This window comes from Heloderma suspectum, chromosome 3 (genome assembly GCF_057233095.1).
Source record: "Heloderma suspectum isolate Gila_16-S chromosome 3, 16-S_ref, whole genome shotgun sequence".
Classification (NCBI taxonomy): domain Eukaryota; kingdom Metazoa; phylum Chordata; class Lepidosauria; order Squamata; family Helodermatidae; genus Heloderma; species Heloderma suspectum.
In genome coordinates, this window is record NC_139460.1 from 8,622,749 (window position 1) to 8,680,875 (window position 58,127).

The 58,127-nt window shown below is 48.6% G+C and overlaps 2 protein-coding genes across 11 annotated transcripts; one reads left to right on the forward strand and one right to left on the reverse strand.

Annotated features, from left to right (window-relative positions):
- Positions 1-274: 274 nt before the first annotated feature.
- Positions 275-34,985, reverse strand: LOC146349319 (uncharacterized). 9 transcript variants are annotated; one of them, XR_014788938.1, is made up of 7 exons: positions 34,469-34,771; positions 33,916-33,964; positions 29,349-29,431; positions 17,588-18,358; positions 15,294-15,386; positions 13,111-13,198; positions 275-706 (listed from the first exon to the last, which is right to left on the reverse strand). XR_014788938.1 is itself a non-coding variant. In XM_084842448.1 (4 exons), exons 1-4 carry the CDS (start codon positions 34,623-34,625, stop codon positions 510-512), a joined length of 486 nt encoding a protein of 161 aa, XP_084698574.1. In that variant the 5' UTR covers positions 34,626-34,771; the 3' UTR covers positions 275-509. The 9 variants fall into 9 exon arrangements, 2 of the variants coding, with proteins under 2 accessions (XP_084698574.1, XP_084698575.1); XR_014788941.1 differs by lacking the exons at positions 13,111-13,198; positions 17,588-18,358; XR_014788942.1 differs by lacking the exons at positions 275-706; positions 17,588-18,358 and having other exon boundaries at positions 12,175-13,198; positions 34,649-34,771.
- Positions 34,986-35,300: 315 nt separating this feature from the next.
- TSKU (tsukushi, small leucine rich proteoglycan) lies at positions 35,301-57,813 on the forward strand. 2 transcript variants are annotated; one of them, XM_084842445.1, is made up of 2 exons: positions 35,301-35,498; positions 56,613-57,813. In XM_084842445.1, the coding sequence occupies exon 2, from the start codon at positions 56,622-56,624 to the stop codon at positions 57,675-57,677; it is 1,056 nt and encodes a 351-aa protein (XP_084698571.1). In that variant the 5' UTR covers positions 35,301-35,498; positions 56,613-56,621; the 3' UTR covers positions 57,678-57,813. The 2 variants fall into 2 exon arrangements, with proteins under 2 accessions (XP_084698571.1, XP_084698572.1); XM_084842446.1 differs by lacking the exon at positions 35,301-35,498 and adding an exon at positions 52,228-52,641 and having other exon boundaries at positions 56,613-57,798.
- The last annotated feature ends 314 nt before the right edge of the window (positions 57,814-58,127 follow it).

The following is a 58,127-nucleotide window of genomic DNA, read 5'->3' on the forward strand; positions in this document are numbered from 1 at the left end:
CATTTGCATAGTCCTTGTAGATGGCAAGCATCAGTGGATGTATGCTGAGCAACAGCTGGTAGCCATGTTGCACTTACTCAAAAATATTCCTCGGATCAGTTTAGAATACATCATCGTCGCTGTCATCATCACAGTAATAATTTACAGGGAAATACTACCATAAGGCATTTTCGGGGAGGGTGTTCTAACCCCCTTTTGTTAGTCATTCATGTCATAATTAAATCTCCACCTGGTAAAAACAGAGAAACAACCACACAAAAGGCTAGACTTATTTGGAAATCTGTTTGTTTATTTATTTTGTGATATTTATATACTGCTAAATATAATAAAATCCCTCAGTGGTTCACATATAAATATTACAATCACATTTAAAATACAGTCTTAAAAACACAACATTAAAAACAGTTCCAATAAAAACTCTACAAGGAGCAGCAAGATGGAGCGGCTTGATTACTTTAATTGCAGCGCAGGGAAAGCCTGGGTGAACAAGGGTGTTTTCAGGAGGCATTTCAAAGATGCCACATTTTCGGCCTCCCGAGCTGCATGAGGGAGTGTTTCCCAAAGAGTGGGTGCCGCTCCCAAGAAGAACGGAGAAAAGGGTGGGTTCTGTGTGGTGGTGGCTCTGGCTGCTTCGGGATGAGGCCTTTATTTTGGAGTTGCCCTGCTGAGGCCGGCCGCTTAGTGCCAAAAAGGAGGGACTGCATCACTGAAAAGAGAGAGCGTTGATTTGCATATGCTAATATCTATGTGTAACCGCAAAAGTAGAAACTATTACAATAATTCAAATAGAAATTTAGTACATTGCACCACAGTGGGGGAGGCTGTGACCAGGGGTTTTCCAGATGAGAATCACTGAGAAATCTGCACAGCTCATTCAGTCACATTCCACGGGTGATCCAGATGACCACAATGTCCTTTTGTAATCCACCCCTGTTTTCCCAGCAGTTCTCTGGGCTTTTTGTTTAAATGCAGAAAATCTGTTAAGGAGGAAAAGATCCAGTGGAGGCTGGTGGTTCTGCTGTCAGTGGGGCAGTGAATCCGCTCCCGGTTTCAGTCAGAACTCTAAAGGAGCTCTCCAAGGTGCTTTGCACCTTTAGGGCACAATCCTAAGTAGATAGGTGGCCGCCTCCGACCTCAGAGGCGACTGCCTATCCAAAGCAAGGCAGGAGAGAAGACGAGTGCAGATCGACTGAAAAGCGGCGGGGCTGGGGAGAGCAGAGCTGTGCATACAGCACATCCTATGTGCCATATGGCAGCTTCCTCTCCCAGTCGGCCCTCCCACCTCTAGACAGCAGAAAACGACTGTCTCGAGAAATAAAGCAAGGCAGGAGAGGCACGGGAGGGATCGATAGGGCTTCTTGAGTGGGGAGGTCAGATTTCCAGGAAATATGCTCCCGGAATAGAGCCTATCCTATGGCCCCCTAGACAGCGTCTAGTGGCCATAGGATTGCTCCCTCCAAATTCTGACTGTTTCTGCCTGAAACCTGGAGAGGATTCACCGCCCCACTGGTATTGGAGCCACCAGCTTCTACTGGAAAGAGCAAAACAGCTGCACATTTTCTTTGATGGTGTGGACAGGAAAATGCGGAATGGAAGCAGGGAGGTGGGAGTTGCCCTGGGGAAGGTGTGGATGCGGTGTTGGAGAGATGTCCCTCTTTTCCTGATTGCTGGCTGTGTATTTCCTCTTGTAGAGGCAGCTCCTTCAATCTCTTCAAAATGGCATTAGCAGCCATTTAGGGTGCAATCCTATGCATCTTTAGACAGAAAAAAAAGTCCTACAGCCCCCTTGGCTGGGGCATGCTGGGGATTGTAGGACTAGAAATCTAAGAACAAGAAATGTTTTTATGTTATTTGATGCAAGTTATATTTTGATGTGATGTTACAAGCATATTTCTAATAAAAATGAAACAAAAATGATCAAAAAGGTTTTCCTTTGCTAATTCTTGTTAGGACAAAACCAAAATTGAATCCACCTAAAACTATTTTTGGTGTACACTTTGAAGTGTATTGATTAACTATAGGGAGTTAACCGGCATCCAAAGGCTTCCTAAATAGTGGAACTATAGATGGAAACACTCAGCAAAGACCCAAATCTGTAACACTACAAATAAAAATTAAAATGTTTTAAATTGTACGAGACAACTTTGCAGTGGTGGTGATGGGGTGGGGGCGGGGGGGTCAGTGGGGCTTTCATTTTACATAGTATTGATGTGCTCTCAAGAGGGAAGAGAAACTGCTTAGCTCCTTTCAAAAGGAAACTGGTGTGATCTCCTTTGAGCTCTTCAAAACCGCATTAGCAGCCCCTTAATTATTTGTTTCCTTTGCAGCTTTACTCCTGGAACACAGGATGCGCTTAACTTTGTAGTTGTTGTTCTTTACAAGAAGTATAAATGTGTGTTAGTGGTATTCCAGAACAGATTTGCACATTGGCTTTCAATTTAAAAAAATGTGTGAGGCAGTGTTGTAATGGGCGGGGGGGCGGGCGGGACTGGAGCTTTCTTTTTACAAAGCAGGGAACAGGGAATTTGCTTAATCTGTTTTCAGCTGCCTACCGGTAGGTCTCCTTTCTATCAGCCAGGATGGAGAAAAAAAGGTACTGTGAAAAGCACAGAAAAGGTGCTGCAAAAAGCAGTGGAGGCTGGTGGCTCCGATGTCAGTGGGGCAGTGAATCTACTCTGGGTTTCAGTCAGAACCAATCAGAACTCTAAAGGAGCTCTCCAAGGTGTGAACCTTTAGAGTTCTGACTGGCTCTGACTGAAACCCAGGGTGGATTCACTGCCCCAATGACATCAGAGCCACCAGCCTCCACTAGGGAAAAGATACTGTGAAAAGGTATCGGATACAGTATCAGAAAACAGTACTGTGGGATGCATCAGGAAAAGGTACTGTGACACGTAGCCCACAGAAAAAGGAACCGTGAAAAGGTATCCAAATGGAGAAAAGGTACTGTGGGAGGGGTGAAGAGTAAGGAGGGTCAGGGGAGACATGACAGAGGTGTACAAAATTATGCCTGGTTTGGAGAATGTGGCTAGGGAGATGTTTTTCTCCCTCTCTCGCAGTACTAGAACCCAAAGGGGTCCTCCCATGAAGCTGACTGGTGGGAGATTCAGGACAGATAAAAGGGAGGACTTCTTCACACAGCACAGAGCCAAACTATGGAACCGCTACCACAGGATGCAGTGATGGCCACCACTTTGGATGGCTTTAAAAGCGGGGTTGACAAATTCCTGGAGGAGAAGGCCATCAAGAGCTCCTAGTCTTGATGGCTCTGTGCTACCTCCAGTACCAGAGGCAGTGAGCCTGTGTATACTAGTTGCTGGGGAACATGGGCGGGAGGGTGCTGTTGCACTCGCCTCCTGCTTGTGGGTTCCTGGTCGACAGCTGGTTGGGCACTGTGTGAACAGAATGCTGGACAAGAGGGACCCTTGGTCTGATCCAGCATGGCTCTTCTGATGTTCTTGATGGGAGGGGCAGAGCATAATGCCTGGACACTTTCTGTCACGGCCCTCCTCCGTTGTGTGGAAGGAAAATCCCACGATGCCCACTGAGAGAACAGGATTTGGTGTGGATCATGAGTTGCAAAATGACAGGCAGCAAAACCCAATTACAGATACTCCCTAACCACACACAAAAAAGGACTCTGGTGTAGAAAGACCCCAGGTGGGCCATGTACCTGCTCCGTCAGCTGCCCAGGTGCTATCTGGGGATGGGCAAATCCAAGGCCCCTCCTGGTGGAGGACATGGAATAATGGGCTCCAGTTACAGGAAGGCAGATTCCGGCTGAACATCAGGAAAAACTTCCTGACTGTTAGAGCAATACGACAATGGAACCAATGACCTAGGGAGGTGGTGGGCTCTCCCACACTGGAGGCATTCTAGATGAGGCGGACAACCATCTGTCAGGGATGCTCTGACTTGGATTCCTGCATTGAGCAGGGGGCTGGACTCGATGGCCTTGTAGGCCCCTTCCAACCCTACTATTCTATGATTCTATGACTCTATGCCATAGTCTCCTTTCTTGGATTCGTTATCTTTAAACCAGCCTTGGGCTGGTTTAAATAGCCAGCTATTTTTAAATAGACATCAAAAAATAGAGGACACCTTCAAAGAGAGGAATGAGCTGTTCCTGCTGCTGAAAGTGCCTTGAGAACATCAAAGTAAGGTCTTGTTTAGGCTTTGTGGCTGGGGTAACCTTTAGCTTTAGATGAGATAAATTAGTTATATTCCTATCGCAATTGTTTTGTCTTTTACTTTTCTTATTAGTGGGTTGTTCAATTTTGGTGTATATATAAAGACCGTGAGATCTTTGGCCTATTTGTATAACCTTTCAAATTTTCTGATGACTTGTAATTGTTAGTTATCTGGAAATGTTGCTGTATTTTATGTATTTGTCTTGATGTTGCTGTAAGCCGCTTGAAGCATGGTTTTACGGTGCAAAAACAGCATACAAATATCATGATGGTGCTGATGAGGAGGAGGAATATTCTCTGTGAAGCAAGTCACATGGCTACACACACACACACTGTCTCCCTTTGCTTCTCATTATCTTTCAGTAACCTTTGAAATGTTGCAGAATCACAACAAGGCAGGCGGCGATCCTTGGAGGGTTCTTCCCCCCTCTGCCTGCTGTTCTAGAAAGCTACACGTGGATCATCTGAATTACCTTCTGGGCTAATTTTCAACCAGGCAATGCTGTTTTTCCCCTTCCTTTCTCTCACAGGGCAGGGGAGTTCAATGCATGAACTGTTACCTGGAGACAGTCTACATCAGCCATCCCTAACTTGCTGGCCATGCTTGCTGGGGATGATGGGAGTTGCAGTTTAACTTCACTGGGACTTGGAGTGCTGTTAGATGACGGGTTGGGAAAGGCTGGTTTACACAAACAGGAGTTACACAAACATGGGCCAGTTGCTTCTAGGCAATTTTGTGCCTGCAGGTGTAGAATTGCATGGCTGAACTCTCTCTCTCTCTCTCTCTCTCTCTCTCTCTCCCCAAACCATCAGTGCATGTGGCAAAAATAGCAGCTTTTTCAGGGATCCCCCAGCACATTTTCCCACTCATGCTCTCTCTTGACACTTCCTAGCCATCCTCAGGAAAATCTCCCGTGCTTGCTATCCCAGTTAGTGCTCACACACATCTGTATAGAAGAGTATAGAGCACTGGTAATAGGAACGTAAGAGGAGCCCTGCTGGATCAGACCAAGGGTCCACCTAGTCCAGCATAAGAACGTAAGAAGAGCCCCGCTGGATCAGACCAAGTCCAACACATCTGGAAGGCACCAGTTTGGGGAAGGCTGCATTAACGTGACACCTTTGCCTGTTCGAGGTGTGGAATTGCAGCAGGGAGAAGGGACTGACCGAATTAAAATCACGTTCCTCTGACCTCTGCACAGAGCCTGTGCACCTCGGTAAATGGGTGGCTTATCGCAGCTGAATCAAAGCAGAGCCTTCGCTGAGTTAGGAAATGTTTGATTGAGAAAGGAATGCCCTCCCATGACCCGCTGGTAACTTATTAAGCAGGCAGTTTAAGGGCCTTATTATCTAGAAAAACAGTGTGGAGGCACTGGCCCAGTGCCTGGAGCACAAACTCAGTTGACATGTGTAGCATCATGGCAAATATGACCATCCAGCCAGGATGGAACCAGGGCTACTTTTGTTCCAAGGAAAATGCAACATACTGCGCATGTACTTTGGTATTAGGCATCTAGAATCTCAGCTAGCTAGCCAGCTTGCTTGCTCGCTCGCTCGCTCAAAAAACAGTTTCCAGACTTCACAGCTGTGAAAAGAGGTTTCATCATGACTTGCTGAAATCTTTGGAAAAGAGATGGAGAAAGCAGATTTCCCCCAGATCTGTGGGCAAGTCTTCTATTCCCAGTAGAGTTTTTTATCCATCCCCCTCCTTTCGGATAAGCCAATATATGCACTTAATTTACAGGGTTTATTCAGATTGCAGAATTCTGCTTTTTGGGGTACAGATCTGGATTTTTTGTTGCAAACACTTCTCTCTCTTTTTTGTGCATGGCACGCACACCTTGGGATGCACCATCAGCTCAGAACAACGTGCCTAATGCTAAGTCAGACCTTTAGCCTGTTTAGCCAAATGTTTTCCCCCTTCTTCCTTTCTTTTTTAATTTAGCATAAGATGCAAGCAACAAAATGTCTTGGACTGGCCTTGACATTTTGAAAATACCCGTCAGCTTCCTCGTGGTATCGTCATCATCAAATATATCTATAAAGTGTGTCATATGTGCTAGGTGCTGTACAGAATATTTTTTAGAAAAAGGATTCTTTTCTTCTGCTGGCAGGCTCACAATCTAGAGGGAGGGAGGAAGGGAGGGGGAGAAGGAAAGGGGAAACTTTGAGATGCTGAGAGAGGACTAGCTACTAGTCCTGATGGCTATGTGCTACCTCCAGTATCAGAGGCAGCGCTGATCAATACACCAGTTGCTGGGGAACATGGGCGGGAGGTGCTGTTGCCCTCCTGTCCTGCTTGTGGGTTTCCCATGGGCAGCTGGTTGGCCACTGTGTGAACAGAATGCTGGACTAGATGGGCCCTCGGTCTCATCCAGCAGGGCTCCTCTGATGCTCTTAAATAGTGAAAGAAGGAAAGAAAGAGGAAATACGTTTTTTTAAAGCCAAATATTACATTAAGAAGGAAACACAAGAGATAAAAGATGTCGCATTCATTTCTACTCTTGACTTCCTTTTATTTCCATCTTTTTTTGCCGTTCCCCAAAGTGGTTGCAATCACAAGTGTGTTGCGGTGGGAAAGTAAGCTACCCGCAGTGGAGAGAAAAATCTCCTCTTTTCGTACCTTTCCTGGGGGTTTTATTGTCTGAGTCAGCTTCTTCGTTCCAGCTGCAAGCTTTTATTATTCCAAGAATTATTGTCATTTGGCTAAGGGAGGCTTTTCTTTGCAGGGAAATGGGAGAAAAGAGACTCTGAAGTCTGTCACGCAGATGGAGTCCAACGCAGGCTTGAGGACTGCACTGCGAATAAGGTAATTATGCTTTGGCCATATGAGAAGAGTAGTATTTGATCTGGGGACCTTGAAAGAAAGACTTGGGTCTGCACTATCATTTTGGTTTGCAGCACATTCCATAACCAAAACCCTGCTCCTAGGTTGTTGTGTCACCCAAACCTGGCAAGGGGGGGGGGGGGTTCTTGGCATGGTTAACAACCCATCCAGAACCCATGGGCTGTTTTAGGGTTGTGGGTGGTTTGCTAACCACGCCAACAACCCATCCTCAATGGGTTTGGACGACATGACAACCTACAGGCAGAGGTTGGGTAACAGAACAGGCACCAGGGGGCGCCAGCACATGCCACGAACCACAATGGCTTATTTGAGCCACCATCATTGAAAACAATGGTGCAGGTCTCTGGATGAGAGCCACCATTCTATTTAATGGACTGCTTTTGTGGCAGGCAGCAACCAAAAGTGGCTGAGGTTGAAAGGAAACCACGTTTAAAACCATTAAAACAATACAACCATGGGGAGGGGGGAGAGTTTTTGTTTTTTAACTGAGAACAGCGGATGATAGCTGTAACCAAAGCACCAGCAGCAGATAAAATCCCTAAATTTTGACAATTTCCAGCATCCGTATCACCATAATACCTTCATTAGGCAAACTCAAAGATCATTCCAGAGAGCAGACACCACCACTAAAAAGGTCCTGCCTTGCACAGGCCATCTACTGCATTTCACTTGTCAGGGAACATAGAGTTGATCATAGAAACATAGAAATGGGGGGGTCATAGGTCATCCTGCTTAATGCAGGTGATCAAGAGCTCAAGTATCCCAAACAGATGATTGTCCAGCCTCTGCTGGAAGACATGCAGCAAAGGAGAGCCCACCACCCCTCTAAGTAATTGGTTCCGTTGTCAAGCTCCTCCTACCATCAAGATGGCCCTCCTAATTGTCAGCCTGAACCGACTACCCTCCTGTAACTTATGCCCATTACATCTAGCTGTGCCCTCTGGGGCAGAAACAGAACAAGTGTTTGCCCTCTTCTGTGTGAAGAAGTCACAGACACTGAGTGGAGAGTGCAGGACATATGAGAAGAAGCAGTCCTTAAACTACCCAGATCCAAAACCACTTAGGGCGGGGGGCGGGGGAGAAGGTCACTCTCTAGATGTTTTGGACTTCAGTTCCCAGAAGCCCCTGCCAGCATGGCCAATGGTCAGGAATGCTGGAAGATGAAGTCCAAAACATCTGGAGACCTACATACTTTCAGACCATCCCTGATTTAGAGCTTTAAAGGTAATACAACAGTTCGATATCTCTGTCTAAAATTCACCTAAAACAACTAAGGGACCCTTTCACCATTCCCTTCAGCATGGTGGGAGCCACAGCTCAGCATAATGATTTTGCACCCCTCAGTAATGTTGGAATATCTCTGTAGCTCCTCCCCACACAGAGGTTTTACTCTGGTTCCCAGAAGGAGTGACTCTCATGGACACTCCCAACAGTGTCCATGATGTTTCCCATCCCTGCACAAACCAGTTAGTGTCTCCTCAGAAGTAACTCCCATTGTGATCAATGACGCTTGTCCCCTGAATACACAGATCAGAATTTACAGAGATCCCCCCGCATTGAAATAGCAGGTTTTAAAGCACATTCCCTAAATGCTCTAAAGCATGATCTCAAGGCTCCGATTCTCTGTTGTTTGGTTTATTGCCTTAGGAAGTACCTACTTCACACCTTCATTATAGAGATCCTGGGTGGCATCGGGTTAGAAAGGGGGCTGGTTCCCCATCCCTGTGCTCTCCCCCCACTCCTGCTTTCCCAGCACAAGCATATGTGTGTCTACTCAAAGTAACTCCCATTGTGCTCAATGAGGTTTGCTCCTGAAATGCAGGGGCGTAGAATTCTATGATTTTATGATCCTATAATCCCCTTTCCAAGCCATCCGAATTAGTGGCCATCACTATGGTTTGTGGTAGCGATTTCCATAGTTTACGTGCATCTTGGATGGTTCCTTTAGTGAAACCCGGAGCGGACCACTGACTGTCAGGAGTGCTTCTGAGCGCAGGGAGTGGCAGAGTAGTTCAGATTCTGAAGAAGAACCACCAGACATGGGGCAGGTATGTTCCCAGGCTAGTCCAGAGGTGACTAGGCAGGCTCCTCAGGTTTCAAAGGTCCAGCTGCAGGAGGAGGGTCCCTCTTAGGGATGTCAGAGAATTTCACTAGGAATCTCAGGGAGGCCGAATGCCAGCGCATTCGGCCCCCCGAAATTGGTGGCGAAACGGTCTTCCCCCCCCCCCCCGGGATGGGACTTACCTTGGGCGAATCCTCCTGACGGTGTTGGCTCCAGGGGCGGTTCGGCGGCGGTTCGGCGGCATCGGCTGCGGCGGCCGGTCTTCCGACCGGCTGCCGCCGCCACCATTTCCAGTAAAAAAAACAAAATAAAAAAAAAGTGATAGGCTACGTAAATGTTTACGTAGCCTATCACGGCTGCGTAAAAAAACCAACAATAACAACGCGCGTACGCAAATGGCGGCGCCCATGTGCGCCGCCATTTGTGTTCCTTATTTTGGCACATCTAGTCTACGTAAACATTTATGCAGACTACGGCGAAAATAAGGGGAACACAAATAGCGTCTATGCTATTTATATAAATAGCGTCCATTTGCGTACGCGCGTTTTTTTGTTTTTTTTTACTCAGCCGTGATAGGCTACGTAAACATTTACGTAGCCTATCACGGCTGACTGCAGGGACACAAACGGCGACGGATACGGCCGCCGCGATTTGCGGCCCGGCCGGCCAGGATTCGGGGGTGGAGGGACGGAGTGCCTCCCCCCCCCCGCCAGAATTTCAGGGGGAGGGACGGAGCGCCTCCCCCCCCCCCCCCGCAAATCAAATTTCGTTCAAGGTAAGTAACTTTCGTACATCCCTACCTCTCCACCCACTCCTGTGAGAGACAGCGACCAGGGAGAGGCAGTGTTTGGCGAGTATGAATTAATAGATGCCAGACGCAGATGCAGAGCAAAGAGGGAGAAGGCCAGGGCAGAATTTAGACGGTCTACCCGACTGGCCTTGCGTGAACAGCTGTGCCTAGAGACAGAGAGAGAGAGAGAGAGAAAGCGCTCCTCCCACCCCCTAAGTTAGGCTAGGGAGCCCGCCTTCTTTCAAACAGAGGGCAACTTTCGTAGCTACCTTTTGAAACCCCTGAAGGCATTTCCTTGCAGACTGAAAGTCACTGAGAATTTGCATCTGTAGGACCCTTTGTGGTAATGGAATTAAAAGCTGTAGATTGAAGCCTCTTGTCTGTGGTTGATTTCGGCGTTTGAAGTTCTGTGTGGGTAAAAGGAAACCTGACACTGACTGTGGCTAGCACAGGCATTGGACTCTCAGGCCCCGGTACCCCACTGTTAGGGGGCACAGAGATCTGTCTTCCAACACCTTGCTGCCACTCCCTGATCCACATCTGCTACCTGAGGTGGACACCTTACTTTCCCTAGTGGTAGGACCAGCCCTGCTTTACAACATTACTTCTCCCTCTCCCTTTCCCTCTCATCTCCTGCTCCTTCTCCCTCTCTCCCTCCCTCTCCCTCCCCTCTCCCTCTCTTTCTCTTCTCCTTCCTTTCATCCTTCTTTCCTTCTTCAGCTTTCCCTACTTAGTGAGGGCATGGAAGCACGAATGGTGGTAAGTTATGTAAAAAGCTAAAAAAGAAATCCATCGTTTTTAACTGAGAGGAACATTTATGGATGAATTGAAATGTTGACAGGAGGTGGGGGAGGTTCCCCCCACTGTTTCTTTGCTCAAAATCATAGCTTACCGAGATTGCTTTTCATAAATAAATTAAAAAAATCAGTCACGGGCATTGTATGTAACATGTAGCTTCCCCCTGGATTTCCAGCCTCTGTCTTCGGTCATACTTACAGCAAGCAACTCCATTCCACCCCTCACAGTGCTATGCCCCAGGTCATAGTGCAGCCCACAGTATTAAAAAACTCGCCATTTCTGAGCCGTGCTCAGTTTTCTTTAAACCCTCAGAGAGCAAAGTCCTCTAAGAAGAAACGATCACTCCAAGGCAAGTATGTTATGGCGTAATGGCTACTCCTATGAGGTCATAGAATGAGTGACAAGGGAGGGGCAGAAAATGCTGGGGGAAAGGAAGACGAGAAAATGTAGTCTCAACGTGGTGAATGTGGCGATGTCTCTCAGTGGGTTCCTCTTTCAAGACCTCTACCAAGCTCAAAGAGCTTTTCTGCACGAGGCTGTTAATTGTCTGCTGTATCTACTTTCGGTTTTGTTGCAGAGTTGAGATCCGAGCACTACGCAAGAGCATTTCCTTTCCTGCATTTCTGCTACATAACCTCTAGGTGGCACTGTGGCATAGTGGAATAGTGCAAATGGACACCTGAAAAATGCAGTTTCTTTTGCTTTCACAATTAAATGCTGCATTTCCCCTGCTCTACAAAAAAACAACTCACTGAAAGTATTCCTTAGACACAGAAGCAAAACTGGAGGGTCACGACACCATCTAAAAAACCGCATAAACAACCATGAGTAGGGAATGATGAGCACATGAGAAATGCTCAAAATGTTTGGAAGGTTTCACATGTCTGCTTGTTATAGCTTATATGACAACTTGGGAAAATGATGACATCTGTTTAGTATTTAAGAATGCAAGTGGAGCCTCGCTAGATCAGACAAAAGGCAGCATCCTGTTTCCAAAGAGTGGCCCACCAGTTGTCTCAACAGGAAGCTCACAAGGAGGACATGAGCACGATAGTCCTCTCCAATTCATGTTCCCTAGCAACTGGCCTTGAGAGGCATTATGACCTGTAGCCATTGGTAGCCGTATCCTTCATGAGTTTTGTCTAATGCAATCCCCTTTATAGCCATTCAGCATGTCCTCATCTTCTAGCATGTCCTCGTCTTGGATATGGGCCACATACTAAGTGCCTGGAGAACACAAACAAATGTTCAGAAGCCTTTGCTTCTCCTTTTATGATATCTTTTACTGTTGGGTTTGATGGTAAAAGGTGTCTTGGGAGCTTTTAGAATTTCATGGAGAAGAACAAACGCTGTGTCGCAAAGTGTTGTCGATTATACCAATACTTCCAGTTTCATGGTGCTCCTGAAGAGAAGGTCTCCTTTTCTTTGTTAACCTGCATCCTCCTTCAGCTTGTCACTAAAATGTGGAAATGGCTTTTTTTTTTTTCTCAAGATGCTGAACTTGACATTGGTTTTATTTCTTCAAAATCAGAATTGCAGCTCATAGGCAATGGAGTCATGTCCGGCTTGCATCTGTACTTAATAATCAGGTGAACATCTTCATTCTTGGTTATTATGGACTATTCAACAAAAGCACACATCATTTCCAGTGATGCTTTATGTTCTAGATGACACTTTTATTGTGTGTTCATCGTTCCTCACTCATGGTTGTTTACAGGCGCTCTAGATGATGTCGTGACCCTCCGGTTTCGCTTCTGTTTTTGAAGAGCACTTTAGGGTTTTTGTTTTGTTTTGGACATTTGTGAAACAAAGCACAAGTCTCCACCAGTGTAGCTGTGTTATCCCTTTATGCCACAGTGTCACCTAGATGTTCTGTAGCGGAAAGCATGGAAAGGCAGGAAAGAAAAATAACGTTATGTAGAGCTCCGACCTCACTTTTGCAATGAAACCAGAAGTAGAAACAGTGGGTTAAACAGCCTCATCTAGAAAAGCTGTATGTCTCTCTACTGCGCTATGCCATGAAGAACACACCATCCCTTTGGAGGAAACTCCTGTTTCTTTCTGGTATGCTGTACAACACATACCATGGTACCACAGCTCTTTGGCAATGAAATCTACATCACTTCTACATGTCATATCAACATCTGGTGATCTTTCAGTGGACTGGCAATTTTTGTTTGTTTAAAAAAAATGCAAATTACTTCTGATGCTCTCCTTTTATGTTTTGTATATTAGCCAGAATATGCCTTTCTTCTCAAACACAATGAAAAGGTTCCAGTGTCAGAACTATTGGAACCAAGTGCTCTCATTGTGCTAGTTTATGCTGCAGATGTTGACACCAAGTTGAAGATCAGAAGGTTCCTAATTTGAGTTTTCCTCCAGTGAGCAGCCTGCATCTGGTGTGCACGGAATCCTGCTGCACCTGTTGTTGCTGTGTGTGGCATCCTGCTACATCTGTTGCTGCTGTGTGCGACGTTGTCCTGCAGCTGCTCCCTCCTTCTTCCTCTTTCCTGAAAGGGCAGCAACTTGCTAGTTAATTTGTTATTTTATTTTTACTGCCAGGGACGGGGGATGTCCTTGTGGGGCTGTCTGCCTCATGTGCCAAAATAACTTGGCTTTGGGCACCGTGTGCTTTGACTTGCAGAGCTCCATTTGCTGCTCTGCTTTAGGCTGTGAACTATCTTAGGCTGGCCCTGCCACACTGCAACATTTTGTTACAGGTCCCACTAGTTCAATCTATTTACGATGTTCAGGCCGTGAGTGCCGTTTCTTATGTACCTAAAAGAGGTAGGTACATAATAAGAAAGGTGCTTCTGCACCTTGGAGAGCTCCTTTAGAGTTCTGACTGGTTCTGACTGAAACCCAGAGGGGATTCACCGCCCCACTGACATCGGAGCCACCAGCCTCCACCAGGTGGAGTACCTGGGTGGTGGCCCTCGCCGCTTCAGATGCCCCATCCACATCTTCAAGCTCCACAAGCGGAAAAGCATCCCAAACAGCTGGACAAGCACCAGCCAAGGTTTTCAATGCACTGACTGCCCCAATACTAGAGTCCAGGTCAAAGTGCCTCTGAGCAACTTTCTCTGCAAAGAACACAGCCGCCCACCGTTCCAGCTCCCTCCCTGCAGCACGCTGGCGCAGGACACCTCGCACGATACGCGAAAGTGCCGGCGGCGGTCTCTTCTGCACGGACGGAGGGGGGCTGAAACGTCTCCACCGACCCTCGCCACAGTATTTTACAAACCTTCTCAGTGCTCCGGGATTTCTGATCAGAAACGAGACAATCCAATGTTCATTCATATAACCACTGACTGCACATCCAGAACAGAGTCTGCAGTGGATGTTCTCCAGCCCAAAGTCACTGTGTAGACAGGAGATATCCCCCTCCCCAACACGGTGAAAGAGCCAGGAGGCTCAGCTCTTTATCTAGGGGGGTGTTTCCAGAACAACGGAAGGAGAAGCGAATGGAGGGGTACCGGATTTTTTTTTTTAAGGAATCAGCTTTGCTGCGCTTTGGTCCATGCGGGGCTCCACAAGCGACTGCTCTGCACCAGTAAAAATCACTTCACAGAACATACTTCCTGGTGGGGGTGGGAGTGAACATCATCTGACTGGCAGGGGCTGCTCAGCCAATAAGAGAGGCTTCCCCCTCCCCCCCTTCTCCTTTCCCCTGAAAGCCCAGATGCACCAGCATTTCAGGAGCAAGCCTCACTGACCACAGTGGGAGTTACTTCTGAGGAGACACTAACTGGTTTGTGCAGGGACAGGAAACACACAGGAAACATCCCTTGACCGGGGTCGTGGTGAACGGCACACCCCTGGGCAGGGCTAGCATACCCGAGATAAATGGAGGGTTGGGGCACACAGCAACTATACCTCCAAGAACCAAGTTTTTCCTGATGTTCAGCCAGAGAAAAATTCCTGGCTGTTGGAGCAATACAACAATGGAACCAATTCCCTGGGGAGGAGGTGGGCTCTCCCACACTGGAGGCATTCAAGATGAGGCTGGACAGCCATCTGTCGGGGATGCTCTGAATTGGACTCCTGCATTGAGCAGGGGGTTGGACTCGATGGCCTTGTAGGCCCCTTCCAACCCTACTATTCTACGAATCTATGATTCCCCCATCCGAATTAGTGGCCATCACTATGTCTTGTGGTAGCGATTTCCATAGTTTAACTATGGGCATCTTGGATGGCTCCTTCAGAGTTCTGACTGAAACCTGGAGTGGATTCACTGCCCCACTGACATTGGAGCCCCCAGCCTCGACTGCTACAGTACTCTATAAGCAACGTGTTCCATCATTCATCATTTGTGAAAACTGCAGAGCTGCACAGCAGTGAAGGGCCCATCATGCGGATTGCTCTTGGCAACCAGAAGTGTGTATGTAGCAGATACTTTCCAAAATATTTCCTCCTCGCCTGGCCTGGTCTTACGTAATCTTGGTTCGCCCATCCCTGGCTCCTTTTGCTCTCATTGCTTTGGTATGGACGATGCAAAGGGAAGTCTCAGTGACTCACCCTGGGAATTTTTATTGCCAGATTCCTTTCCTGTTTGCAGCTGGAATTTGAATTGCATATCCCGTATTGTTCATCCAAACCACTGACCTGAATAGCAGAGAAGGAGCTTGCCTCGATTCAGAGAAAGCTGACGCGTAGTCTTATGTGGACACTATAGATCAGTCTAGGTGCAATCGATATCTGGAGAGGAAGGATCTGGATCAGAACGGCTGGATCAGATCTTGGGCACAGAGCGTACACATGGACACCCAGCCTTATAGGTTCTTGTATGCACAACCCAATATCATGGAAAATTGAGAGTCCCTGATCACAGAACTGAGACAAATGTGATCAGGTGTCCGCATGGAAGCTCTGTGCATGAGGTCTGATCAGCATGCTGTGAAGGCAAGAGACAAAGACCTGGTTCTCACATAACAAATACCCAGAGTATGGGCTGAGTATGGGTTGTTTCTGAATCATGGGTTGTCATTACGTGCAAACCCTGAACTATGCTTTAACTATGGGTTGTTAACCACAAACAACCCAGAGTTCACAACCCAACAACAAACCATGGGTTCTCTTTCTGGGTTGTCTGTGGTTAACAACCCATAAGTAAACCATAATGCAGGGTTCGCACATAATGACAACCTACAATTCAGTGACAACCCACGATTCTACAACAACCCATATGCAACCCATACTCTGGGCTGTGTTTATGTGCAAACCAGGCCAAGGTCTTAAGTCTGCCACTGTGGTTCTGCACTCCCTTCCGTATGTTAATTGTACCCAAGTTAAGGTCCAAACTAGACATTACCTGAGAGATCTGTATTTACCAACAGAATTTCCTTCTACTAAAAGCAGTCACAGGAGGTGGTGGGGAGGCTGATTTGGATGAGGGCCATGGTATGGGGAGGGAGATCTAACCCAGCCTTCCCCATGCTGGCTGGGGGATGCTGGAACTTGTAGTCCAACATATCTGGAGGGCAACCAGGTTGGGGAAGGCTTGATTTAACCCTTTCCTCCTGGGCCACAGCCTCAGTACAAATCTCCCCCGTGCACACACACCACCCTGCAATCTTTCTCACCCCGCCCCACCCCGCCCCCTATCTCTCATTAGCCAAAGAAATGTACGTACCATGTGATCTCTCTAGTGAATGTATGCAGAAAGACAGATCTTGATAGTGCCCATTCCAAATGCAGCACCCTTTGATTTCATTTGACTGGACAGCTGTGCATTTGCTTGACTCCCCCCCCCCCACACACACACACCCTCCCTGAAATCAGTGGGAATTAAAATGTTTAACTTTGGCTAGATCATGCTTTGCAGCTTTTCCACTGACAGTAGGCCTTGAAATGTTATTTGGGGGGGACGACGACACATTGCTTTCCTTTAAAAAAAAAAAAAAAAGTTCTTGGCTTGGGAGGCATCCACTGAAAATGAGGTTCTTTTCTCTCCCTTTTTGCCCCAGTGGGTGAGAGGGTGTAACCAGAGATGATGACTCGAGGCTGTTTACAGGCACAGTGTATTGAAACCACAGCAGATAAACAGAGAATTGAGCTTATGAGATGAAGACACAATACACAAGAAAGCAGAGGAAAATGAATGTATTTCAGAGAAAGGTTAATACAATGATTACTTGATGTATCGTTCATTATTAACATTTATATACTGCCTTATTTGCATCATATTGCACTGAAATGAAAGGTGCAAAATGGAGCAACTTGGTTTAAAGCAAGAATGTCTCTACACCAGCCTAAAATCCCACATTTAAAATGGGGCTTTCTGCTTCTGTTTTAAATGCAGGATCACGACACTCCCTTTACACGTGCTTCCTTCCTCCCCCCCTTTTCTGCCTTATCTGAGTCTTCCATATGTTTCATTATACAGCCGCTAGATGGCGCGGTGGTGTAGCTCCTCTTGTTTCGGCTTTTCCTCTTTTCATGAGGGAACTGAAGCGGAACTCAAGCATAGTAATTTGATAGTGCATTATCTCCAATCTTTTAAAAAATGGAGTACAGGTCATTTAGTGCGGGAGACACCCTGGAGGTTGACGACATCATCTAAAGGACCTGCAGACCTGTGAGTGAGCAACCTCAATAGCAGGATAAAAGCTCCGTATGAAGAAGCCCCAAGACTTCCATGCAAAACTAGCTACAGTTAGCCCCTTATAGAATCCTACTTCTACCCCTAATCTGTCTGCATTGTACTATCGGGTTCATGGGATTAATTCCGTACTTATAGTTCCACTTTCTTTCCCGTCAATCATTCCATGTATCTACTTGCCCGTTTTACACTGGTATCATATCTCATGGCTGACTGTACGAGTTTTCATCATTTCTCATTAAATAAATCTTTCAAGTTTATTTTCTGACTTAGGTCCTTTCTGGTTACCACCACTTACGGTCACTGGATCAAGCTCAACAGGGCTAAAATCCGAGCCTATCTTCATCCACAAGAGTAGCGCCAGGGTAGACATCAGTGGGCAGTGGCTGAGGCAGTGGGCAGTGGGCAGTGGCCTCAGGAGCCTCCTGGCCTGCCTCCTGGCTCTTTCCGCCTGTTCACTCACTCTCTCCAGGCAATGGCAAGAGCTGGGAGAATGAGCAATACCCTCCACTCGTCTCCACTCTCTGTACAGGGAGAGGGCAAGGAAATGGGCGGTGGTGACTGACTGTGGCAAAGACGAGGTGGCCCACTCAGGCACCCACAGGCACTCAGGCGGGGCCAGCGTCAAGGGCAGGCATGGTTGGGCACCTGTCGAGGGCCCACACCCCGGCAGGGGCCCACTGACAGGAGTCCCTGGAGTGGCTCCTCCTCTTCACTGCTGCCACCTGCTCGTTCCTCGGCCTCTCGCTCTGGCCCAGGCAACGGCGGTGGTGGGGAAGAGGAGCAGGAGATGCCACAGCCAGCTTGCTCCCTGGCTCTCTGTCAGTCAAGCAGGGGGTAGCAGTGATCAGGAACAGGATGAAGAGCAAGGGTACCAGGCTGCAATGGTGACAGACTCACTGAGGAAGGCAGTCCGTTGAGAATGTTTTGGCCAAGGGCCCTCAAAAACCATTGCACTCAAGCATCCAAGGGTGACCCCAAAAGTGCAGCTCGCACTGGAGGGTTACAGCGGTTAGGACCCCAAGCTTCAAATTCCATAGTTGCGGCTCCAGCATCCAAATTCTTCCATCTTTATATGAGAGAGAGAGAGAGAGAGAGAGGGAGCGCTACTCAGATTACATTTGAGCAAAGGGGCCTTTATCCACAAAGCGCCTTTATAAAATATGACAGGGACGGATTAGCATATCAAAACATCTCAGGAAGAAAAGCCCAGCTGTCGAAAGGAAGCTTCCGTGACAAGCCTCTCTCTCCGCAAAAGACGGTGCTGTCTGCCAGGTACCATCACAATCAGCGCAACGAGAAGCACCCTCCGTCTCGCCACAAGGCCCTTTGAACACCATTGTGCGCGGAGACGGTTTCCGTGTCCCTAACCAACTCCACTGCCGTGTGAAGAAATCTGTTCAATGAACTGAAACTCAAGTGCTCCCTTTTTAAAGTCCTGCATTCTCTCGTTTGGTCCTCCTTCCATTTCTTTGATGAGCTCAGAGCTTGGAGGAGAAATAGGATGAGGGAGTTGTCACCACTTATCCAGAGAAAGGTCTTGTCGGCGTGTGGCAGGAAATGCTAGCATGAATAGGACGCTCAGAAAGCCAAAAGGGAAATGTGCATACATAAATGCAGAGGTGGGCAATTCGTGGCTGTCCAGATTTTTGGCCTACAACTCCCATAATCTCTCACCATTGGCTGTGCTGGCTGTGGCTGATGGGAGCTGTAGGCCAAAACATCTGGAAGGCCACAGGTTGCTCACTTCTGCCTTGAAGAATTAGGCTTAGAGTTAGGCTTAGACCAGAGCTGAGATCTCAGCATGGGGTTGCCAGCTCTCCTAAGGCTCAGATTCAGGGGGTGGAGCCTGCGGGCTAAGGACCAATCAGGGATGGGGTCTGGTGGTGGCTGGTTGAGGCAGGTCAGGGGAGCCACTTGGAGCCTGATAGGCTAGCCCCACCCGCCACTAGAGCCAGGTGCTACCTCCACCCGTCCTGATGAATGTCCACTGGATGTCCACAAGAAGGAGGGGTCCTTCTCATGTGTAGGAGCTCTTTGTGCATACGTCTATACACAAAGAGAACGTTTCACAAACTGATGCTTGTCAGAAGGTGAGGAGGTGCATCATTCTGGCAGTGAGTGGGGGTATCCCATACAGCCCCATGAACCCCTCTGTACATTCACTGAGCAGGTGGAGGGGATTGTGTGAACATCCCATGGTCTGGATCAGCTTCTTTATTTATTTATTTATTGCATGTATACCCCGCCTTTTTTCCTCTTGCAAGCAACCCAAGGCGGCTTACATTATCCTCCTCCTCTCCGTTTTATCCTCACAACAACCACCCTGTGAGGTAGGTTGGGCTGAGAGTCTGTGACTGGCCCAAAGTCACCCAGTGAGCTTCCATGGCTGAGTGGGGACTAGAACCTGGATCTCCCAGCTCCCAGTCCGACACTCTCACCACTACGCCACACTGGCTTGGACGTGAACTAGGAGTTTCCCCATCTGTCTCTTGTGGCAAGACACTTGCGGTTACTAACAGGGCAACTGTTCCATTCTGTGGTTCCTTGGGGGTCCTTGGGAAGCTGGTAACAAGATCAAGACAGGAAGAAAGTAGAACCTTGGATAGCTCCAAGTGGGTCCTGCTGGCTGGAACTCTCTCCTACTAGGACAACAGAAGGATGACTCAGCAGGGTGCTAAAGCCAATGTATGCCTAAGGTAAGGTGACAACACTGGTAGCTAGTCAGCTTCTCCCCTCCTGGAGGAGCTGGCTGGACTCTTAAAGGCCCCTCACCTGATTTTGAAGCCTGAGGCTTCTGTTAGGCTGGGCAGATGGCGATTCTGCCAGGGACTCATCCTCTGAGCCAGATGGCGATGGCAGGACTGCGGAGGGCCCTGAAAAGGCTCTGACTGTTCTATCCCTGAAGAAGCAGCCTGTGTCACGGTCCCAGGTGTCACGCCTCCACTAGAATCCCCCTCAGGGGAAAAGTTTGAATCTTCAGAGCCAGATGGCCCCAGGGAACAGGTCGCCTCCGAGGACCCCAGCATTAACCAAGATGGTCTCAGGGGAGATGCCTTGCAATCTGTCTCCTTGAAAGACACTCAGCTTCTGAGGCAGAGGGGGATTCTGGGCCACCGCCTAGCCCCTATGAAAGCCTTAAGGATAGGACAGTGGCCAGGAGGAGTGCTTGCTTACTGAAGAGGGCTCCTCCTGAGTAAAGGGCTACTCCCAGGGAAGACGTCTTGCACAAGCCTCTATCTGGATGCAGCTGAGCCCTGCGCAGGGCTCTGGTAGCTTTGGCTAGATCAGCTCTCAGCTGGAACATGAGAGCAGCTGGAAACAAGGGCTTCTGCCAGTTCCAACGCCTGGGCCCTTGCTCTGCAATGGAACCTCTGTGCTGCTGGCACTTGGGCTCCTGCTTGACTTTGCTTCTTGGACTGCATCTGTACCTGGCTTCTTACTTGTGTTTTGACCTTGGCTGTGCCTCAGGTCTTGTGCTTGGACTCCCCCTCCTGCCTGGCAATGCTGTGCCTTTGACCATTGCGTCATGATGCCAGCATTGTTTTCCTCAGTACCAGCAGGACTCCACCCCCTGCCCCTGGCAACCCATTGGTTCCTCTCAAGCTGGCTGTGCTTTCCATGATTCTGGGTCAGGCCAGACCTGGGTCTCTGCCAAACTCTGGCCTTGCTTCTGTGATTCACAGTTATGTCTGTTAATTTCGGTGAACCGCCCAGAGAGCTTCGGCTATTGGGCGGTATAGAAATGTAATAAATCAATAAATGTCTCACTGCCTCCCTGGTCGAACCACCCTGGAACAGTGAGACTGAGGAGGAGGAGGCCATCACTGGCCTTGGAGTTTGCAAGGGCCAAGGAGAATCAAAAAATACCAATGGACCTCCTGAAATCATCACCCGGCAGGACCCTCACTCAAGGAGACCATGGTGTTGGAAGAACTGAAGTGCCCTCACTGATCTCATCCCCCAATTCCAGACCCACCAGGATTGCCCCCAAGAGCAAAGGCAGCAGTGTGTGCAGATGGAAGATCAAAGCCGGAGGAGCAGTGCTTGTCCAGCAGCATGTCCAGTGTACCTCAGAGGAACCTACCTGTCAGGAGGAAGCGTGCGCCAGATCAGGGCCCTAACGATAAGGCAGGAAAGGATGGGGCAGCAACATGAGCTATAACACTGCTCCTTTGGAACCTAGCCATTGCTGAAGCAACATCTCTCTTCCTGTACTCCGTGCTGGGCAGCTTCCCTGCTGGTAGGAACAGGGCACTCACAAGTCTGCTGCCAGGTGTCTCCGCCTGCTTCCCCCCATCCCCTGGTCTGTGAGCTTCCCTGCCCTTTTGGCTTCCTTTCCCCTTGATCCAGGCTCCCCACCACACAGGACCACTTCCAGGATTGAAGGCGGGCCCCATTCTCCCTTGGCAGAGTTGCCTGGCAGCTGTGCTCCAATCAGAGCTTTGACCAGCCCAGCCCAGGTGCCTGGGTCTAGCTGCCATTTGAATTTCCCACACTGCCGCTGATATATCATTGCTCCAGTGTATTGTGGGAAATCAAAATGTTCAGAGTTCTGGAGGGCCAGGGCAGCCGTCAGCAGCTGCCTAAGGATGCTAGTCGCTGGCACCAACTCTGCCACTACATATGGATTTCTCGGTCCCAACTCTAGTTTCCAGCACCTCTTGGCATGCTCTCTTGCTTAAGGATGTAATAAGTGCCTGGCAGGATCAGAGCAGCATTCTTTGCAAGAACCCCAGCATCCAGCAGGCTCTAGGTCAGGGGTGGGCAATTTGTAGGCCAAAACATCTGGAGGGCCACAAGTTTCTACCCCTGGACTAGATGGTCCACCACAAATTGGCCAGTGGTCTACCGACGAATCATGAGTTGCTTTGAGCCCACCCCCTACATTTTATAAATGATTAATAATGTGCAAAACTACACAAAACTGTGTTTGTTCAATACAGGCACGAGAAATATCATGATTCTGTGAGAACACGTTTGCAGTGCCCTTCTCTAGGATAATTGTTCTGCACGTTTTGCTGGATTTTATATAAACGAAAATGAAAGAAAAAAAATAAACAATGGCTTCATAATTATAACAAGCAAGGAATTAAATGTGACAGCTGAAAGTCCCTTTTAAGTTCTGCCTCTACTACAGTCAGAAGTTACGGGCTTCATAAAAGTGCTGTTGAGTAATATTCTACAGCTTGTTTTGCACAGGAGGTCAGGTGGTATTATTACAATGGTCTCTGCCAGCTATAAAATCTATAGCACTGGCCATAAAGTTTGACAATGCAATTCCAGCATCTGGGCCATAAATTTGAGAGCCCATTAGGACTTTTGCAGCCATCCTCTCTGTCTGTTAAAAAGGATGTTTTCATTTTTTTAAAAACGTTCCTCCTTTTCTCCCACATCGAAATTTTCTGTTCTGTACAGAATTCCAATCATTTAAGCACTGAATACCAACCAATTGTCATATTTTGCTTTCACTAGCAGTAGTAGTGTGTCACAGAAAATGTCAGGCGTCGATTTCCCATAATTCACTTTGTCCACACAATATGTGGCTAATGAAAAAGAAAAGTTTGGAGTTAAAAGCCAAACTTTTGTTGCAGCAAAATTCCAACTGAAGGCAGAAATTGAGCAATGTAAACCCAGTTCTATCAGGATGTGACAGATCCTTCCAAGAAAACGATGGTATTCCCTGGATTTGGGGCCACTTTGTTGCATTACATTTGAGAGAAGCACCGACAAAATGTTCCGTGTCACTTAGGTGTTGCCAAAAAAGGAAATTTGTCGCCAAAAAAGGAACACAGTTGGACACTGATTTGCATAAAAGTGGCAAGTGTTAATTTGTGTACAGATGTGTCACTCCAGCAACACAGGAAGAAGAGGCGGGCCTGCAGCAGCCATCCAATGCCCTATTTCTTGAATAAAGCAACTAGACATATTAGGTTATACTGTGAGAACATAAAAAGCCTCTTGACCCCACATGTGTTTTGCCCCATCCACACAGCAAATAGATTCTCAGGTTACGTCCATCTGGATCCGCCCCCTCCCAGTTTTGTTTTGCAAAAATTAAAGCTTAGCTGGTTATAGAAGGTTAATACATACAGGCTGTGTTTGCACATAACAATAAACCAGGATTCCTGGTTATTTGTTGCCTCACAAATCTTGGCTTGTTTGGGAGCAGCAAACCAGGATTCTGGGTTCAGACTTTATAATAAGCTACCCCTTCCTGGTTAGTTTTACCCACTCGTGCAAAGGGAGCAGCAAATGGGCTGCATAAACCAGCATGCTGCACATCCACAGTCAGCCAGGATAAGCCAGGAATCATGGCTTATCGTTTTGTGTTATTGTAGCCTGCAGTATCAGTATTTTATGCTTCATTCTCTGAAACTGAAATTGCTATGTAAGGTAATTAGGGTCAAGAAATATGGCACTGGGAAACAAAGTATGCATGCCTTGTAGACTAGCCTTCCCCAAGCTGGCGCCCTGGAGATGTTGTGGACTACAACTCCCATCATCCCCAATGGGGATGATAGGGGTTGTAGTTCAACGCATCTTGAGGGCACCAGGCTGGGGAAGGCTAGTCTATAAGGCATGAACAATTTATTTTCCAACGCCATATTTCTTGAATAAAGTGACTAGACATGCAGGATGATACTGTGAAAACATAAAAAGTCCCACATGTGTTTTGCCCCATCAACACAGCAAATCGCTTGACAGCCCATAATCTTCCCGGCTAAAAGGTTGGTCTGAACCATCTACAGACCAGACACACTGTGACAGCAGAGTTCAGCCACGATGGCTCTCTTTACACACAGAGTTAATGCTTTGCATTTTCACTGACATTATCCTGATACCTTGGCCCAAGTGGAATCCATTTTGTTCCAGAAGGAACATCAGAGCCATAGACATGGAAATGGGCCAGAACAAGAATACTACCCTGGATGTCTGCAAGAGTAATTGTATACATGCTTCCTCCATTGATTAGATTAATGAGAGATGCTTCCATGCCTGCCTGCCTGCCAGGTTGCCACTTAGCCAGCTAACCCATGAGGATACCTACTCACCCACCCAGAGCCTTGGAAGGAAGTATGGGCCAAGCCTGAAGCATCCTCTCCCGCCAGACAGGTCAACTGGCTTAGGTACCCCCTGGGCACGATACCTTTTGTTTTGACTGACAGTACATGAGAACATCAAAAGCGCCCTGCTGGATCAGACCCAGGGTCCATCTGGTCCAGCATTCTGATCACAGAGTGGCCAACCAGCTATCAACCGGGAACCCACAAGCAGGACATGAGTGCAACAGCACCCTCCCGCCCATGTTCCCCAGCAACTGGCGTACATAGGCTCACTGCCAGGTCATTATAACTGCTTTGGCTCTGTTCTCTTTCCTCCTCTAGTCGGTTCTGCCCCCGCAGCCTACAGCAGTCCAGTTTTCTCAGGACATATAGCCTCCACAGTCCCTTGCCTTGTTGGTGTTCCCACAGCCCAGCAGGGGTGGGGAACTTCAAAAATTATTATTTTTTTTTTTCCTGAGGGCCAAAATTATTTATTCATTTATTTATTTATGATAGTTATATCCCACCTTTTTTACTCCTTAAGGAACCCAAGGCGGCATACATAATCCTCCTCCTCTCCATTTTATCCTCACAACAACAACCCTGTGAGGTGGATTGGGTGAGAGTCTGTGACTGGCCCAAAGTCACCCAGTGAGCTTCCATGGCCGAGTGGGGACTAGAACCAGGGTCTCCCGACTCCTCGTCCAACACTCCCGCCACTACACCACACTCTAGCCGCTACAGCACACTAAAATATCAGCATTACTTTAGCTGCAAACTCTTCCTGCCAGCAACTCAGCCTTAGGAGATGCATTTCAACTTTTTGGTATGGGGAAAAAACATGCAAAAGCTGGAAAGCCACCCAACGACTGGTGGTGAAGGGGAAAGAGGGTGCGGCCGGGAAAGGGGGGCATGGCCCCCTGGAGAATCCCAGAGGATTCTCTCCACTCTCTGTGGGGCTGCCTTTGAAGGAGGTTCAGAAGCTGCAGCTTGTTCAAAATGCGGCAGCCAGACTGATCATGGGGACCAGAAGGCCCGAACATATAACACCGACTCTGGCCTGCTTGCACGGGCTGCCTGTATGTTTCCGAGCCCAGTTCAAAGTGCTGTTTTTGACCTATAAAGCCTTACACGGCTCAGGACCACAGTACATGATGGAACGCCTCTCCCAGCATGAACCGACCCATACACTGTGCTCTGCATTTAAGGCCCTCCTCCACGAGTCTCCTCTGAGTGAGGCTTGGAGGGCAACAAGAAGAGGGCCTTCTCAGTGGTGGCCCCCTATTTATGGAACGATCTTCCTGATGAGGCCTGCCTGGCGCCAACATTGTCACCTTTTCAGCACCAGGTTGAAGCTGCTCTCTTCTCTCAGGCATTTGGCAGCGTATAAGGAGTCTCTTTGATTGTCTCTGGCTGATGGTTTTAAATTGTTTTAGATATATATCGTTGTTGTGTGTGCTATTTTTTCTATGTTATTACGTGAATGGTTTTACACTTTCTATAATGTATTTTAATGTATTTTAATTTTTGTGACCAACCCAGAGAGCTTCAGCTATGGGGCAGTATAGAAATATAAGAAATGAAATGAAATTCTGGGAAGCAGCCTGTGGTTCCTCAACCCTGCTATAGCACCTTGTTTCACTCCATACTTCACAAACACTCCTTCCCCCAATCTCCATCTTTCTCTATCACTGTTTTAGGACTATTAGAACTAGTATATACTGGTCCATGTAATGTGGGAGTTGGTATACTAAACCAAGCCATTTTTCTCTTTTTTAGTGCATGTATGTATTAAGGATAAAGTCAAAGTCTGTAATTTTGGACTTTAATGGTTGTCTGAGCTATTTCTCCCCACTTTAGAAGTAGCTATTTCCAGCTTTGTTGAAGCACAGTATACAAACCGGCTCTGTGCACAACACACCTCTGGCAAAGGTCCCTTCCTTCTCATGTTTGTCATTACCCATACACACATGAGTTTGTGCAGGCGTGTGAACAAGGCGTTCATCACACGGAGCTTTTATCCTGCTATTGAAATGGTTCTCTCTCGGAAGTTTGCGGGCTCTTTCCACCATTACCCCCCATGGTGTCTCCTGCCATTTCCCCCAGCCTATCTCATGTTTTCCCCAAATGCAAAAAATGTGGTATTTTTTCCAGCCCACAGAACAGGAGCGCCACGATCTCAGTGTGAAATTCTCCAGTAGCAGAAGAAACCGCTGTGTCTGGCTGCTGTGGGCATTTCTTTCAGTTGTTGGGGGCGCGGTCAGGATAACAAAGGCACCGAGGATAGGAGTGGGGTTGCACAGAAGGAGACCCGAGCAGATTTGACAGGCAGGAGAGCAAGAATCACCTGCCAATTCCTGCCTCCGCTTTTGTCACCCGGAGGGAGAAGAGGGTAAAATGCCTCCCTGTAATGCAGGGAGACACATCTGATCCCCCACCCCACCAAGCTCAGAAGCAATGTCCTCCGTTGAGTCAGAGCACCCCATTGAGTTCAATGGGGCTTACTCCCAAGTAAGTGTGCTGAGGGTTGCAGGCTTACAGGGCGATCTTATGTCTGCTCAGAAGTAAGTCCCATTGAGTTCAATGGGGTTTACTCCCATGTAAGTGTGCCAAGGGTTGCAGACTTATGGCACGATCTTACATTTTATGTCTACTCAGAAGTAAGTCAGAGGTTTCTTGGGGGCTGCGAGAAAACGGTACAGCAGAAGTTTAAGCTAAGAAAACAAGACACACGCACACTCTGCTCATTTGCACACATGCCAGGGAGGGAGGGAGGCACTCCCTCCCTCAGTTCAAACCACATGTCTGCCACATAAAGGAGCCCTTCCTAATCCTGCAAAGAAACCGAAAGCAGGAAGCTCCAGAAAGGATGTGGATTTTTGCAGGGGGGGGGGTCGCTTAATGTAGACACACCCTAAATATGTGGAGTGACAACACAGACTCTGGATGGTCTGTAGCCCAGTCCAGTTTGAAATGAAACCAAATCAGAAACTACAAATCTCATTTATTCTGGAATCTGTGGACAACTCTAATTATACAGGAACTCTTAAGAATATAAGGAGAGTCCTGAGAGATCAGACCACAGGTCTATCTAGTCCAGCATTCTGTTGACACAGTGGCCAACCAGTTGCCCAAGGGAAGCCCACAAGAAGGACATGAGTGCAACAGCACCCTCCTGCCCATGTTCCCCAGCAACTGGTATACACAGGCATACCGCCTCTGATACTGGAGGCAGTACGCAGGCATCAGGACTCGTAGCCATCGATAGCCGTCTCCTCCAGGAATTTGTCTAACCCCCTTTTAAAGCCATCCCAGTTGGTGGCTGTCACTACATCTTGTGGCAGCAAATGCCATAGTTTTGACTCTGCACTGTGTGAAGAAGCCCTTCCTTTTATCTGTCCCGAATCTCCCACCAGTCAGCTTCATGGGATGTCCCCGCTGGGTTCCAGTGTTGTGAGAGAGGGAGAAAAATGTCTCCCTATCCACTTTCTCCACACCATGATCGATTTTGTACACCTCTATCATGTCTACCCTTACTTGCCTTTTCTCCAAGCTAAACAATCCCAGCTGTTGTAACCTTCCCTCATAGGGGAGTTGCTCCAGCCCCTTGATCATCTTAGTTGCTGGATAGCTAGTATTGGCCACAGCTCTGCATCATGTGAGCAACCTCAGAAGTGTATTAGACATTGTTCCCTGTCTTTCTACAGATCAAAAAGCCCCCAGTCCAACCCTATCAGGATGCAAACTCCTTCAGCCTCCCATAAAACAACAGTCCAGTGAATTCTCAGCTGATTTAGGCACATTTTGCAAAGGATAGCTTAATGTGACTTTTTGACTTGCATTAGTCCGACACTGCACCAAGGAGAAGGAATGTAAACTTCTTGCTGGGTGTGCCTCAGATTGTGAAATGTCGGCGAGCTCATCAGGGTGGGTGCAACTGTGATAGCCAGGGCTGACTAATGTGATTGAATGTAACGTAATTTGCTTAGGCATCAGCTAAGCCTGTGCGAAGTGCAGATGTGTTTGTACCAGTGTCAACAGCCGTGTAATATTCGCTGCTGCAAACTTTATAAAATGATGTCCCAGGAGACTGAAGTGTGGAACAAACAGACGTTATTCAAGCCTATGCAACTCTTAGCACCACAGCTCAAAATGGCTGCTGGCCAGCAAGTGTTCAATGCTTTGCTAATGTGCCTGGAATGTCTGCTCTCCCTCCATCCATGGAAAACCTTGGGTTCTACTATCATTACAGGTACTCTCATGACTGCAGGATTGCTGGATGGGGGACAAATAGTTCTAAACAAAGATACATAAATAGATAGATAAGGGGCCCCAACCTTTTTGGGTCGGTGGCACACATGGGATTTTGAGAGAGTTGTGGGCACATTTTGGAATTTGAGAATCATGGGCACTCTCATGAAATGGCTGCTATGGGGGTGGGGAGTTTGCCCCTTTGCAAAATGGCTGACACAGTCTCACAAAACACACATTTTCCAGAAGGCAAACTGGTGAGACTAATAGAGAAGTAACTTGCCCCAAAACCTAGGTACAAGGCAGCAGTGGGATCTGAGCTCCAAAACCATTCTTTTGAACCCATTGAAGAAGGCGAAGGAGGGCAGCCCTTCTGTTTGCAGCATGCCAGCCCTCCCATTAGACATTCTAAAAAACAAAATAAAAATCAGGAGAGGCAGGGAACCTGGTGGGCGCTAAGAGAGGCACCGCGTTGGAGACCCAAGAGATAGATAGATACCCATACTCTCTCTCCTTGTCGCACTTGAGGGATATGCAGGTGTTCTCATCTACATATATACTGAATGTGCAGGGTGGTGGTGGAAGGGTCCCCAAAGCAGGGGTGGGCAGAGGGGCTAGAGTCTGCCTAAATTGGCCAAGGGCAGTCAGCACCCACCACCAGGATGGTCAGCAAAAAGCAAACACACACCATACTGGGGTAGTCAAGGCTATTTGTTAAAGGAGAGGAAGCAGCCCATCTCTAGGACCCAAAAACTGACTTACTGTCTTGCTTGCCTTGCCTTGGGAGCAGACTGTGGAAGGAGGAGCTGAGGAGAGAGTCAGTGAGCAGAGAGACAGAGACAGACCTGGGGTGGAAGGAGAAGAGGTTCAACCCTGAATACTGAGCTTCTAGTATCATCATCATCATCAACAACATTTATATCCTGCCTTTTCCTCCAAGGAGCCCAAGGTGGCATACGTGATCCTCCTCCTCTCCGCTTTATCCTCACAACAACCCTGTAAGGTAGGTTAGGCTGAAAGTCAGAGACCCCAAAGTCACCTGGTGAGCTTCATGGCTGAGTGGGAACTAGAACCCGGGTCTCTCCAGTCCAACACTTTAACCACTGTATAATATTCATGAGCGGTGTCTTTTCAGCACAGTTAGAATCCCTTTTGAATTTAGTTTTTTATTTTAATGCCAGTTGGGAGCCCATAGTGCACAACGCGGGGCGGGGAGGCAAAACAAACTCCAAGCAAGCAGCTTTGCTCCCACGAAGTCTTGGAGTTGACTGGAAGCTTTTATGCTTCCAGGGCCGGCTCTCCCCTTCCAGGCTCTGCCCCTTCCTTGAGAAGCGGAAGGCCTTGAAGGAGCAGACTGCTGGCTAGGAACCTGGCATTCAACCTCCTCCTTTTGGACAATTCCCTCCAGGCCCATTGCCAGTTGGACACAGGGTTTAAGGGGCCCGTTTACGTATCACCCCCAAAAAAGAAGACTTCAGCTTGCAATGCTGAAGATGCTTGCAATGCATCTCACTATAGTCAGGTAGATTGACTGGGTGACCTGTGTGTAGGGATGTCGGCTGCTGTGGGGAATCCAGCCCGTTTGGGGCTTGCCAGAGTTCTGCAGCATGTCCAACTTGGCTTGCATTTGCAAGCCAAGGTGCGGGCTTTCCCCAAACTCCAGGGACTTTTTGTGTATATTTTTGTGTGTCAGCTGTGCTTTGCACAAATAACGGCTGTAATTTCCGCAAAATAAAAGAACACCAGAAATCCGCTAGCTGGCCCAACTCGCTGCAGGCCGAGTTGGCCAGCTAGCAGAAGATGAACCGAAGTGGGGGGGGGGGCAAGCCGATGAAAGCTCATCAGGTTCCACCCCCCAGCTGGATTCCTCTGGCATCCCTTCGTCTGCTGCCCAGGTGCTAACTGTGGATAGGCAATTTCAAGGCCCCTGATGCTCCCCCTCCTTATGGTTCTTTGGCTCTATACCGGACTGGGTAGCCCACCAGAGGACACTCTCAAATAGAGGACCGTATTCTGCCACCTCTCCAAATGAGAGACTGTCCTCTGTAAAGTAGGACACCTGGCCACCCTAGGGACACAGGTCCCTGGCATGGAAGGGGCTGGTTCCTTGAGCAGAGGGCAGACAGTAGCACAGCCTAGACCAGGAGTGGGTAACTTGTGGCCTGCCAGATGTTTTGGCCTACAACTCCCGCAATCCATTAATGTTGGCTATGCTGGCTAGGGCTGATGGGAGCAGTAGGTCAAAACATCTGGCCACAAGTTTCCCACTCCTGGCCTAGACAGTGCACCAAAGAGGGCCTGCTCACACACAACCCCACTAGCCATACTTCAGAAAGTCGCCGGCCATGCAACAGGTGGCCAAGGCTGGGCTTCGGGAAGCAGTCTGAGGTGAGCCAGGAGCCATGGGACAAGCCAGGATAACCGGGAGTAAGCCAAAAGGAGCAAGCCGGAGAGTACCAAAGAACAACCAATGAGACAGGGACACACACAGCACGGCTCTGGAAGACCATGTTCCTCCAGCAAGGTTCTGCTGGAACAGGAAGTCCTTTTATACCCCTTCCTGCCCACGAGGATCCAATGGTCAGCCTGGTTGGGCGGAGTCAGTCCAAGGCACTTCACTGAGAGCCGGCCACCTCCATGGTTCACCACTTGGGGCTGCTGCACACAGATCCAGCCTCTGCTGACACGGCCTCCTCCACACCCCGTCCACGGGCTGAACCTTTGAACACCTTCTAAAAAATGGCGTCTATAGCCCATTTCATGACTTCGATGCACCATTTACAGGGCTGGCAACTAGTCTGAAAGGGGCCTAGTGGCCCCACCTGCACCATCCTGGTGAAGGCCCCAAAGGCTTACCAGGGGCCATAGGACCGAGTAGCAGGGACGGAGGGGGGACCAGCAGCGGTGACGCCTGACTTAGCATACGTTGGGCCCAGAGGCACTGGGAGCAATTCAGGTGGTGACCATTTAAGAGGGACCCCTCCCCACCCCATCTCCAACCCTCTCGCCACTCATTTCCTGCTGGAGTTAAAGGAGCCAGTGTGGCGTAAGGGTCAAGCGTTGGACTGGGGCTCTAGAGACCTGGGTTCCAGTCCCCACTTGGCCATGAAGTTCACTGGGTGACTTTGGGCCTGTCACTGACCCTCCGCTTACAGGGTCGTTGTGAGGATAAAGTGGAGAGGAAGAGGACCACGTAAGCTGCCTTGGGTTCCTTGCAAGAGGAAAACGGGTGCAATATGAATGTAATAAATAAATAAGTTAAATTAAATTAAATAATGTCCTCACCTTGCAGCCAGGGTTCTTTTGGGAAGGGGGATCCTAATACTGTCCCAGAGGCCCCAGTATAATGTAACTTTAAAACAAAAGGTGAGTGAGACTGTTCCACTTGGCTGGAAGTTCCCGTAGCCAGGGCATGTAGATTCTAAGGCAGCCAGGACCCTTGGGGTGTGGCAGGAGCCTCTGTCGCCACGAGGGAGTCTCTGACGATGTGCATGGGAGGGGAGGGCAGTTGGCTAGAACGCTGCTGCCCGGGGACCCAAGATGGGTAGGTCTGGATAGAGAGCCTGCGTAAACAAGCAATGCGGACCTGGAGGCTGCCAGGCCCCTCCTCAGCCAGGCACAGCGCCACAGAGAGACATGGTGGAGAGATTCAGGCAGGGGGCCCTTGAGTAGGGAGGAAATCATGCCTCGCCGTAGCCTTCTAAATCAATCAGTAAGAGAGCAATTCTATGGTCCCTGGGAGGGAGAGGGTGAGCCGGAGATCTGACTCCCTGACCCCGAACCCTTGCAGCTGGCCTAGAAAGAACCACGCCAGCTGCCCTCTGAGGTCAGAAATGCGACCTCGGAGGAGGAGGAGGAAAGGGGGTGTTCCGGAGGGCGGGGAGGGGAAGAGATCGGAGAGGCCAAGATATGAAATATCCTGAGCCTCCTGCAGCCTCCTTCCCTCCCACTCCAAAGGGGCTGAAAAGCCCGTCTAGCAAAAATCCCCAAAGACAGAGAACGGGGAGGCAATGATCACCTCCACCGCTCCTCCCGCCCTGCTGGCTGGAGCCCAGAGGGCGTAGAAATTTCGGAAGCCTCCGACGGAGGGGGCATCACGAAGGGTAGCCCCCTCCTGCACATCCCCTGTTGTAAACCGAGCACTAAACCACCATCTGTCAGGTCAGATAGTGGTAAGCTAGATGACAGTTGGCATAGTGTTGCGCAGAGATGGGAAACCTCCAGTCCGCGGGCCTGATTTGGCCTGCGGAAGTTCCCCATCTGGCCTGTGGAGGCTTCATGCTTTTATCTCCGATCACAGATTGCAGGTAACAGCGGGGAATGTGTCCAGCAGGGGATTCAGCCGCAACTGGGAGAGCCCTCCCAGTGCTGACGAAGTCTGTTCGTGCCCTGCACACCACCCCCTCGGGGACAACGCACAGCCTGAAAAGTGCCACAGCTTCCCCATTGGGCAGGACGCCATGTGGGCAAAGCGTCTCAGCTGATCCAGCAGCTGGAGCACTCAGCTGGGGGTGCGGTGGGGCTTTGCTGCATGCGAGCTTTCCCTCAACAGGGGAGGCATCACATGCAGTGAAGCCAGGTCCCATCTGATGTGCCAGCTGGATCATCTACCCAGCACATCAGCCCAAAACTAAATCATGTCGGGGTGGGGGCCTTCAGCATGGTGGCCCCCTTCCTGTGGAACTCCCTGCCTCTGGAGGTCAGGCACACACCAACACTGGGTTGCTTTCGGCGCCTCCTAAAGACATTGTTATTTTGAGAGGCCTTCCCTGAGTGACCAGCTGCGGTTTAAGTTCAGAATCTGTTTCTTTTTAAATGTTTTAATTGTTTTAATATCATGTTTTATTCTTTTATCTTTAATATCAAGTTTTATTCTTTTATTCGGTCACCTCTCCGAAATCTTTGATGTGGAGCCGTATATAAATATTTTAACTAAATAAATATTTAGCCATGGAGGGCTGGGGCGGGGGGAGAGGGAGGGTCATCTGATCCCCATCCTAATTTAGTTCCCCACCCCTGGTGTAGTGGCTAAGAGCCTAAGCTCTTAGCTCAGTTCCTGGTCACATTCCCCACTGTTATCTGAAATCTGTGATCAGAGATAACAGCATGAAGACTCCACAGGCCAGATGGGGAACCTCCCCAGGCCTAATTAGGCCTGCAGACTGGAGGTTTCCCATCTCTGCACTACAGCATACCCAGGAAGCCCCTGGTTTGAATGTCGCCTCTGCCATGAATTTGCTAGGTGACTTTAGGCAAGCTACTCTCTCTCATCTTCCATTTCACCCCCCACTCCCTTTCTCCAGTATGGGAGATAATAATATTGACTTACCTTGCAGGGTTGTTGTAAGGACTGCAACTAGACAATGCACTTTGAACACCTGAAAGTGCAGCACAAATGTGAAATGCTGTTATTGGTGGCCAACAGCCTGTGTCAGACAAAGGCAGGTCAGTAATAAACACGATAGAACAACAATATAGAGCACTGAAAAAGCAAGAGCCCAAGTAAGAGAAGATGGCCATGGCCTCCTTTTGAAAAAGCACCACACCTCAGCCTCCTCAATCTGGATGTATGGTGCAAAAAGGCTGTGGAATGGGGTGTACTCTGCACATGCTCAGGCTCCTATCTACCCTTCCCCCTGCTCATGTTCCAGAGAGCTGGGCCTAGGGATTTATAAAGCCAGCCAGGGGGCTCAGTTGACACCAAGAGTTCACTGTCCTGAGCAGGCAGGACAGAATTATATCACAGCACAGAATGAAACTGAATCGTCGCTCCATCTTGCTGTCCCAGTTCTCAAGACCTTTTCTGCCTTTCTGTGAGCTGTCACTTTGGGCCCTTTTGAAAACATCCTAGACTCTCTCCCCTGCCCCCAACCCCACCTCACCTTCGATCTCTAGTATCAGAGGCAGTATGCCCATGTACACCGGTTGCTGGGGAACATGGGCGGGAGGGTGCTGTTGCACTCCTGTCCTGCTTGTGGGTTTCCCGTGGGCAGCTGGTTGGCCGCTGTGTGCACAGAATGCTGGACTAGACGGACCCATAGGGTAACATCCAACATACTAACTTCAGCCCCATTCATTTCAGTGGGTCTACTCTACGCAGGACTTATGCTGGATTTCACCGCTGCTCTGATCCAGCCGGGCTCTGCTTGTGTCCGTCTGTTCCCCAGCAGATGTTCTCCTTTCCTGCCTCCATCTGCCAAAAGTTTCTTCATCCCCACCGCCTGGTCCAGCCCACAGCAACACAAGCCCACCCTCTCCCCAGGTGGGTGGGCGAGTGGAAAAAGAGGAGGAGGAGGAGGAGGAGGAGCAACCCCCGCCTCCCCGCCCGCTCGCCTGCCTCTCCTCCGCTGGGAGGCCGCGAAGCGCCGCGCCGCGCCGCCAAAGGCCTCTTTCCTCCACGCTCCCTTCGCAGAGAAGCGGGCAGCGGCTGGACGCGCCGGGCGGAGCTGTGCACTTTTGCGACGCTCCCCGCGGGGTGGGAAATAGAAGAAGAAACTCAGCTGGTGCCTTTGGGGAGGCAGCCGGTACATGCTCGCACACAGCACGCTCGCCGGAGGACGAGGAGGGGCGGGGGCGGCGGAGGAGGAGGGGATTCGTGCATTAAATCGGGGCGGCGGCGGAGGAGGAGGAGGGGATTCGTGCATTAAATCGGGGCGGCGGCGGAGGAGGAGGAGGGGATTCGTGCATTAAATCGGGGCGGCGGCGGGGGGCGGCGAGAGCAGGGAGCAGAGGCGCGCGGTGCGTGTCTGGGGCTGCGCCTGCGGAGAGCGCCGCGTTGGGCTCCCAGGGCGAGCACAAGCCCACCGGATCGGCGCCGTTGCCCCGAGTCCAGCCGGCTCCCGCCTGGCCCGAGGAGCTGATCCAGGCGGAGGAGGGGCGACGGAGGGAGGGACGGACCCCCCCCCGCAAAAGGTGAGTGCCGCCGGCTCCTCTCTCTTTCGCAAACTTTCCCGTTCCTTCCTCTGCTTTTGCTCCCTCTTTATTTTTTTTTAAAAAAAGGTGTGTGCGCGGGGGGGGGGGGAGGGAACAGAAAAAAGATCGGGGGCTGCCAGGTATGGGCAGTCGGTGACCTGGGATGACACGCGTGCACGCGCACCCCGAGGGGGGTGGGGGGACCCCTTGAGAACAGTGGAGGCTGGCGGCTCCGGCGTCAGTGGGGCTGCGAACCCGCTCTGGGTTTCAATCCGAGCTAGCCAGAACTCTGAAGGAGCTCTCCCAGGGGCGGACCCCCCCCCCAAATGGGCTCAGCCCCTAGGGTAGCTCCTTTAGGGTTCGGACTGGAGCCCAGGGCGAATGCACAGCCCCGCTGACGTCGCAGCCCCCGCCCCCCCCCCCCGCTTGAGAAAGAAGCCCGGGGGCGAGCGAGAGAGGGGCGAACTTCTGTCCAGGTTGCAACTTGCCAGAAGCAGCCCTGGGCTTTCCGCTTGTGGGGCACACACAGAGGTGAGCGTTATCAAAGCGGCCCGGGCTCCCCTCGGGTCGGCTGCGCCTCTCGTGTTCTGTGACGAGGAGGAGGGCTCAGCAGGCTGACCTCGTGAATGCGCCTTCAGACGTTCTGATGACCCGCGTTTTCGTTTTCTTGGCTTCGATTCGCGATTTCATGCTCATCTTCCACGTTCGAGCCCTGATCTATGTGCTGGATGGGGAGGGGGAGGGAGGGAGACCTCGGTGACTTTCCCGGGGGTGTAATTTCCATCCTCCATTTCTGCAACTGAGGGCGGGGGGGGGGGGAATCTCCGACCCGAGCGTGTGTGCTTTGAAACTTAAGGGGTCGGTTTCCAGAGAAACTGCAGTCGAGTTAGCAGATCAAAACGGAGGGGTACTGCGTGCAGCCTGTCTGTTCAAGGGAGAGACAGAAGGAGAGCTGTGTGTGTGTGTTTTCCCTTCCCGAAATAAAAGACCTCCTTTCTTTCTAGGACTTTGCAAAAGTTCTGGAGTCAAAAAAAGATGCATTCAAATTAAGGGCTTCTGGCCAGCTGAACAGGGAACTAGAGAGTGCACTTTTTAGAGGGAAGACACGTTTTAGATAGCATCCGATGCAGAGCAAACACGTGTCGAATCTGTTCAACTCCTTAGGCCTGATTCTGACAATATGTTCTTATTATTTGTACACCTATGCTTTTTAAAGTGTACAATTAGAAAATGTGAATAACAAGCGTGGACAAACTTGTGTATTTGCAGACACATGAACTGGACTCATACTGGCCTTGTTCACACGTGCAGGAGTCTGCGACATCCAACAGTAACTTACATGTGTGAATGGACCATCACAGAACTGTTCTGTTACTTCGGAAGTTTGGGGGGGGGCATTTGCATAAGTAGCTGCAAGGTACACCGGGGGCGGAATAAAGTGGTAGAGTTCCGAGACAGGGAAATACATTTTTGCGTGCTCCCCTACGTGAAAGAATCCCTGCAAGTAGCAATCTAGCACAACAAAGAGCAGGCTAGCGTACAAGCTTTTCTTCTGCTGTGCTGGGGTTTTGTTTTTTAATTTGCAGGGGTTAAAAAATGGTACCCGCTACCTGCAGCAGTAGGGTCTACCCTTGCCACTCCAGGGTTAAGAAGCAGTCTTGGCCCATCTAGTTTGTATTTTCTGTTTCAGGGGGGCACAACATTTTCAGCCCCACAGTTCTCATGTGATGCTGGTGTGGGGATCAGGGGTTGCTCGGGCAGGAACATGCAGATGTTCCTGTCCAATTGCTAAGGTCATCTTCAGAGCTTGTCTCTGGGTGCCAACACCCACAATGATGCGACGGGTGGCTACCAGGGAGAGACTTTTCTGGGGTGGCCCCCTATCTGTGGAATGCCCTTCCCAGCGAGATCTGCCTGGCATCTTCTTTATATACATTTAGATGCCAGGTTAAGACCTTCCGTCTTGAAGCAGGGATTTAACCTTTAATCTGCTGCTTCAGTAATTTTATTGTTGGTTCTTCAATGGTTTTAATTTTTAAAAAATGTTTTAATGCTTAATATTATTATTATTAATTACATTTTTATACTGACCCATAGCTGAAGCTCTCTGGGCAGTTTACAGAAATTAAAACATTAAACTACAATATACTAAGATTAAAAGCCATTTACATAAAAGCACACGGACAATATACTCAAACAACATATAACTAAAAACAACTTTGAATAGGCAGTCATAACTAAAGACACATCCAGGACCGATTGAAACTCATCATAGTCATAACTAAAGACACATCCAGGACCGAGTAAAACTCATTATTTTGATTATTGTATTGTTGTCTCATCATATTTATTTATTTATGGTTATGTTGTGGTTGTTGTGCGGTTGTATGATTGTAAACCATCCCAAGGGCGTTTGCCAGTTGGGCAATACAAATCTAATAAATTATTAGTAATAATAAATAATGAACACACATACAGATGCATGCGCGCGCACACACATAAACACATACACGCACATATCCCAGCCATCCTGATACCGATTTCTTTTCCCTTGCTGGAGAAAGAGCGATCTATTTGAGCATCTCTGGGGGAGGGATCACACTACCCACGCGGGCTGCAATAAAGGCCTTGGGGAGCACATGCAACCCCCAGGCTGCAGGTTTTGCACTCCTGGTCTACACTAAGTGGCAGCCACTCTCCAGGGTTTCAGACAGGAATCTTTTCCCCAGCTCTACCTAGAGGAGATGGGGCTTGAACAACGTGGGAGCTTTGCACACACAAAGAGGAGAAGCTTTACCACTGAGCGACAGTCTTTCTATTGCCTCATTCTGCTGGTGAAGAAATCGTGTGATTCTATGCACGTGTGAACCGGCCCACCCTCATTAGGAAGGCAGGGTTGGCTGTAGGCTCCATGTGGAATGTAATTGCCATGGCAAATCCGGGTTTGCCAGGACATCGTGCGCGTGTGCGCATGTGCGTGTGTGTGAAAAGACTCTAATTTTCCCAAGCAAATAGTTTGAATGTATTTTTCTCTCTTTAGCCACTGACTTCCTTTCTCCCTCCTCTTTATGGATTGTGATTCTTCTGTGTGTGTGTGTGTGTGAGAGAGAGAGAGAGAGAGAGAGAGCGATCTCAATTGCCACGGCTGCAAGTAATATGATCAGCAGCTGGAGTTCCAGTGCCCGCCTCCCATGCCCAACCTTTCATTTCAAACATTGCCCCTTTTCTGTTTCCATCCCTTCCCGCACCACCACCACCTCCTCGCTTTCCCCTTCCACCCTCCCCCCCCCCAATCCTTTCCTCCCAAACTGGCAAAGATCTCCAGGGAAAAGGTGTGTAAGAGCAGAAGCCTGCCTCTGGGATCTTTCTCTCAAAGGCTTCCCTGATCAGCAGTTGATAGGATTAAAGGGAACCCAGAGAAGGGCTGGGAAACTCCCTGCTCCCTAGACAAAGCTTGCAAGAGGTGAAAAGGCGACTCTTCCTAGATGAGCCCAGACATGTCAATTGCCCTGTCTGGACTGAAGTTGCAAGGAGTAAAACAGAGGTCTCAGATGGATGTGATGCAGCAATTTGGTGTTCACACACATTCAGAAGGCATCTGGAGCCCTCCAGATGTACAGATTTTGTTAAATCCATTCTGCCTGTGTTTCATGGATTGTCAGCCGTCTTTTGTTCCGTCCTCCGCTCAATGATGGAATCGGATATTTATTACCCAATGGTTACTCTACTTGCGCTGATTCGCATTACGCTAATGCACATTAACTAATGTGGATAAGCTCATTAGTGCATGTGCTCATTAGTGCTAATGCGAATTAATGCTAATGCGAATTAGCGCAAGTCAACCACTACCCCCAAAAGTGAAAAAGCAGTCCACAAGTCGACAGGATCCATGTGGCTCGGAAAATGCTGGTCCGCTGCAGAATCTGCAGGACAGATTCATAGAAATCTGAACTCATTTGAATCTGTTGTGGATTTCTCTGACATCCAAAGCTACAACTCCCATCGCCCCCAGCCAGCCAGTGAGGGCACTAGGTTAGGGAAAGCTGCCCTAGATTTTGAAATACATTGTCTTCAGTGTAAGAACAGATGATGATAATACTGATGGCACTGTAAAGAGCACCTTACACCAGGGGTGAGCAGAAAGTAGATCTCCAGATGTTTTGGACTTCAACTCCCAGCATTCCTAAGTATTGGCCATACTGGTAGGACCTCTAGGAGTTGAAGTCCAAAACATCTGGAGAGATTTGCCTTCTGCCCACCCCTGCCTTACTGCATTACCTAGGCAATCTAGCAGGTCCCTGCTCTCAAAGAGCTTACGATCTAACATAGACATTGGGGAATTGGGAGGGAGGGACAGACAAGGGTAGGGAAGGTAGGATGTGAACAAATGCTGTTACATGTACATCAGGCTTGGTGGCTTTGCTGGATTGGACCAGTTGGATCTTGGTCCAGCATTCCCTTCCCCAAAGCAGCCCGTTCGACATCTTCGGGTGCTCTCAGGCAGGTTATGAAGATGAAGGCCCTCTCTCGGACTGCATCCCCCTGCCCCCATAACAAGCAACACAGACTGGGTGCCACCACTGAGTAAGCTGTGCTCTTTGGACCAACTTTCAAGCCTGTGCACCTGGCACAGAGTCTTCTCTGATGAGCATGGGCGGGGTGTATATATTAGAGCGCTCGGGAATGATTCTCTGGAAGAGCCCATGGAGTCCAGTGCTTGGAAGTGAGTTGCACTAAGTTCAGTGGCAGTTCCTCACCACATAGCGTGGCTTCGTTTTTTTATTTAGGGCCGTATCCTACCTGGCACTGCTGCTAATGTAAGCTACATTGCGCTGGCGTAAGATATCCCTAGGACAACGCCAGCAGCATTTGCTCATGCGATGGATTTTCTGAGGAAACCCGTCGCAGCAGCAAGCATTATTGGCATTGCACTAGAAGTCACTCACCATAGCGCAACATAGCTTACATGAGTGGGAGGATCGAATAGGATTCTGCCCCTGGAGTTCTCTGTGGCATCCGAGGTGGCTAGTGATAAAAGCAGCCCCTTTAAAATGAAGAGCAATATACAAACCAAATAAGAGCAAATAAAAGATCAGAGGAAACCAGTTAATTAAGGACGGCAGCCCACCAAATCATGTTAAAACGAGCAGTAACCGTATCAGATTGGAGCACAGGCCAAAAGCCTCTCTCAGTTAATATGTCTGTACTTCTGAGTAAACACGCATAGAATCATATTGCTGGTCTCGCCATCAAGAGCGTACAAGATTTCAGTCCTATGCGTGCGCCCTCAGAAGAGTGTCACTGGAGAAGGAGAGGCAGAAGAAAGGGCAAAGGCTTAGATTTAGACTTAGAAGTGAGAGGTGTCGTGCCTTTGCAGGAGAAGTAGTCAAAAAAACCCAAAAACGTTTTAACCAGCCAGAAGAATCATGAAATGTTCATTACTCATGGCTTAGTCAAAAGGAAAGCCCAGACAGTGGAAAATGACTCTTTGAACCAGAGTACATCAGGGTTTTATTTTTGTTTTTTTTACCACAGTTGCTGAAAAATTACCCTGCTGATTCAGACATTTAGACCTGGTGTGAATTCTCTAGTGCTGTTGTGGTCGCTATGTAACATTAATGCTGGCAAAGGAAGAGTTGCTTATGCTATGTACATCAGTTGCCTTGTGTACAACAGTTGCTGGAGAACATGGGCAGGAGGGTACTGTTGCACTCATGTCATTCTTGTGGGTTTCCCATAGGCAGCTGGTTGGCCCCTGCGTGAACAGAATTCTGGGCTAGATGGACCTTGGTTTGATCCAGCAAGACTCTTCTGATGTTCTTAAACTCTGCATAGAAATCTGGCAGTACCCCTTGGTCTTGTATTGCCTTAAGAACATAGGACGCTGCCTTGTGCCAGGCCAGACTGCCTGACCATCTAACCTGGAGGGGCCATAGCTCAGTGGCAGAGCACCTGCTCTGCATGCAGAAGGTTCAGTCCCCAGCGTCTCCAGGTAGGCCTGGGGAAGACCCCTCCCTGGACCCCTGGAGTGCTGCTGCCAGTCAGTGTTGACAATACTGGGCTAGGTGAACCAATGGTCTGACGCAGTATAAGGCAGCTGCTGAGGTTCCTAACATGGTATGAGCTGCTGGATGGTGGAACAGACAGCCTCAGAAGGTGGTGGACTCTCTGTTGGAGGTTTTTAAGCAGAGGCTGGATGGCCAGTTGGCCACCTATCAAGAGCGCTGCCACCGTGGATTTCCTAGGTGATCTCTGAGTCCCTTCCAAGTCTAGGAGCCTTTTATTCTCTAACCTGGTATCGTTTACTCTTAACTGGCCATTGTGTCCCAAAATCTCAGGCAGAGAGAGGAATTTTCCATCACCTTACATCTTTTTTAGCTGGGGATGCCAGGGACTGAACCCTGGTTAATGGACTTTCTCCTGCGCACACCCACCCCGCCCCACCACTGTACTCACTGTACCTGCCAACTGCGGATACGTTCTCGGTATCTGATGAGGTCAGCCTTCCTTGGACTGGTAGGGCTCTGTCGACCCCTTTCCTCCCAAATGACTTATATCTGAGGTGGAAAGAGGTGTTGGCTGTCACACTCATTCCAAAGAGGAAGATATATGAAACGGATCATCCCATGGTGAGCCAACAATATAACCCTGGTTTCCAAACCATGTTCCGCCAAGGAACCCAGGTTTCTCAGGGGTTCCTCAATGAGAAGACCAGCAGTGATGGGCAAGCATCTCTGAAAGCCAAGTTGGCCGTCAGTACTGCACTTCTTTTGTAAATGCAGAGACGCAGGGTTGTGTGTGATGTGTCCCAAGATGCACTCTCAATCCAGGCCTGGCCAATTATTATTACTTGTGGGACCCTCAACAAAATGTTGCAGTCTATCCTTACCTCCTAACAGGAATGCTGCTGCTCAGCATTCCGGCCAACTAGCCAGCTATTCCTTCCTCCATCAGGCCATTTCACAGACAATTTTCCATTTTTCTTTTCCAACTAACATTCAATGTTCTGTGGCTACTGAGCCATGCCCACTACTCCTTGGCCTGGGTTTTTCTGGTGTGTGTGTGTGTGTGTGTGTGTGTGTATGTGTGTAGAGTGTTCGGAGTTTTAAAAAATGTTGTAGTTGTAATTTTGCAAGTTTCCCCAAGCATACCCTTGTTTCTCGACAGCCTTGTTTTGGCTCCATTTCTGTCGGCACTCACCACCTGAGTTTGTTATTAGAGGGTGTTTCATGTCATTTCACTTATTACATTTCTATACCGCCCGATAGCCGAAGCTCTCCAGCCTATCAAGATCACTTTGAATTTTGTTTCTCTCTTCCAGGGTATTAGCTATCCTGCCCAATTTTGTGTCATCTGCAGATTTGATAAGCATTCCCTGCACCTCCTCATCCAAGTCATTCATAAAAATGTTGAAGAGCACTGGGCCCAGGACTGAGCCTTGCGGTACCCCACTCGTTACCTCTCCCCAGTTTGAGAAGATCCCATTGATAAGCACTCTTTGAGTCCGATTCTGTAGCCAACTGTGGATCCACCGGATCATTGTTTCATCTAGCCCACTTTGAGCTAGTTTGCTCATCAGGATATCATGAGGCACTTTGTCGAAAGCTTTGCTGAAGTCAAGGTATATTATGTCCACAGCATTCCCACAGTCCACAAGCAAGGTTACCTGATCAAAAAATGAATCTGGAAGGATTTGTTCTTGACAAATCCATGTCATTCCAAAATTGGGAGGCCACCACCAAGTTGCTGTTTGGTTTTTTTTTATTACACTTTGCTATAAAAAGAACAAAAATGGCTTACAAAAAAGAAAAGAAAAAGACAAACAAATCTAAAATCAAATAAAATTTTAAACTGTACAAACCATGAAAATGGCAGCACTAAAACCCCAGGAGTAACAACGTAAAAGTGACAGTTTAAAAGGCAAGACAAGCAGTCTTCTGGGCAGCCATCCGTTATTTCCAGACTTCTCACTGGAAAACCCCCAAAGAGCTTCTGAGCATCCCCATTAGAACATAAGAAGAGTTATTCTATATCTAGTCCAGCATTCTGTTCACAGTGGCCAACCAGCTGCATATGGGAAACCCCCAAGTAGGACATGAGTGCAATAGCATCCTCCCGCTCATGTTCCCCAGCAACTGGTATTGAGAGGTGCACTGCCTCTGATGCTGGAAGTCATATATAGCCATCAGGATTAGGAGCCACTGACAGCCTTCTCCTCCCTGAATCTGATCCCCTTTTAAAGCCATCCAAATTGGTGGCCCCCACTACATCTTGTGGTAGCAAATTCCATAGTTTAACTACGTGCTGTATGAAGGACTTCCTTTTATCTGTCCTGAATCTCGCACCATACAGCTTCATGGAATGAGCCTTATGGGAGAAGTTTTCTCTCTATCCATTCTTTCTTCCTGGAATACTGTTGTGTTAAAGCAGGAATAGGAAACCTATGGCCCTCCAGATGTTGCTGAACTACAATTCCATCATCTCTGACCCCACTGATAGGAGTTGGAGTCCAACAAGGGCCACAGCTTCCCCACTCTTGCATTAGAGTTTTCCAAGCAATTCATAGACCTCAGCTTAGTGATCCTTGCAACGGCCCTGTAAGGTAGGCCAGTGCTGTTATCCCCCCTATTCCAAACGGGAACTTAAGAGACAGGGGCTTGCCTCAGGCCACCAGATGAATTCAAGGTTGAGGTGTGGTTTGGTCTGTGACTCAGACTCTTGGCTATTGCTGCAGAACAACCATAAACATTTGTACATAGCGTAGGTGAGCCCTTAACACACACTGATAACCGTAGGGAGCTGGTGAAACGGATGAAGGAAACCCACTCCAGGCTGCTGTTGCAACTGCTAACTCCTAACCACCGGAGCGAGCAGACCATCGGATGAAGTGAGTCTGCAAACCAGCTTCTGGAGAACTTGGAGCAATTTTGAAAGTAGAACCTGGGCTCTCCCTGATGGTTTCCTTTTTGTTCAGTTCTTGAATGGAGGCAGTTTTCTGCAAGACCTGATACTTTTCCCTCTCTCCCTTAGCTGAGTCTTTCGACTTTGCTCCTCCAAGGTTTTTCTCTCTCTCTCCTGCCTCCTTGTTAAGTCGGCTGGAAAGGCGGAGGGAGAGTGGAGCGCAGGAGTGGCTGGCTTATGCAGACTTCTGAGACAAGTCTTCCTTTTACGCTTGCAGTTGCAGTCTCTCGGCGTGAGGTTCAAGCCAAGGAGGGCGGGAGAGAGGAGCATGTCACGCTTTGGCGTGTCCCTTCTCCCAGGCCATCGCTTGCCAAGCTTTCGATACAGCAAAATAATCTTGGAGTGCCTAGACGTTCAGGGAAAAGAAAAGTCAGGGGAAGAAATTGAAACTTTAGACAATTTTTTTTTTTAATAACTGGATTGGGGGGTCAGTCTACTGAATATCCCAGCCTTAAACATGCTTACTCAGAATTAAGTCCCACTAGATAAAGTAAGATTTGCTTCCCATACTTTGCCTGTGACAGCAGCCTAATACTTATTTATCTAGGTAGTTTAGCTTTGTAACTACACAGTGGAGCGCCTGGCTGGATACTGGCAGACCAGGGCACAGCCGTGCATTTAAAGTAACTGCTAATGTCAGCCAAAATAGATTTACATGTGACTTGCACCAAGGTCCAGTTTCTTTCCTTCCCGTCAGTAGGCTTAAACCAGCCCCAAGGAGACAAAAGAAGCTTTGTGCCTTAGAGGATTACTGTTTCTGGTGGCATTTTCATAGGCTGGGCCAGGGGCAAGCAACATGGCACCCTCCAGATGTTTTCAAGCACAACTCCTATTAGCCTCAGCACAGGGTTGCCATGGGAGCGAAGACAGAGGTGTACAAAATTATTCATGGTGTGGAGAATGTGGTTAGGGAGGCATTTTTCTCCCTCTCTCAAGATACTAGAACCCAACAGGGTCATCCCATGAAGCTGATTGGTGGGAGATTTGGGACAGATAAAAGAAAATACTTCTTCACACAGAGCATAGTCGAACTGTGGAACTCACTACCATAGGACGTAGTGATGGCCACCACTTTGGATGGCTTTAAAAGGGGGTTAGACAAGTTCCCGGAGGAGAAGGCTCTGCACCTTGGAGAGCTCCTTCAGAGTTTTGACTGGTTCTGACTGAAACCCGGAGCGGGTTCACTGTCCCACTGACATCGGAGCCACCAGCCTCCACTGGCGTTTCCGCTGCTTGAAGTCTGCCGCCTCATGCAACTGTGAGAAACAAGCCAGCATGGATCAGCCACAACGCCCCAAATGCAAAGTGCGTGATGAAGAAAGGGTGAGTGAGGATGAACCCACGTGTGTGGCTCAGCCCTTGAGTCCCTCTTGGCACCATAGCAGCCTTTTGTCTTTTTCCTACTGCAGATTTTTAAAATTTATTTATTTATTGCATTTATATCCCTCTGTTTCCTCGCCCCACTCCTGCAAAGAATCCAAGGTGGCTTACATGATCCTCCTCCTCTGCAATTTATCCTTACAACAACCCTGTGAGGTAGGTTAGGCTCAGAGTCAGTGACTGGCACAAGGTCACCCAGTGAGCTTTGTGGCCAAGTGGGGACTAGAACCTGGATCTCCCAAGTGCCAGTCGAACACTACAACCACTGCACTGCCCTGGCTCAGATAACATGCCGACTCTTCTTTAGCCTTGCTTGAGCTCCCTCTTTGGCATGTGGTGGCTTTTTGTGGAACCTCTTCCACACGCTGGATCCTAGCCAAAGTCAGCTGCTCATGCACAATGCGCATAATTCAGCTTTGAGCACGTGAACGCTCCGAAGCGGTGTTTGTGGTTATTAAAGGCCAAATCTCGACATATGGCAGAGCACGTGCCCAGCCGGCCACAGTTGGGCTGGACAACAGCAGACACCGAAGCGTCTGGTCTTTGTTCCTGCAGCTACCACACAGGTGTGCTGCTAAGCACTTAAAAGATGTGGGGCCACACCCATCGGACATACATCTGCACAGCATTTGCATATGCTGATTAATATCTATATATGCAAATGTGGAAACAATGATTAGATTTAGTTAAATTTGGCAAGAGGCAAAGCCCGTAAATTCCTTTCTCATCCAAATCATTTCAAATCAAATAAATTCTCTGGTGAATTTGCACACCCTGCCCCAGATCATCCCAAATCAATGGGGAAAGTTTTTCTCTTAGCTTAATCACAGGGAGCGATTCGGGGGCAGGGGGGGGTTGCAGCATGTAAGAAGGGGAGAGTTAACTCTTCCCTCCCAAGCGACAATCCCTCTTCAAAAATCTCCCCCTGCGTGACAATTAAGGTAAGAAAAAATCCTTCCACTGGAACCAATGGATACTTAGGGCCCTGGGAAACAGATCCAGGCCCTGGGAAATGGATTCAGGGCTGGGGCCCCATGAAGACCCCAGCCACCACATATGCAAAACCCATGTCAGTAGGGCCTTGCAGCATTTTGAGCTCTGGTATTCTCCTGCCGTGGTTTCCAAATTCAGTCTCCTGCCGCAGTTGAGTTTCTCGGAGCCTTATCGAGGGTCTGCCAGTGATAAGTTCGCTTGTGGTGGCCAAGCACTCTTGGAGCACGCTCTCGGTCCATGCAGGGCCCCACCTACGCCCAGCCATCTGGGTCTGCTGAGAAGGCATCCTGGAAACAGGCTCACGGCGCTAAATTAATGAACTGACCTGATTAATTGGTGAATGTCCTGTGGCTCTGTTTTTTTTTTTAAATAGACTCCGGCTTCATCAGGGACTGCCCCACAAGCCTGGGTGATGCTGCCTTGAGACATTTGGCTTCCGAGCCTAGCTGTGCTCCTACAGCTCCGTGATTTGGCCAGGCACTTGTCCCATCAGGAAATGGGCAACCACAGGGGTGGCGATTCTTTAATCCCACATGTGCCTCCAGGCCCAGATAATAAAGAAGCATAGAGTTGGAAGGGATCTCAGAGATCATCTAGTCCAACCCCTTGCTCAGTGCCAGCTCTGCACTGCAGAATGCAACCGCAGCATCCCTGACGGATGTCCATACAGCCTCTGTTTAGGTCCCTCCAGAGAAGGAGAACCAGCCGCCTCCCAAGTAACTTGTCCCACAGCTGAAGAGGTCTCACAGTTAGGATGTTTCTCCTAATGTTTAGCCAAAATCTGCTTCCCTGCCATTTCCACCCTGTAATTTTCTAGGGTTTGTTTTAGCCTCTACTGGTGCTCTCTAGAGCACAGGATGTTGAACCTCAGGCCTGCAGGCAAAATCCAGCCTGACTGGAGTCTCAGTCCCGCCCTCTGGGGCACCTCAGATGGCCCCACTGCCTTCCCCCAACTGGCAGTTTCCTGGCTTGTGTGGATTTTGTTCCCAAAAGGTTGAAATGTTTATCCTAAGGCTGTTATGGGCGGTGAGAGCTTTAAGCTAAAATATGCCAGGATTTGGGGCTTTTGGCCCTGCCCCTTTTGCCTCCAGCCCCACCCACCATTGGAATGCAGCCCCCGAGAGTTTCTCCAAAATTTAATTTGGCCCTCTGGTTGAAAGAGGTTCAACACCCCTGCTCTAGTGAGGAAAAAATCAAGAACAAAGGCCTAATCTGTTTCTTTACAACATAATTGAGACACTTCCTTATACTAAATTGGCATATTCATCCATTCAGCCCAACATTGTCTATTCCAGCCATCCCAAACCTGGTGCTCACCAGTTATGCTGGACCTCCAGGTGGTCATGCTGGCTGGGAATGATGGGTGTTGCAGTCCAGCGCACCTGGAGGGCATCAGACTGGGGAAGGCTGGTTTGCTGACTGGCAGCCGCCCTCAAGGGTCTCTGACAGAGTGTGGTCTTTCCCTGCTACTCGATCCTTTTAACTGGCAATTGAACTCAGGACCCTCTGCAAGCAAAGGATGGGCTCTACCACTCAGCTGCGGTCTGTAATTTTTGGTTAGACACCTAGAATTTGTTCATAGGCCAATTGAACCTTGTGACCTGCTGATTTAAAATTCCTCGATTAGCTTTGCTGTCCTAACTGGAACTCGCCTCCTTCCCCAGAACCCTCTGTGATGGGGAAAAGAGGAAGAAACAGCTTCCGTTTGGGGGTTGCTCTGTGAAAGCCCCCACCCTCCCACCCACACACAAAGATGATAGGAAATATAAAAATCCATGCATCACTCCCTAACCCTCTGCAAAATATAACTCTAATGGCATTTATCAGCTTGGCGTTTCCTTCGCAGCTCTGCCGACTTTCCTCCGAAATCTGACTGGGCACTTGATCTGGCCTCTTGCTCTGCTGCCTTCAGAAAGAGTTGCTTGCAGAGATGGAGAGAGCTCCATTTCTGTGTGTCATAATACCAGGGGTGGCCGTGGTTGGAGCTGTTTAGCTTGCGAGGCTCAGTAAAGCGACATCGCTTTTCCTCTTTTCTGTGCCCTCTTGGTGCCTCCACCCGACGTGTCCCTCTCCTTCTTCCTCTTTCCTCACCCGTTGCACCGTTAACGGTTCTTAATGCTGCAGAGGGCTGCGGTGGTGGCTTAGGAAGTGCAGGGGCCTTTTGTTCAACCAGCCGTGTTCTTTAAGCCAAGCTGTTTGTCATCGGCCCTGCTACCCTGTCCGATGGCAGGGCTGCGATGAACTTGTGGCTTTTGAGGAATTTGCGGCCTCATTTGGGACTTGACAGCCACAAACCCCCAAAAGGGAGAGGCCCTTCGCGATGTAATCTGGGAGCTACAAAACAGTTGGGCTACAGTGCCCATCATCCCCAGTGATGGGAGTTGTAGTCCAATACAGCCGGAGGGTGCCAAATTTGGGAAGGCTGGTCTATTCGTTCTCCTTCCAGATGTATTCCTCCACCCCCACTCCCTAGCACCTGCCTAGCAAAGCTGAAGTCAAATCACGGGTGGCCATTTTATAAAAAAAAAATAAAATAAAACCCTTTCTGTCTTCTGTTGTTTATAGAACAAGTTCCCTGCAGTGGCAAGGAGCCAGGCCTTCCGGGTTTAATTCCATTCCGTCGCCTCCTCAAAGCCTTATTCGAGCCCCCCACTTTTCCGCCTTGTGTAAACATCGCCTCGGCTATGTCTCCGATAGCTGCTTTCCCCCACACACACTTTTTTTTTGCCCTGTGCTGTGATCACACCGCTTTCGCGAGACGCGAGTGCGCAGCTAGCTGGTTCAAGGGAAATGGATGCCAGATCGTGTGTGCGCTGCGTGTGTGTTTTTCTCCCCCACTCCTGAGTTCCTCTCGAAGCATTCACGGGCCAAAACTTGCCATTCATTGTCTGTGTGTGTTTTTAATTAAAAGACACAGTGTGTGATGTGGGCGGGGGGGAGTTGCGGAGAGGGAGATGGTATAAAGGAAAATCAGGTGTGAGCTAATGGCGTCTCAAGATCGCACCTCCCCATTTTTACCCATATTAGCAAATAGAACATACTGAAGGCAGGCAGTTGCCTTCCACTGAGTCAGAGCTTTGGCGTACCTACCGCAGTATCCACTAAGTGACCTGGCAGAAGCTCTCTGGTTTCAGATGGGGGCTCTTTCCCAGCCCAACCTGGAGATGCCAAGGATGGAAACTGGAACCTTCTACATGCAAAGCATGTAGGACAAGATGCTCCACTCTGGCTGGCTGTCCATCTAATTGTTAGATTTATATGCTGCCTTTTCCTCCAAGGCGCTGTACGTGATCTTCGTCCTCTCCATTCTGTCCTCCCAGCAACAACGCTGTGAGGTAGGTTAGGCTGAGACTCAATGACTGGCCCAAAATCACACAGTGAGCGTCATAGCCAAGTGGGGATTTGAATCCAGGTCTCCTGGGTCCCAATGCCCTTGGCGTTGGATGGTTTGGGACTTCACCAACAGGGATCTTGCTGGGAGTGCAATGTTCCCCGGCGGATTGCAGCTGCACCAATTTGACGTCCTTGCAATATAGCAGTCATCCTTGTGTGTACATGGACATGTGTGGCCTACACATGTTCACACACGCACACATAGGCTCTTCCTTTGTTTATCAAAACAGTTCTAAATAACCCTTCTGAGGTTACCTTTAGGGTGCGGCGCTATGTGGGGGGCCTTTTTGTGCCACTTTGGAATCACTCTAGGAGATCTAAGCCATGTGGGAGGAGCCTATGTTGAAGCTCCTCCCGCACACCAGCGTTGCACCTCTGTCATACAAACTTAAGAAGAGCCTGTCAAGTCCAGCATGGTTGGCTGGGGAATGCTGGGTGTTCTAGGACTTTTTGCTGTCCAAATATGCATAGGATTTTATTCATTCATTTATTTGTGATATTTAAATAATTTAAATTTAATTTAATTACAAGCTGGGGAAAGCCTGGGTGAACAAGTGCGTTTTCAGGAGGTGTTTGAAACATGCCACATTTTCTGCCTCCTGAACTGCACAGGGGAGGGGTTTCCAAAGAGTGGGTGCTGCTACTGAGAAAGCCTGCCATCGAGGTATTACGTGGCGACATTCCGTTAGTTTCAGAATAACCAGCAAGGCCTCCTCTTATGATCTTAAAGGTCGGCCGAGTATATATAAAGGAAGACAGTCTGCTAGATATCCTGGTCCCAAGTTGCTTAGGGACCAGGATGTCCTCGAACATGGCTCAGTAGCTAATAGGCAGCCAGTGCAGCTCTTTTGGTACAGATGTGTTGTGAGCATAGCTGGGTGTCCAAGTGAGCACCCTAGCTGCTGCATTCTGCACTAGCCGCAGCTTCTGAACCAGGCACAAGGGCAGCCCCATGCAGAGCACATTACAGTAGTCTAATCATGAAGTTAACGGTGCATGGATCACCGTGGCTAGGCTATCCCTATCCAAGACTGGGCACAGTTGGCATACCCATCGAAGTTGGTAATGAGTGCTCCAGGCCATCTAGGCCCCCAGTGACAAAGATGGATCCAGGAGCACCCCAAAACTATGTACATGACACTTCAGAGGGAGTGCAACCCCATCCAGAACAGGCAAACAGCCCAATTCCCGGACCAGGTTTGAGGTGGGGCCCATGAAGGGTGCTCAACCTTCCACAGGCCAGACTGGGCCCAGCACAAGCCAAATTCAGCCCATGGGCTATAGGTTGCCCTCCCCTGTTTTAGGTGATACACAAGTGGTCATCCTAGAAAGGGGATTAAACAAATTAATGGAGGGTAAGGTTCTCAGTGGCTACTAGTCACAGTGGCAGTGTGCCTCTGAATACCAGTTGTAGGGAGACAGTGGTGGGAAAGAGGGCTACTGGGCTCATGCCCTGCTTGTGGGCTTCCTGTGGGGCATCTGGTTGGCAAGTGTGGGAAACGCAATGTTGGACTAGGCAGGTCTGATCTAGCACGGCTCTTCTTACATTCGCATGAGGAAGTCTTGCTGTTTTCTGAAGTTGAGCATTAAAAAATAACTACAAATTGCAATATCCCCAGAACAAAATTGCAGCTGGGGGGGTGTGTGCGAAACAAATGGGAGGCGATGTATGTTTATTGCACAATAAACCGGTTGCACTGGGAAATGGTGGGGCAGGGCGGGGCAGGGGGGGAGAGAGGAAGACCTCTGAGTGCTATATAAATATGAAGTAAAGAAATATTCTGGCTGTTGGCGAGAGGGTTGGGAAGGACAGGTGAGAGAGACGAGTCTCTCCCCCTTCAGATGCCTCTGGCAGTAAATCCCCTCCAGTCGGCTGCAGATGTTGAGTTATTGCTCTGCCAGAAGACAAACGGTAAGCTGAAACATGGAGAGAGTTTTCCTTGCTCCAAGGACATGCTTAAGAAATATAGTATTGGGGGGGGGCGGGAGAAATAGAGCAGTGGGGGAAGTAGCAAGCACACGTCATGCCACTGTGAGGACCAGTTCAGGAGGAAGCAAGGAAGTGGCCAATTTTGGTGGCTAAAAGTAGGCGCACGGGGCTCATTAAGGGCTGTGCTACAAGGCTTCTCTACTGGCACTTGCCTGTGTACCTGCTTTTGGCTGGTTTATTTGGCGGTGGCACTTTTACATTTGTCTTCATTTATTTTTCTGATGTCGATAACATCGCCCGGAAAAGGAGAGCAAGTGCAGGGAAAGCCTTAATTATTCGGCGCTCTCTATCAAATAGCGTGGATTTTGCTCGGGGCTGCCTTCTTGGAAAGGGCTGAAAGAAAGCAGACTCCAAACCAAGGACGGCCTGATTTGTATCTTAGACACTTAGCCGAGAGGTGAGCGGAAAGAAGATAAGGATCTACAGGTAGGCTGTTGATCAACAACTCCCACTTGTTTAGCAATAGCAAAAAAAGGCACTTCTGCTGTCAGCTGGGCTGCTGGCATCTCTGAACAGTAATCTCTTGGATGTGGATATGTACTTGCTTGTACATGCAGGTCATCCTAGTGTATGGCTCATGAGTTCAGCAGGTAATTGGCTTCACCCCTTCAGCCACTGTCTTACACCTGGCTCCATGGTTGGTTGACTTCAGGGTTGGTCCCACAAGGCTGATGTTTGCCCACACCCATCTTAGCTGCTTTGCTGTACCATTTATACCATCTTACCATTTTGCTGTACCATTATTTATACTAGGAGTGTTGAACCTCTTTCAGACTGAAGGCAGAATTCCATTTTGGAGAAGCTTTCAGGGGCTGCATTTTAGGGGCTGCATTCAGGGGCGGAGCCAAACACAAAAGAGGTGGGGCCAACCCCCCCCCCCCACAATTCCAGCATTTTTTAACTTAAAGCTTTAGGAGAGGCATTTCAACCTTTTCAGAATGGGGAAAAAACTGCACAAAAGCCCAGAAGCTGCCCATTTTGCTTTGCACTTGGGATAGCTCCTTCAGAGTTATGACTGAAACCCGGAGATGATTCACTGCCGCACTGATGTCGGAGCCCCCAGCCTCTACTGAGGTCAGGGGTTAGTTCGTTTTGCCTAGGATGACGATCCTGTTTCTGTCGATTCTTCCTCCCTCCATTTGCTCATCAAGTAACGTGGGCTGGAGGTTCCATGCAAACACCTGAGACTCAAATTGTGTTATTCTGCCCCCCCCCCCCCGGCTAAAACAGGTCGGCACAATTGGCCTTCTATGTATATGGCATGCTCATGTCATATCATACATTGCATTATGAGTTTGTGCAGGGGATGGCTTGCCCACTCTTTCACCACGGGAACAGGATCTTTGGTCCAGGAAAAAGTCCAAGCTGAACTGGGCTTAGGGCTCCAATCAGACATTCCAATAAACAATCAAGAGTCTTGTGGTACCTTATAGACTAACGAATTTATTATGACATAATCTTTAGTGGACCAAGTCCACTTCATCGGATATATGAAATGTTATCCTCGATTGGCAGGAATATATGTACACGTGGTTGAGGGACAGTGTGTTAACGTGAGATCAGAGGGAATTGAAATTCAAAAGTACAGACAGTGATAATTACCTTAACAGTGGCCATTCACAAAACAGTTTTTGGGTGACAACATAGACATCATTGCAATGGTGGGCTGATAGGTAGTGTGATTTAATTTTTTTTTAAACACCTTTATCCTTATTCAAACCACAGGAAATAGAGTTAAATCTCTTGATGAATTTTACTTTAACAATTTCACGTCGATATCTGGGTTTGAAATTCCTTTGTTCAAGAATGGCTGCCTTAGGGCCAGTGAGAGTGTTGTTGGAGGCTGAAGTGTTCTCCCAGTGGTTTTTGAATATTGCCATTTCTGAGGTCAGAAGGTTCTCATAGCCCTTTTTTGTTTTAAGTTGCTAATTTAATCCAGTTGCATTTTTGTCACCTCCATCCGATCATGTAGGAGTTTTTATGGATGTGTGTAAAAGCTGGCAAGCAAGTAGGAGAAACTCCTTGATGCTTCAGCTAATTTTTTTTTAAATTTCCCTTTTTTAACAGCCCCTGCTGGAAAACAATAGCAGGTAACTAGCTGTGGAGTCTATCTTAAATGCAGGTAGACAGATTAATCAGCGAAGGAAAAACCAAGGAGTCTATTAAAGCTTGACAAAGAATAGGCACCTTTTGGTCATGTTTCAAATGGCTGCTGTCGCTGGCAAAGTGATGCTATTAAAGCAACATCAGGGGTTTGATTTATCTCGCACAGCTTCATTTACTGTCTGTTTAAAAATAGAAGCTCTTAATGGTCTTTCTCTCCCCCTGAGCTGTGGAATTGTATCCCATTTGTCACCCCTCATTTTAAAATATGCTTTCTCTCTCCCTGTTTTTTTCTTTGCTTGAAACTGTCCCTGCTGCATATTCACACTGGGGCCTAGTCACTTCAGTCTGAGATCGGTCAGCCAGCTTCAAAAGTTATGGGTTTTAATAACAGTGTTCAGGATGAAATCCGTCTCCCTCAACTCCTGGAGAGAAAGAATGAGCGTTCTGTGCTTCTTAGGAAGCACTGATCCTATTTAGTCCAATTTTGAAATGAAGGCAGCCTTTTCTGAAATGACAGAAGCTTGGGTTTTTTTTCCAGCTATGCAAAGACAATGCTTCAAAGTTCAGTCGCCTTCAAGGTCTGCTTTCGTCAGAAAGTCATTGGAAATATGGCTTGGAAGATTGCCACTTTTAGATATAGATATATACTTTTGCCCCTCCGCCTCCGTAGCTCTGAACATATGCAGAGCGTCCTGCAGTGATCAAGTGAGGAACAGAATGTGGGGGTTGGAGTATCTTGAGGGCCTTAATTCATACCTTGCAATGATTTTTTAAAGAAAGTTTCTACAGAAAGTACTGAGAAAAACATCTAAAAAACGTTTAGATGGATCTGCTAAATGATTAGAAGTTGGAGAGAACCTGGCTGGGGCTTCCAAAACTAAGGATGCTACTTTTCTTAGCACTAGGAAAAGTGTATCAGCAACCAGGATACCAGGGAGAGGGCCTTTTTGGTAGTGGCATCCTGGTTGTGGGATACCCTGCCCAGAGAGGCTTACCTGGTACGGCCTTTACAATCTTTTCAGGGCCAGGTGAAGTGGGGGGGTTTATTCTCCCAGGCCTTTAAAAATCAGTGATCTCAACATTTTGAATTGTAATCCACTGTTTAGATGTTACATATTTTTAGTCATGCCACGAAACTTTTTTCTCTCTGCCGATAATTTGTATGCTGCAGTCTGTTCTATTCTATTCTATTTTAATATTTTATGCTTGTGAGCTGCCTCGAGAACAGTGCTATTGGGTGGCTATAGAAATCCCATAAATAAACCATAAGATTTTCTGATAGTTTGACCCTGTCATGCATCCTCTGTTTAAACAAGCCTTGCAAATAGTGTTGCGTATATCTCCCCCATTCCATTACTCTTCCGTGTGGTATCTCTCCCCATGTTCTTCTTGGCTTGCCATCTGCTTTTCACTTTCCCCAAGTTTCTAAAATTATTTTCAGAATTGCTGTCTCCAGTGGCTTTCAATTGACCTCTCTCTGGTGGTGTTTGGACAATGGGGGGGGGGGGAGTCATTGTGGCTTCTCTATGCATGCCACGCGCATGCCCGTCGTTTACATAATTACAATCCCTACAGCAAGTCGTGGGTTGGAGGGTGGGTACAAAGTCGTCCCCACTGCGCCGCACGCCAGGTTTGGACAACACACGAACCTGTGCTGCAGTGCAGGTAATTATGTAAACTGCGGGGGCAAGGGGAGAAGTCACGATGGCTTCTTTTCCCCCCATGATCGGCCAAGCCCGGACACTGTCTCTCCTTTTCTTGCACATTACCAATGCACACAAGCAGAGATGGGCATGGATTAAACCACAACAGAAAATCCTGATGCAATCATCACATCAAGATTCCGTTTTGCACTGTGATTTAATCCATGTGCATGTGTGCTAGTGTGCACCTGTAAGGTGTGTGCGTGAGGAAGTGGAAGCAAACTAAAAACTATGGCAAATTGTGCCTGGTCCAGGATCTGAACAAGGTCTGAAAATCAGAAGCAGGAGAATGGCGAGGTGCTAACACATCAGTGCCATTCCGGGAGCCAGATCACATAATTTAACATCCCCCAAATCTGGGGAGAAATTCAGATGGGGAGAGCTTTACGAAGATCCCTGCTTTCAGCTATGCTTTTAGGAGGCATCTTTTCTGCCAAATGTCTTTCCATGCAAACTCACTTCCTTTCCCTTTATGTAACTCTTCCTGATGTTCTCTTCCCGAGAGCTTGGCTCGAGCTTGGCTCTTGGGTGGTATAGAAATGAAATAAACAAACAAATAACATTTCTGCCTGTGTTTTTGTTTCATAGATTCCAGCTATGCCTTTCTCAGTTTGGTTCAACCTGCTGCTGCTGTTCCCCAGCATTGGTACTTCAAAGACTTGCTTCCCAGGATGCCACTGTGAAGTGGAGAGCTTTGGTCTCTTTGACAGCTTCAGTCTAACTAAGGTCGACTGCAGTGGGATTGGATCCCATATAGTGCCTGTTCCCATTCCTCTGGACACTACCTACTTGGATTTATCGTCAAACCATCTGGAATCCATCAATGAGTCCATGCTGACTGGCCCTGGGTATACCACGCTGGTTAGCCTCGACTTGAGCTACAATAAAATCTCAGAGTTTGTTTCTACAACATTCTCTAGACTCAGGTACCTCGAATCTTTGGATCTGAGTCATAACTCTTTGGTTGCCCTGCCAGACGACTGCTTTGCCAGGTCGCCCCTGGGGGACGTTGACTTGAGCAACAACCTCATTCTGGAACTAACTATGGATGTGTTTGCATCAAAAGGCCAAGGGAAACCTATGAATGTTGATCTCTCAAACAACTTAATAACCCTGGTTTCAAGACACCAGGACAAAGCCATCCCCAACATTCAAAGCTTAAATCTGTCTGGAAACAGGCTAAAGAGTATCCCGAACCTTCAAGGAATACCCCTCCGGTACCTAAATCTTGATGGAAACCCTGTGTCAACCATTGAAAAAGGGGCGTTCTTGGGGCTGAAGGATTTAATCCACCTGTCGCTCAGCGGGATTCACGACCTGTCGGTGATTTTGCCGTATGGCTTCAAAGACCTGCCTGCTCTCCAAGTGCTTGACTTGTCCAACAACCCCAACATCAAATTGTTGAATGCTGAAATCTTTTATAGTCTAAGTTCTTTGCAGGAACTTAACCTGTCTGGCACAGGTGTAGCAACTTCCTTATCAAAAACGATGTTGAAATACTTGCCTTCCATCAAAAGCATTGCCTTGGGCAAGAACATCAAATGTCTTAAGACAGTCCGAGAAGGCCAGTACCACAGACAAACTGGGCTGACCAAGAAAGAGTTCCTAAGTTGTCATGACAGTCGTGGGTCAGTAGCACCCTATGCTTTGTGACAAGGGCCAAGGAGGATGTACAGATATACCCAGACTTTATAAAGCCACAAATGTGCCTTCTGTAAAAAAGTGTTAAGTTATATATTTTGCATATTCAATACTTGATTACAATGATTCACGAAGACTGGTTGTGCGTGAATTAATTTGGTTTCTTCTCCCCTGTCCCAAATTCTCCTTTCCTTTAAACCCAACAGTTTAGCCCTCTTCAGAAACTACACCCACGCCTGCAGTTAATGCGTGGGCAGGGTCGTGCTAACCAGCTCTGCCCCCTGTCATCCACACATACAGTGCAAATACCTGTAGCTGGGAAGCCTTTATTCCAGGGCTGGGCAATACACGGACTGCATGCGGCCCTCCCAGGCCATTTTTGCAGAGTCCTCTGCTGATGCTGAATCTGCCGTGGCAATTTTGCAAACAGACAAGGTGTGCAGGGAACCTGTGCTTTGTTCA

Coding starts and splice junctions, on each gene's coding strand:
- LOC146349319 (XM_084842448.1), bottom strand. CDS start 34,625: ATGGGTCCGTCTAGTCCAGCATTCTGTGCACACAGCGGCCAACCAGCT. Junction 33,965..34,468: donor TCTGATACTAGAGATCGAAG/GTGAGGTGGGGT, acceptor CTGCACTTTCAG/GTGTTCAAAGTGCATTGTCT. Junction 29,432..33,915: donor CCTTACAACAACCCTGCAAG/GTAAGTCAATAT, acceptor CTTCCACCCCAG/GTCTGTCTCTGTCTCTCTGC.
- TSKU (XM_084842445.1), top strand. CDS start 56,622: ATGCCTTTCTCAGTTTGGTTCAACCTGCTGCTGCTGTTCCCCAGCATT.